The sequence below is a fragment of the Nansenia antarctica genome (assembly GCF_963989245.1).
Source record: "Nansenia antarctica genome assembly, chromosome: 12".
Classification (NCBI taxonomy): domain Eukaryota; kingdom Metazoa; phylum Chordata; class Actinopteri; order Argentiniformes; family Microstomatidae; genus Nansenia; species Nansenia antarctica.
In genome coordinates, this window is record NC_137682.1 from 21424960 (window position 1) to 21495323 (window position 70364).

General features: G+C 43.7%; 7 protein-coding genes across 7 annotated transcripts in view; 2 read left to right on the forward strand and 5 right to left on the reverse strand.

Annotated features, from left to right (window-relative positions):
* Positions 1 to 9098, reverse strand: part of inppl1a (inositol polyphosphate phosphatase-like 1a) — a gene marked incomplete at its 5' end in the record, with an annotated part of 31752 nt that extends 22654 nt beyond the window's left edge. Inside the window, one exon of the mRNA XM_080542911.1 lies at positions 8911 to 9098. Coding sequence (XP_080399037.1) covers positions 8911 to 9098 — 188 coding nt within the window. The remainder of the gene's footprint in view (positions 1 to 8910) is intronic.
* A 5194-nt stretch (positions 9099 to 14292) lies between these two features.
* Positions 14293 to 18038, reverse strand: folr (folate receptor). The gene is made up of 5 exons (XM_080542961.1): positions 17925 to 18038; positions 16061 to 16196; positions 15346 to 15534; positions 14929 to 15064; positions 14293 to 14668 (listed from the first exon to the last, which is right to left on the reverse strand). The coding sequence occupies exons 2-5, from the start codon at positions 16187 to 16189 to the stop codon at positions 14403 to 14405; spliced, it is 720 nt and encodes a 239-aa protein (XP_080399087.1). The 5' UTR covers positions 16190 to 16196; positions 17925 to 18038; the 3' UTR covers positions 14293 to 14402.
* An 8213-nt stretch (positions 18039 to 26251) lies between these two features.
* tomt (transmembrane O-methyltransferase) lies at positions 26252 to 27866 on the reverse strand (the record flags this gene model as incomplete). The annotated part of the gene is made up of 4 exons (XM_080543707.1): positions 26252 to 26449; positions 26872 to 26994; positions 27161 to 27357; positions 27605 to 27866. The coding sequence occupies 4 exons, from the start codon at positions 27864 to 27866 to the stop codon at positions 26252 to 26254; spliced, it is 780 nt and encodes a 259-aa protein (XP_080399833.1).
* Positions 27867 to 36096: 8230 nt separating this feature from the next.
* On the reverse strand, positions 36097 to 37499 carry sfrp2l (secreted frizzled-related protein 2 like; the record flags this gene model as incomplete). The annotated part of the gene is made up of 3 exons (XM_080543706.1): positions 37067 to 37499; positions 36675 to 36755; positions 36097 to 36479 (listed from the first exon to the last, which is right to left on the reverse strand). The coding sequence occupies exons 1-3, from the start codon at positions 37458 to 37460 to the stop codon at positions 36097 to 36099; spliced, it is 858 nt and encodes a 285-aa protein (XP_080399832.1). The 5' UTR covers positions 37461 to 37499.
* Positions 37500 to 38740: 1241 nt separating this feature from the next.
* lamtor1 (late endosomal/lysosomal adaptor, MAPK and MTOR activator 1) lies at positions 38741 to 45154 on the forward strand. Its single transcript, XM_080543408.1, has 5 exons — positions 38741 to 38932; positions 41136 to 41281; positions 41780 to 41857; positions 44372 to 44495; positions 44657 to 45154. The coding sequence occupies exons 1-5, from the start codon at positions 38891 to 38893 to the stop codon at positions 44747 to 44749; spliced, it is 483 nt and encodes a 160-aa protein (XP_080399534.1). The 5' UTR covers positions 38741 to 38890; the 3' UTR covers positions 44750 to 45154.
* A 1608-nt stretch (positions 45155 to 46762) lies between these two features.
* lrrc51 (leucine rich repeat containing 51) lies at positions 46763 to 48333 on the reverse strand (the record flags this gene model as incomplete). Its single annotated transcript, XM_080543642.1, has 4 exons — positions 46763 to 46901; positions 47622 to 47770; positions 47959 to 48164; positions 48282 to 48333. The coding sequence occupies 4 exons, from the start codon at positions 48331 to 48333 to the stop codon at positions 46763 to 46765; spliced, it is 546 nt and encodes a 181-aa protein (XP_080399768.1).
* A 5925-nt stretch (positions 48334 to 54258) lies between these two features.
* On the forward strand, positions 54259 to 60713 carry LOC308168701 (protein NLRC3-like). Its single transcript, XM_080543319.1, has 7 exons — positions 54259 to 54326; positions 54525 to 54877; positions 55088 to 55297; positions 56674 to 56849; positions 56980 to 57256; positions 58849 to 59064; positions 59697 to 60713. Exons 1-7 carry the CDS (start codon positions 54266 to 54268, stop codon positions 60060 to 60062), a joined length of 1659 nt encoding a protein of 552 aa, XP_080399445.1. The 5' UTR covers positions 54259 to 54265; the 3' UTR covers positions 60063 to 60713.
* Positions 60714 to 70364: the final 9651 nt, after the last annotated feature.

Sequence of the window (70364 nt, forward strand, 5' to 3'; positions counted from 1 at the left end):
CAAAAACTTTCAAGGCCTTGATTTTTCTTTCCTCAAATTCACAAACTTTCAAGGATTTCAAGGACCCGTGGAAACCCTGTGTATACTGCAGAGTGAGTGTGTTGGGGGGGGGGGGGGGGGGCATAAGGGGATTTGAAGGGAGTTTCAACCTGTTGTTGTCAGTCAAACTCAACTAACATTTTCCTACAGGAACATACGCAATCACACACACACACGCTGCTGACACCCAACTCTGCCTGTGCATCTAACTGATCTACCGTGCCCTGCAGAAGTCATAGTTGATGATCGATTGTTGATGAAAAATGACAACTAATATGGGACCAATATTCATAAATGATTGTTTTCACCATGTCAGTCATAAGGATACGAATTCTACATTGTCCCCAAAAGCAATGGGACAACTGGATTGACAGTTGTCAGGTGTTTCTGGTAAGTCAGGTGTGCTACGTCACATCATTTGGGAGATAAGAGATCTGTGAATGTCTAGTATTGATTCTGGTCTTCGGAGTCTGCTACTGAGACCAAGCTCCGGACCTGGGGTGATAGGGCCTTTTCAGCCGCAGCCCCGTCCCTCTGGAACGCCCTACCCAACCACATCAGACAGACCAACACCCTGCCAACATTTAAACAGGCCCTCAAAACCCACCTCTTCAAGCTCGCCTTCACCGGTTAACCCTCTCCCCCCTCCCCTTCCCATGTGTCCCCAGCACTTCCTTAATTAGGCCCCTATACTTTCTTCTGTTTACCTTTTGTTTCTTTTTATTATTACTACTCGATCTTTTCAGTTTGGAAAGCGTCTTTGAATGTCTAGAAAAGCGCTATATAAGTCTAATGTATTATTATTATTATTATTATTATTATTACTGGTGTCTGTCAACATGAGGAACAAAACAATCAATGAAACTCAAGGAAGCCATTATTAGGCTGAAAAATCAGAAACAAATCTGAAACATCAACAGTTAGGAACATAATTAAAATGACAATTAATTAAAATCTATAGAAAACAAACAAAACAAAGCATTGGTGATCTCTCTCTCTCTGGTGATCTCACAATTAGGCCAAGGAATCAAATGTGTCCCACAGATCAGGAACACTCCAGGAGGTAGGCAGCGTTCCCACACCTTCTGAAACATCAAACTCAAGCACCTTTCAAGGACTTTCAAGACTCAATTCCCTCAAATTCAAGGACCCAACACGGCATAGTTTGAGACAGACCTAGATGAGAATTTATATAATAGGAACTATCCGCTCACAGACCACAATTAAAAAGAGAGGCTCGAATGTGTGAACACTAGATGGTCTCTCGCCTTCTCTACCACAGCACAGCAAAACAATATATTGTGAAATATGTGTAAAGTTAAGCAATACAGAGACTTATTTACTAGTTGACGAACTAAGTAAAACATTTTTGAATATATATATTTTTTAAATTGAGAGAGAGAGAGAGAGAGAGAGAGAGAGAGAGAGAGGGGGGGATTCAAGCACTTTCAATGACCCATGTCTATTTTCAAAAACTTAAGACCTTGATTTTTCTTTTCTCAAATTCACAAACTTTCAAGGATTTCAAGGACCCGTGGGGACCCTGTAGCTCCACAACCCTTCCTGTTTGCCGCTCGCTGCTATCAGGCACTGAGACTGGTGTCGCTCACTGCTTCCTATCAGCTCTCTGCTGTCGAGAGGAACAAACACACAGGTTGTCAAAGACTCATGACTCATGATACCAGCCCCTATCAATCAAGCCCCCATCCACACTCCACCATCCACACTCCACCATCCACACTCCACCATCCACACTCCACCATCCACCACAGCCCTGCAGCTCCCTCTGCAGGTCACAACGTGGCACGCTCCCCAGTCACTAACCCAACGACAGAGGCTGATTTGAGCATTTCAGAAAGTGCTGATCTACTGGGATTTTCCCGCACAACCGTCTCTAGGGTTTACAGAGAATGGTCCCGAAAAGAGAAAAATATCCAGTGAGCGGCAGTTCTCTGGGCGAAAATGTCTTCTTGATGGCAGAGGTCACAGGAGAATGGGCAGACTGGTTCGAGCTGATAGCAACAGTAACTAAGCAAAAATAATAACCACTTGTTACAACCAAGGCATGCAGAAGAGCATCTCTGAACACAACAACATGTCGAACCTTGAAGCAGATGGGAGACAGCAGAAGACCACACCGGGTGCCACTCCTGTCAGCTAAGAACAAGAAACTGAGGCTACAGCTTTCATGGGCCCACAGAAATTGGACAATAGAAGATTGGAAAAACGTTGCCAGGTCTGATGAGTCTCGATTTCTGCTGCGACATTCAGATGGTAGGGGCAGAATGTGTCGTAAACAACATGAAAGCATGGATCCATCCTGCCTTCATCAACGGTTCAGACTGCTGGTGGTGGTGGTGTAATAGTGTGGGAGATATTTTCTTGGCACACTTTGGGCCCCTTAATACCAATTGAGCATCGTTTAAACGCCACAGCCTACCTGAGTATTGTTGCTGATCTTCTAAGGGCTGCTTCCAGCAGGATAACGAGCCATGTCACAAAGCTCACATCATCTCAAACTGGTTTCTTGAACATGACTCTGAGTTCACTGTACTCAAATGGCCTACCAGAAGAACTTTTGGGAAGTGGTGGAATGGTAGATTTGCATCATGGATTTGCAGCCGACAAATCTGCAGCAACTGTGTGATGCTATAATGTCAATATGGACCAAAATCTTTGAGAAATTTTTCCAGAACCTTGTTGAATCTATGTCACGAAGAATTAAGGCAGTTCTGAAGGCAAAAGGGGGTCCAATCCGGTACTAGCAAGGTGTACTGAAGTGGCCGGTGTGTGTATACGCTCGTATATAAAGACCATTGGTGTATCTCCGTTCTTTGGGCTGTGATCTCAACTGGGAAATTCCAGAATTTTTTCAGTCAAAGTTTGTGGCATGGTTTGTATGTATGCGTTTGTGCTGCTGTTTTGTCTATGCAAAACAACCTAGTGTCACTCATAAGTGTGTGTGTGTGTCCTGTTCTATCCCTTCTCAACAGGCAGACGGTTAGTGTTTATATCCAGATATGGGTTTCTCTCTCTCTCTCTCTCTCTGGGTCTGTCTGTTACTAGTCTCTAGACGACAGCCACAGAGCACACTGCACTCTCCCCACTCTGTGTTTGTGATAAACGCCATAACCTGCCCCTTGTGATTTGGCAACATTTGTTCACAAGCGACAGCGAGTTTATAAAAAGCTATGGCTATCATTTAACACCTTTTTACTTTTTTTTTTACCACTTTCTGTCTTTACCCATGACAATGCCAGTGTATTGTGTTTTAACTGTATCTTACAGTACACAGACTACACAATGCAGTTGATGTATTTTGGACTTTACGGCTGCGTATACATCGCCAGGTAGAAGGGACACAATTCCGATTTTTTTTGCTCACTTGTGGCACAGATCGGATATGTATGTGTAAACCAGTAAAAAAAGCACATTGAAATCTGATATTCTCCGATCCGATTCAGGCCTCAATCAGATACGAATCGGATATGTGTCATTTCGACTCTGTCTAATCAGGCAGGTCGCATATATAACACTCAATTCCGATTTGCACGTAATTGAAAATATTAGAAAACACCGGAACAGAGAACAGACCCACACACATCATGTAGCCTACCTACTCCAGACTTGCTATCAGCCCAGCCAAGTGCCTGGCAATTTGTTTCCGGTATGTTTGCCTTCTTTTACTTAGTTATATATAATGATGACTACATTTTTTATTTAGATACAGCTATCGATTTTTTAGACTATACATCATCTAATAATGAGATGGTTTTGGCTAGTAATAGTGGTGATGAGTTTAACGGTTATTATTGTGAGGCATAGTCACAGCCATGACACACACACGTCAACACGTGTGGCTTCTAAACACAGAACCATTCAGCGCATGTGTGTGTGGGCGCATAACAGGAGAGGAGTTCATCAGAGCCCTCTTCCTGCTCTGAAGGTAGCTGGATGCTTTCTGTAGGGTAAATACCATTGTTCTAAGCAACAACACTTAACGATCAGAGCGGGGGAGGGGAGCTAAGGATCAGGAGGTCCAATAGACGAATGCCAGTGAGTGAGTGTGAGAGGTGTAAACACATTGCTGTGTTATGGGTACACAACGCACTCTCTTCTCACACAAAGACACGGACCAGATGGGGCAAAACATCCCCCTCTTGTATACTGTCTATATACAGCCCCATAGGTGTCACACCAGCTTGTTACACACACACTGTCCTGTGCTTCTGGTGAGTTACATTTAGCATTATCCCGCAATTTGAATGAATGGTCTTTATTGTCATTGCTATAGTACAGGTACCAAACAACGAAATTTAGGAGGGGTGGCTCCCCTGGTGCTAGGAAAGAAAAAAAAACAAAAAAAAACACAAGAAGGGAAGGAGCTGGTTTACATAAATAAAGGCTATGTACACTATCCACTGTACTATACTGTACAGATAGACGACTAGGGTTGTCATATTGCACATAGTGTTATTGCACATTCATTTGAAGTGTCGCAGTTTGCAGGCTTGAAATGTACATATTTGTGCCTCAGCACTACACCTGATTTTTTCAGTCCAGCAGCTGCCATTCCGATTTCAGTGCGCACACACCGATTACACTTCTACATTTACATTGAAATTGTTGGCATTTAGCAGACGCCTTATTCCAAAGCGACTTACAATCAATACATTTGACTAAGTAAGCGAATCATCAATCCACCAGTTGTAGCAGGAAGAGTAATCTAGCTCTGGTCAGCGGCAGTCTAGAAGAAGAACGATTGTTTTGTAGACAGTGGAGAAACAGTACAAGGGGGTAGTAGAAATCTCAGGAGAAACAGTATAGGGGGGGAAGCAGGTGTCTCTGGAGACACAGTGCCGGGGGGTAGTAGATGTCTCTGGAGACACAGTGCCGGGGGGTAGTAGACGTCTCAGGAAGAGCGGTTAAGGTGTAGCCTGAAGAGATGGAGGTCTTCAGTCTCCAACCGAAAATGGGGAGTGACTCTGCAATTCTGACAGCCGTAGGAAGCTTGTTCCTTCAGCAGGGAGCCAGTGTAGTGAAGAGACGTGACCGGGCAGCGTGACTGCTGCATGTACGCGAGCACCAGGGTCTTGAATCTAATGCAAGCTGCTATCGGGAGCCAGTGAAGGGTGCAAAGGAGGGGGGTAACATGAGAATTTGGGGAGGTTGAACACCAGATGGGCGGCAGCATTGTGGATGAGCTGCAGAGGTCTGATGAATGAATGAATGAATGAATGAATGGTCTTTATTGTCATTGCTACAGTACAGGTACCAAACAACGAAATTTAGGAGGCGGAGGCGGGGAGCCCGGCCAGGACTGCGTTGCAGTATTCAAGGCGGGAGATGACCAGTGACTGGGTCAAGAGTTGCGCAGCTTCTCTGGTGAGGAATGGACGTACCCTTCTGATGTTGTAGAGGATAGGCGGTTGTCCAGGATCACTCCAAGGTTCTTTGCTGTGATGGAGAAGTCTTGGAGAGGGCAGGCTTTCCCAGGGATGAAGAGTAGCTCAGTCTTGCTATGGTTGAGCTTGAGGTGGTGGGCTGACATCCATGTAGAGATGTCACGAGAGATACGTGTTGCCACTTTTACACTATACACATTACACTCACACTGCATACGTGTTTAAACGTGCTACGCTAGTATTCCAATGGAGGGAATTAGAAAAAAACTAGGCCTATAACACCACACACTTTTTCTTTCTCTCTCTCTCTCTTTCATTGACACACAGCTTCCACAGAGCACATCCTATGATGTGTCTCGATATGTAAACCACAAGCTTTTCCTAAGCTCACCCTATTTTCAGATGTAAGTGGAAACTCTTTCTATTATAAAATGAGGAAATGTGTGTGTGTGTGTGTGGTGTGCGTGCACACACAAATATGAGTGCGAAAACGGGTCAGAATGCCATTTGAGTTAGAGGCCTAGTTAGTATGCTATGTAAGGTGATAACATGACCAGAGAGAAATGTTCTGTCTTCTTCTAAGTAGTGTGGAAAATTGCAATGAATTCAGTAGGTAGCCAGAAGCCAGAAAAGGACTCAAATCCACAGCCCCGCATTCAACACTTGGTATAGCCTAACACCAAGATGTTAGAACTTCTTGCCAGTCATTGGTGTTGTCTTAAAGACGCTTTGTGCTACTTTTGGTATCTGTTCAGAGGCAATGGTTCAAGCTAGAGGTGCACACAGAGAAAATACATTCTTCTCTCGTCCCATGAGCAGTAGCCTTTCCTCTTCTATCTCTGACACAACACCTGATATACGTATAGGGCCGTTACGCAAGTACGACCCAACATTATCATGTAATGGTTCACGAAACCCTGTGGACAGAATTCGGTTGAGCCTATAAGGAAGCTCCTCCCTTCTACTCCACACTGTTTTTCATGTGTGTCCTGGAGTTGTTTATGGAAGCTAGCTGGTTAGCTAGAAGTTAGCAATGGAGGTGTCTGACATGTCTCCTTGAGTCAGTAACTGTAGAGGTACGCCAGTCAGTTTTACGTTTTTAATTTCCAAACAGGATGTAGCTATTGAACAAGCTGGTTTGGGCAACTCTTGAGTATAGAGCTTGAGCCCCGAGTCTGTTGAAAGAGACTACATAAGCAAACTCTGTACAGAGGGAGCTGCCATCCCACCAGACTCCCAACCCCTTTGAGGTCAGGGGCAGTGTTGCCAGATTGGGCAGGGGGAAAAAGCATTTGGGCGGTTGGGCTGGATAAATAGCATTTGGGCGGTATCAAAATGTCAGTGCCTGAAAGTTACAAAATGTGTGAAATTAAAACACACACCCACCCTAGTAGCTACATACAATGTGCAGGTGTTTTTTTAAATTTTACAAACCAGAACGGTATGCAGATTAAAAACATGGTGGGCATTGCTACAGGTGGTGCTAGCGTTAGGGTCGGAAAACATCATTTGGTTTTCACCCTACTCAAGCAGCCGAGCTTATTATAGCTTATTCTCTGTGTTTGCCACTCGCTAGATATAGGGGGGGTAGTGGTGGTCTAGTGGATAGTGAGTTGGACTTGGGATCGGAAGGTTGTGAGTTCAAATCCCGCCTGAAGCCACACCACTACTAGTGTGCCCTTGGGTAAGGCACTTAGCCCTCAGTTACTCCAGGGGGAATGTCCCTGTAATTCGTAATTGTAAGTCGCTTTGGATAAAAGCGTCTGCTAAATGGCAAAATTATTATTAAATTATTATATAGTTGCAAATAAAGCCATGCAGCTTCTCCACAGCAACCACAGAGTATATGATCAGGGAAACCTACAACTGGTTCGCCCATTCAGCCAAGCGCCAATGTGACTATAGGAACATGTATTAGACAATAAACAACAGGGGCTGTCCATTGAAATTGATACGTCCAAGCTCTACCCGTTGGTTAGTGATGGCAGACTGCATTGATAGAACTGTTGAACAAGAGGATGCTCTCAGACTTTAACATGGCTTCAGGTGTTGTCCGTGTATTATTTAATGTCAGCTCATCTACCGATGTAAGACACATTACAACTCTATTTATTATTCTCTATTAGTCTCTGTTTGTGATAATGTATCACTTATGTATTCGATTCCAACTTAGAACCTGAAAGTGTCTCTGAACTTAGCCGCCATAGCCAGGTAACATACGATGACTGATGGATAGATGATTCACTTAATGTATTTGTTACAAGTCGCTTAAGGATAAAGGTGTCCGCTAAATGCCAACAATGTAGTTGGGCTGGACTGTGGTTGGGCTGGAAACTGTCAATCCCATCTGGCAACCCTGGTCAGGAGGACAGCTGAGGCTCTGTTCCAACACTTTTAACACACCCTTCCTCCTTCCTTTCTTTGAGCTCCCTGGCCATTATCCCATGTGATTAGATATGCTATGGGCAACGTTTCTACACCAATCAAACCAAGGGAGATCATAGATGGTGTTTGATGCTTGATGAAGTATGTGGTTAACAGGAATCTGTCTAGGGCAATAGGCCTACATCTCACTCTCACACACACACACACACACACACACACACACACACACACACACACACACACACACACACACACACAGATTTCTCCTGCATCATATTCAACTGTCTCTGTCAGATAGGAGACTGCACAGAGTACTATGATGATGTGGAGGTCACACACGTCACGTGACTTCAGCTGATTCACTCCCAGAACTCAGGAGGAGAAGTTGGACTTTCTTGCCCAGGCTGCTGCAGCAGGCACGGGAACGGGACACACTCTCACAGGCCTCGGCCAAACATGCAATGATGTTACCGGTCTGTTCAAGCCTACTACTACATACAGACATATAAAAACGACGACTCCACCCTAACGACAGTAGTTAAAACACCAGGACATACACACATTGACAGAGTTTGCCAATTTGGAGCCTCAAAGATATCCTCTCTCTTCTGAACTCACAACAAACAACTACATGACTGTAGGGGCTATCATGGATCAATGTCAACGTGCAGTGGAAAACGGCACTGTGGGCGAAACTTACATCATGTACTACACACTAGCTATTTTCTAGCTTTCAAAGAAAAACATCCCCGCACACAACTGAGCGATTTTAAAAATACATTCCCATCCAAAAAACGAATTGGATCATCTTTGTTTGCAGTATTATAGTAGTATGAAGTCATGACTCCAGAATAACAAACACGAGAAACACTTGGAACGATGTTCAAACTAATCAGAGCCAACAGACAGAGAATCGGATGTAGTTTATATTATTGCTATTGTGTATTTTATTGATTACTATTGTTCTATTACTGTTGATATGCTGTGTGGATATTATGTTAAAGCACTTTGAGCTGCAACGTTTTGCAGGAAAAGTGCTCTACAAATAAAGGTTATTATTATTAGAAAGCTCTCTACTCACAGCACACACAGCGCGTAAGCCCCGTTGACGCTTTCGCTGTCCCGGACCAGGAAGCTCCCGTCCCTCCCGGCCCGGGCCAGCAGCTCCTCGGCGGCCGCACGGCTCAGGTCCCGGTGATACCACAACGGCGGAGGCGGCGACACCCCGGGGCCACCACCGGCCATCCCGCCACCACCACCACCGGCCATCGCACCAGCCTCCACAACACACGGTCAACTCGGTTATAGCGCGTCTTTAAAAACAATTAAGTGAATCCAAACGGTGAACGGGGTGGGTTAAGATTAAGAACCGGACGAGGAGTGGTTGGTATTCCGACGTGGTTTAAATGTTATGAAAAACAGCTATGTTCCAACTTTTTGGGTCGGTCGTTTAATGTGCTTTTCCTCCAGTTCCTGAAAAGTCTGCCATGGAAGCTCTGCTTGGCCTGCTCAGTCGCGCTTCCCACGGAAATCAGCGTATGTAAATTGTGGGAGGGAGAGAGAGGGGGGGAGAGGGGGGGAGAGAGGGGGGGAGAGGGGGGGAGAGAGAGGGAGAGAGAGGGAGAGTTGGTCTGGAAACTTAGGCGAATGAAAAATCCAGATTTTTCAACCCAAAAAATAGTCCAACAATAATACTAAATGAACTGTATGTTGTTCTTCGTGCAAAGTGTTTCTTCACCTATTAAGTGAAAGGGTCGAGCTTCCCACCTCCAGCTCTCCTCCCACCCCAATAAACATCAGTTACAGCAAATCGGGGATATGTTTTGCATTCTTTGGTTACAGCCAAAACATGGTTATATAGTGGGTAGGGTTACTAGGCACACAATACTCTAGGAACGTGGGACACAGGACACTGGACACAGAGCAACAAGCGGGCAGCGCTCGAACATTGACATGATAACGCTGCGAACTTATTGGGTGGGTCCCATTTCACTTTTCCACTACTGCTACCACTTTCCGGAAGCGACTTTCCGAAACCTAGGAAGGCAGGGGAAGGCTCGGTAGGGGTAGAGCCTTCCCCTTTGCAGTCCTAAGTTTCGGAAATTCGCCACCGGGTCAAGAGGACCCGGAACTCGATTTGACGTCGCCATTTTGAAGGGTGTCCCAATCCTAGGCCGTGTTCGAAATGGCATACTAGCATACTGCATACTGGCTGTGTTCGGAATAGCATACTAGCGTAGGCTACATACTACAGGGCTGCCAAGTTTCACCAAAAGTTTGGAGTGAGATTTTTTGGCGGTGGAGCGACCCAAAACTGTGCTCGTTTTGGCAGCGGCGGCCCCTCTCTCCCACCCAATTATTTGTGCTAGTTTCCTGCAATTTTACATGTTGTTCATAATAAACCAGCACCAGAAATGAAAATAATTAACATTTTATAAAACAAGAAAAAAAAATCAGACAATATATCATATTTATGAAATCTTAATAAACAAATACAGTAGCCTACAGACTCTAAAAGAAAATTGGGCCCCATCAACAGGACTCAGCCCCTTGGTCAGCAGCAGAAAGACCCTTGGTCATCATCTTATATACAGTGCATTGCTCATAGATGGCTATCATGTTATACAGTACATACCAGGGTTTTTCCTGGGTCAGAATGAGGGCTTTGGTGGTTGATCTTGTGCGAGCGCAGCGCGCCCACATTTTTTGGGAGGGACCCCCAATTGTTGTATTTGTATTGTAAATTGTAATTATTATTAATTATTATTATTAATGTACCTGGTTATGTTACAGTAGAGAAACAAAAAACAGTTACCAAAAAAAACTGAGTATTTACTAGCTAAGATTGACAAAAGATTGGCGTGGTGCAACCGAAATTAGTAAACAACTAGTTTGAAACTTGCTAGTAACAACTAGGGGTTTAGTAACTACTAAATGCCTGCATTTATAATGACTTACGCCAAATTGGTGCAACCCAGTCCAGTAGGCTACCAGATACGATGTTGTAATGTATGCACATAATTTGCTACCACGGTTGCCAGACGGAATTGACAATGTCCAGCCCAACCGGTCTAAAAGCTGCCGTGGCATCTTTCTGCACGCGCGTTAACTTGAGTCTGCAATCGAAGCGGCAGGCGAGCACTGATGGAAGAACCTGTGTTCACGCGAGCTGCAAGAACGTAGCAAGCAGTGGTTGCCAGGTCCAGTGTGACCAAAAGTAGCCCAATCTGGCCCAATGTGTAAAAAGGACAGGACATTGCATATGAAATAGATATCAGACCCTATAATATGAACAGCTAAATCAATCACATTATTTGGTTGGTGTATTCATTATTCATATTGGTTTGAAGATGGTTCTGAATACTGTACAATCCATGTAGGTAGTAGACATGCTGGAGGGCGTTTGAGAGTTCCTCTCACTTCCATGCTTGATAGCTGGTGCAACCTTCCCATTGAGGTATATGACAGTAAACAGTATTTTGTAAAGCTATACCATTGGGAAAACTCACAATTGAATTATTCACTTTATATCACTATAAAATGATATCACAATAAAAGTATTATTAAAATTAAAATGTAATAAAAATTCAATTGGGTTTAATCTGTCTTGAATTTTCCTGCGAGAAACTCTTTCCTTTATTCTCATCCAGCGAAGATATGCAGCCATGTAGTCATTAAAACTGAAATAAACCTAACATAAACCTCCTCCAGGGGTGGTTTAAATATAATTGCTAATCCAGGTTTAAACTAGGTTTAAAATTACTGGTGCAACAGACTTGATTTAATCCAGGTTTAAACCAGGTTTAAACCTGGATTAGCAGAGGCTTAGATTTAAACCAGGATTAAATTAAACCAGGTTTAAACTAGGTTTAAGCTAGGATTAAAGTTTGGTGCAACAGGATTAGTAGATAAGCCCTGATTTAAACCAGGATTAGTTTTAAACCAGGTTGGTGCAACCCAGCCATAGCGTCTGTGTAGGAGCCATGAATAATATGTATTGGCTATTTGTACAAAAGCTAATGGGTTTATTTATGAGCTTATCTGATTTGTTTGTTTATTGTTTTGATCACGTTTATTGTTTGATAACCTTTCCGGAAGTCACATGATTATGGGCGGGCCTGCCTAATGTTAGTTTAAGCACCTGTTTACCTGTATGGCGGGAGTGGAGAGAGAGGGGAGGCAGGGACGCTGTATTTTTGTTGATCGCATTTCATTTACGATTTGTTTGATATTCTTTGTTTTTGGTCGCTTTTGGATTTATGTATGTCACCGAGCTGGATTGTTTTATATTCAATAAATGCCTTAAACTTACCTTTTTATCTCAAGAGAATTGTTTTTAGCGCGTCACACAACTTCACCCAAACCCTGCTCGCGTCTCTCAGCAACTTTGGATTTTTGGCAAAATCTAGTCGCTACAGTCTTCGTCTTCACAATGGAATCTGCGAACTGACGCACAAAGATCGCTGGATGGATCCATTAGTCACAGCCTGAATTTAAATGAGACTCAGTAGGAGTCATGGCTGAGGTCTTCATGTCACAAGAAAAATTAGAACATTGCTACTTATAAAAAATACATAATCGTATGTGCAGTAAGCAAAATTATTAGCGCAATCTGACATGAATAAGCCCCGAATTTTCATGTCAAACGATTAAAAAAATTAACTCATTAATCACAATGCAACTCTGGGATTAATCACGATTAATCGTGATTAAAATACTAATGTTACTTGTATTTTGGTAAGGAGATGAAAACAAATACATGCGTGGTGTTGGAAATAAACAAATGACAAACAAATCACTTTCTCTTACTTTATTTAGTTTCACACTTCTTAGCAAAGCCTTTAAAGCTATCCTCATAGAGACAAAGTGAACAGTCTCTTTCATAATTAGTCCTTAAAAGTATAATTGTGCCTGGCATTATAGGCGCAATATAGGGCCTTGGTTTAGTAAGTTGTTAGGGTTAGTAATTCGTTAGGGTTAGGGTTAGGTCCTACGAGCCAGAACGATCGCAAGGATTAGGGTTAGGGTTAGGGTTGGGGTTAGGCCCTACGAGCCAGAACGATCGCAAGGATTCTAACCCTAACCCTAACCCTAATCCTTGCGATCGTTCTGGCTCGTAGGGCCTAACCCTAACCCTAACCATAACCCTAACCCTAACAAATTACTAAACCGAGGGAACGAATTACTAAATAGAGGGAACCCATTCACACATCAAATATTTTTGTTCTACCATGTGACCCCAGGGGGGCTCCATACAAACACATAATGCCAATGTTAGACAAATCAATATCAACAGTTAAATCCCTCCCCCTGTAGTCTCCCAGGAGATGGTACAGTCCACCCTCGGTATTTAGTAGGGTCCAAAATGGACACTCAGTCTTTGCCTAGAGCCCAGAGGAGGTGGTGGACGACTCCCGGTGAGACACACGTGGACCATGGAGGAGAAAGACAGAAGGTGGTGATCAATTACAGCAAAATGAGGAAACCATGTTAACTAAAATGCGTGCACTCAATTTAGAAACATGTGATCAATAATGCTAATAAAGGAATGACCATGTGTGAAACAAAACCAAGGTCTGTTTGTTATGTGGTGGTGGTGGTGATGTGTACTGAAACATAAATGTGCTACAAACTAACTGAATGAACAGAGGAAAGGTGTGTTGTAAGTGTGTTTGCTTGCCGTCACAGACACCTAATACACAAAAAAAAACAGTTGAGAAACCTTTTGTACACATTCTTTTAGGGTAAGGTCTTTTTTTTCTCCATATATGCAGCCGCCTAAATGGACAAAAGTAAAAGGGCTGTGTGAGTGTGTGTGTGTGTGTGTGTGTGTGTGTGCAACCTCAGAGAGAAGCTGGGTATTAATAGTCACTGGGACCACAACCATCATACTGCTATTTCTGGCTAGGTCATAATCACACAGAGTATGTGTGTGTGCGTGCATATGTGCAACGGGTGCGTGTGTGTATGTGGGTATCAACGCACAACACACAGGGTGGGTGGGCGGTTCCCTGTGAACTAGTGGCCATTTCCTGAGTACACACACCTGATGAACTCACTTACTGTAGCTGCAAGAGGCAGTGTCAGAGCTTTACCAAAGGCCGATTTGGAACAGAAAAAAACAGATGTGCCACACACACACACACACACACACACTGGGGAATAGAACCCCATCATTACTGAGCACTGGAGCAGACTAACCTCCCTCAGTCTGGTCATGTGATGCTCTTTCGCTATTTTTTCTTCTGGGGACCTGAAGTATCTTTCCTACCCACAACATCCCTCTGAGACAGAAAGAGAGAGAAAGTTCAAATTCGGCCGGCAAGACTGAGTGGTTGGCCTTGGGGGGGGGGGGGGGCTAAGGAGATAGAGAGAAGAGAGGGAGTAAGAGGGAGAGGGTGAGGAAAGGGACAGAGAGTTCCAAACATTGCGTCCCTGGCCAAAATAAGAAGCCCTGAGGTAAAGAACAGAAGAAAGTGATAGGACTATCTCTACAAACACCCAGAGGGAGGAGGAGGTGTACGCCTGAACACAGTCACCATACATTCACCCATTTCTTATTTTCGTCATTTTTTATTCAGACCAGCACCATGACATCATCACCAGGAAGAGGAGTGTTGCTGGGGCAACGTGTTGCCGCGGGGCGTTGTTGTAATATTCCGCCACCTGTCTGTTGGGGTTTGGTCCGGTGAACCACATCTGCATACAGCGTCCTGAGGACTTCGAGAGGGTGGTGTACTGGTAGGACTGAGACCAGATGCCCTCACACATAGACTGGGCTGTAGGGAACACGTCGGTCCACTTACGACACTGAGACTCCTTGGGACAGACGTTACGACCTGAGAAAGAGAGCCGACAGAAGGAGAGATGAGGGAGGGAGTAATATTATATTATTATTATTATGATTCAAAATGTGTGTGTGTGTGTGTGTGTGTGTCGGCAGGGTTCCAACCTGGATCTGTCACGTGGAAGACTCAAGCGTCTACCGATAGGCCAAGAGAACCTCCTTGCGGTCTGAAGGCTGTTCCACTTGAGTTTATGTGTCATCCTCTCCACTACGTGTGTGTGTGTGTGTGTGTGTGTGTGTGCGCGCTCTTACCTGTTGTCCAGTCCCAGCCAGAGTGCCAGTCCTCTTTGCATGTGAAGTCATTCTCACAGTCTTTCCACCAGCTCAGGCAGTCTTCCTGACACAGAGGCACGTTTAAGATCCGTTCCTTGCGCCATGACTGATCCACCTAAACACACGCGCGCGCGCACACACACACACACACACACACACACACACACCGAGGCAAAAGGGAAACATTTCAATCTAGGCAGAAGTCTCAATATAGTGTAAAAAAACAACAACAACAACAACAAGTGTCATCAGCTTAAGTGATATAGACTGATTCCCCCGTAAATCATCCATGCTTGCGTTGCTCTCTATTCATGAGTATGCATGCACGTACACAGACACACACACACACACACACACACACACACACACACACACACACACACACACACACAATACCTTCTGTATCCAGGGGCCCAGGTGAGGTGAACACTCGTAGAAGCAGGTGTCCTGGGTGAAGTGCTTCTTACATTGGGGAGACATGATGCCACAGTGGTTCCAGTTGAAGTTGTACAGGTAGGAGTCGTCAGCGTGGGCCTCCTCACTGGTGTTAGCCGTACAACACGCGTTGTCCTTCCACGGAGCACACTGGGGAGAGACGGAGACGGATGGAGAGAGAGACAGACCGGGGGGTAGGTGTTTTCTACATTTGCCTCCTCACTGGTGTAACAACAACACACTACTATCTCGCACTATCGGGGTGGCTGTGGCGCAGGAGGTAGAGTCGCCATCTAATGATCACAAGGTCGGCAGATCGGCGGTTCGAGCCCCCCGGCTGGCCACATGTCGAAGTGTCCTTGGGCAAGACACTGAACCCCAAAATTGCTCCCAGTGAGCGGGGCCAGCGCCTTGCACGGCAGCTTGCCGCCATTGGTGTGTGAATGTGTGTGTGAATGGGTGAATGAGAGGCCGTTGTAAAGTGCTTTGGAGCAGCAAAATAGGCGCTATATAGGTGCAGTCCATTTGCCATTTATCTTTCCAGGGAGCAGAATACATGAAGGAGAGGAGACAGAGAGGAAATAAACACATACACACACACACACACACATACACACACACACACACACACACACAGGCAGACCCATTCTTCTGTATTGGTTGCTAGTAGTGCTACCTGCTGGTAGAGTTGTGACTCCGGTCCTGGCTCAGTCTTGTGGTGTTTGGCGTCCATGCACATGTTGAGCTTGTCCAGAGACGTTGCCCCACTGGCCAGGGCTAGCAGCAAGGACAACACACACCACATGGCTCTACTGGAGGGGGAGAACACACATTCAGATCATGGTTTTACAGCAAGGTGAAGAAAACACACACACACACACACACACACACACACAAGTAATCAGTGTGACCATATTACCCCAATCCTGGCTTCACTCCACTGGCTCCCCGTCCGCTTCCGTACTGATTTTGAATTACTTTCGATTGTTTTTAAAGCAATTAATTAATATTAATTTTTCTGAGTGGGGCAGTCTCACTCATATTTTTCATTTTATTGACAGATACAGTGGAGATTTAGACAGGAAGGATGGGTGAGAGAGAGAGGAGGGATGACATGCAGGATATGTCCCCGGCCGGAATCAAACCGGGGACCCTGCGGTTACATGGTCAACGCTTAACCCGCTACGCCACCTAAGCGCCCCAGATTGTTTTTAAAGCACTGAACGGGCTGGCACCCCCGTATTTGGCTGACCTATTGCGCCACCACACTCCATCCAGAGCCCTTAGGTCAGCTGACCAACTGCTGCTGGAGGTCCCCAGGACCAAACTTAAAACCAGAGGGGATAGAGCCTTCTCTAAAGCAGCCCCTAGGCTCTGGAATAGTCTCCCCCTCCACGTCAGATCCGCCCAGAGCATCAAGGCTTTTAAGAAACGTGTTAAAACACATCTCTTCTCCCTGGCCTTTGACCTGAGGTGAGCCTCCCGACACTGCACTTTACCACTTTTATTTGTATTGCACCTTGTTTTTAGTGTATTTGATCTATTTTATCAGTTTTTTTATCTGTATTTTATCTTGCTTTTCTCTTTTACCAGTGTTTTCTCTTTTCATCTGTTAAGCACTTTGGGCGGCTGTTTGTCATTGTAAAATTGTTCTACAGTATATAAATAAACGTTACTTACTTACACACACAGATTAACTGCACATTAAGGGCGGTTTCCCAGACACAAATGAAGCCTATTCCTAGGCTAAATTGCACTTTTAAATTTAAATTGTATTTCTGAAACATGTTTTACAATTGTCTCAGACTTTCTTTAGTGTCGATTTTGAAATTCTAATCTCCATAAAGATTAGAGCTAAATTAGACCTACTGTAGCCAGAGGTATAATGGAGGTTAAAGAGGTTTAATTTCAGATTATTGCAGTTGGTTCATGGCAATGTTGAGAAATTATCCATGAGGGCAAGCATTTTAGACATACTCTAGGAATAAGCTTCTGTTGCAGAAGCGTGCAGATATTAATTCAACTAAATTAACTAACCATTTTTAATATTTGTTTTAAATGTTCTGACTTCATTTCAGATCTACTTGTGAGACTGCCCCAATGTGTTGTGTGACAGGTTTTCCAATGCTCTCCATGACAAACTGTTGCAATTTGTGTTCCATTTCATGTGTTTTATGCAACCTCACACAGAACATCCTTAATTACTTCCTGGGATTCCATAGTCCAGAGATAAGTAATCAGAAGTCTGTTTCAAATATATATATATATTTTTACTCTGGATCAATTTAAATAGAATTAGGCCTAGTGCTGATTTAAACTGAACTCTGTCCGGGACGCCACCCTTAACATAATAGAGACACATTGAATAAAACAAAAGTCCACACAGTTATCATTCACCACACATGCTCTAGTCAACACCCACACTCAAGTCGCTTTGGGTTAAACAGCCTATTAAACGGCTTACGTTATTATTAGGTATAAACCACATTTGTGGTAAAAAAATAAAATAAAAAAAAGATCGGATCACAGAATCACATTACCTTGTAAAGTATCTTGAGACAAAAAAATTGTGAAAGAAGAATTAAATAGTTTATATTATCTCACAGTGATCTGAAATTCTTTGCAGGAACAAAAAGCAGCTTTTACATCCCAGCTTGATGTTAAACAAATGCTAAGTGTGTGGGTGTGTGTGTGTGTGTGTGTGTGTGTGTGTGTGTGTGTGTGTGTGTGTGTGTGTGTGTGTGTGTGTGTGTGTGTGTGTGTGTGGTGTGTGGGTGTGTGGGTGTCTCAAAATGTAATACTCCGTCCCTCTGACCTTGAGTATTTAAATAACTAACACAGTATCTCAACAGGGCAAAGTCTGTGTGTGTGTGCGTGTGTGTGTGTGTGTGTGTGTGTGTGTGTGTGTCGTAGTGTGTTTTGTCTCACTGTGAGGGAGGTTTTGTTTTATCTCATCCCTGTAGATTTCATACGACATAGTGTATGAGTACATGGTGATTTGGGTGTGAAATGTAAGTAAGTAAGTAAGTAAGTAAGTAAGTAAGTAAAGCTTTATTTATATAGCACCTTTCATACAAGAAATGCAGCTCAAAGTCTTCTTCTTCTTCTTCTGAAATGGAGTGGAGAGAAAAACAACAACCCATATGACGAAGAAGAAGCTCAAAGTGCTTTACAACAGGGATAAAAACATAAAGTGAATATAAAAACATATACAAGCATAAAATGAATATAAAAGCAGGGGAATTAGATAAAACAGTAAAAAGAAGGTAAAGATACAATACAATAAAAGAAGAGAAACAAATGTAAGAAGTAAATAGATAAAACGTTTAATAACACGGTCTTAATCCCCCCACACAAGTGAGGTTCTATCCCCTAAACCGAAATGTAGGTTCCACTGCCTTAATAAAATACTTAAGGACGTTATACCACTGAGTCCCTTGCCTTGAAAATATTCATTTTAGAGTCCCTTGCCTTGAAAATATTTAAGACATATTGCTTTGAAAATATTTAAGACATATTGCTTTGAAAATATTTAAGACTTGATTTATGAAAATGTAAATGAAAATGGCAACATGAAAAATCTATATAACCTAGGAGTCTCATTTTATTACAGGCAAATGCTAGAAGAGTGGCAATCTCCCCAAATCCTCCCATGTCACCCCCCTTCTTCGCACCCTACACTGGTTCCCTGTAGCAGCTCTAATCAGCATCAAGACCCTTGTGCTCGCTTACCAGATGGAACAGGGAACAGCCCCTCCCTACCTGCAAGCTAGGGCCATTCCTCAAACCAGCCAGCAGCCCCTCCCTACCTGCAAGCTAGGGTCAGCCCCCAAACCAGCCAGCAGCCACCTGGCACCACTGCCTCTACATGTCCTGGCTCTCCTCTGGCGGTGCTTCCCATTGCTGTCAGGACTGCAGAGTCGCTACCTATCTTCCACAGACTGAAGACCCATCTCTTCAGGCTACATCTTTATTGTCCCTCCTAAAATCAGAACTGAGCAGGGAAGAACTGCTTTTTAGTTACTGTGCCTCTAGAGCTTGGAATGAGTGTAAAGAGACCATCAGATTGGCCTTAGCCTCTTTGGGTTAAAAAATGATACGTGAAGTTGAGGTTGAGGTGCATGTTTTTAAAGGATGTTTTTTGTAATGATTTTGTGTGATGTTTTGCACTGTCTCAAAATGCTTTGTTACCAGAATACCGGGGGGGGGGGGGGGGTATTCCATCAACGTTGCTAAAGGAAAATCCAGGCTTATTTTGATAAATTTCGCGAGAATAAACCTGGATTTTCCTTTAGTGATGTTGGTGGTCCCCACTGGGCACCATTGAAAAAAGAATATGGTCTCAATGGGTCCTCCTGGTGAAATAAAGGTGAAATAAAAAAATTAAAAAAAATAAAAAGATCCCCACTTCCCCCTGTAGTTTCTCCACTATAAATAAAAATAAATAAATAAATAAAAGGTAATTCTTCATTCTTCTAGCATTGTAACTGCCAATGGCCCCTGGTCATAATAGATTACTTTTTCTTACGATGACTGATGGATAGATGATTCACTTTGTAGGAACCCCTCGTCCCAACGGGCCTTCAGCACCACAGACAGTGGCCACAGTACCCGCGGGGCAGCGCCATAGAGGGGAGATACCATCCCTGCGCCCAGCTGCCCCGCGCTAGGCAACACAGCCAGGAGGGAGAGAGGGGGGGGTACCTGACAACACAGCCAGGAGGAAGAGAGGGGGGTACCTGACAACACAGGAGGAAGAGAGGGGGGTACCTGACAACACAGGAGGAAGAGAGGGGGGTACCTGACAACACAGGAGGAAGAGAGGGGGGTACCTGACAACACAGGAGGGAGAGAGGGGGGTACCTGACAACACAGGAGGAAGAGAGGGGGGTACCTGACAACACAGGAGGAAGAGAGGGGGGGGTACCTGACAACACAGGAGGGAGAGAGGGGGGTACCTGACAACACAGGAGGAAGAGAGGGGGGTACCTGACAACACAGCCAGGAGGAAGAGAGGGGGGTACCTGACAACACAGGAGGAAGAGAGGGGGGTACCTGACAACACAGGAGGAAGAGAGGGGGGTACCTGACAACACAGGAGGGAGAGAGGGGGGTACCTGACAACACAGGAGGAAGAGAGGGGGGTACCTGACAACACAGGAGGAAGAGAGGGGGGGGTACCTGACAACACAGCCAGGAGGAAGAGAGGGGGGTACCTGACAACACAGGAGGAAGAGAGGGGGGTACCTGACAACACAGGAGGAAGAGAGGGGGGTACCTGACAACACAGGAGGGAGAGAGGGGGGTACCTGACAACACAGGAGGAAGAGAGGGGGGTACCTGACAACACAGGAGGAAGAGAGGGGGGTACCTGACAACACAGGAGGAAGAGAGGGGGGTACCTGACAACACAGGAGGGAGAGAGGGGGGTACCTGACAACACAGGAGGAAGAGAGGGGGGTACCTGACAACACAGGAGGAAGAGAGGGGGGTACCTGACAACACAGGAGGAAGAGAGGGGGGTACCTGACAACACAGGAGGAAGAGAGGGGGGTACCTGACAACACAGGAGGGAGAGAGGGGGGTACCTGACAACACAGGAGGGAGAGAGGGGGGTACCTGACAACACAGGAGGGAGAGAGGGGGGTACCTGACAACACAGGAGGAAGAGAGGGGGGTACCTGACAACACAGGAGGGAGAGAGGGGGGTACCTGACAACACAGGAGGGAGAGAGGGGGGTACCTGACAACACAGGAGGAAGAGAGGGGGGGGTACCTGACAACACAGGAGGAAGAGAGGGGGGTACCTGACAACACAGGAGGAAGAGAGGGGGGTACCTGACAACACAGGAGGAAGAGAGGGGGGTACCTGACAACACAGGAGGGAGAGAGGGGGGTACCTGACAACACAGGAGGGAGAGAGGGGGGTACCTGACAACACAGGAGGAAGAGAGGGGGGTACCTGACAACACAGGAGGAAGAGAGGGGGGTACCTGACAACACAGCCAGGAGGAGGGTCAGTGCTGGAAACCGGCGCTATCAAAATACCCTTGTAACCTACCGTGCTATATTCTGTCTCCCCAGTAACCGCCAGGTGGGGCCCACCAAGTGGCCCTGGCAGGAGACCCCCAGACGAGAGTCAACTGGTCCAGGCCCAGAGGAGCCGTACCTGGATCCCTCTCTCCCCTTTCCCCTCGAGACGAGGAAGAACCAAGTTGGACTATTTAATACCTGGTTTTCTCGCCCAGAGTGGCTCAAACGTACCTCGGTCTCTGTGTCGTTTCCCCCCTGGCCGGTACAAGTGGTTGCCACAACTTAATGAGACAAATGCATTTGTTGTGAGTTGCTTTGGATAAAGGCGTCTGCTAAATTCCATACATGTAAATGTAAGTGTAAATGTGAGCTGACTCATGGGCCAAGGTCTCCTGTTGCATAGCTGTACTCACATGATCACCTGTATTCACATGATCTGCATACCTGTATTCACATGATCTGCTTACCTGTATTCACATGATGTGCATACCTGTATTCACATGATCTGCTCTTTCAAATGTGCAAAGGCATTGGTTTAGTAGAGACTCAGGGGCTAATGAACCTTTAACAACTATGTAGGGTGGTTTCCCAGAGAGAGTTTAATTTAGAATCAGGACTAGGCCTAATTCTACTTCAATAAAGTACAACAATGTGATTTCTGAAACAGCTCCTAACGTCTAATTAGTTTTGGACTATGGAGTACCTGACTAAAAGTAAGTAAGGGTTAATCAGATCTGTGTGAGACTGCTTCAGAAACAGGGGATGGAGCACAAACTGTAAAGGTTTGCCAGGGAGAGCACTGGAAGAACCTGTCACATGACACATTGGGGCGGTCTCACAAGATCTTAAATTAAGTCAGGAGTAGGCCTTAATGCTCTGGTGTCCTTGGGTCATTTCACAACATTGCCATTGATTAACTTCGGTAATTGATTAACTTCACTAATCTGAAATTAAACCTGCCTCTGGCAGTAGGTTGTGTGTGTGTGTGTGTGTGTCATAATTAAGCAATATCACACGAGAGGGAGTGCTGTTATCAACTGAATATCAACACGGCTGTGATTCGGTCGTAGGTACGAGGCCGTTTGCGGTGCAAACAACAGTTGTACAGCGCAATTTATTAGTTAACAGTAATAAGCGACAACAGATTATGATTTGTTTGTTTATTTAATAATTTATTTTGGCTCCGTCAACAAAAAATAGTTCTGGACTGTTGCCTAGTAACCTGAACACAAGCATCTGCAGGCTAGCTACTTTGTATTAACGGTCATTTCGGAGTGATACTAGTTAAAAGTCCCAGTGCTGTTATACTGTATATCAGCACTCATGGAATGCCTCTTGTCCAACTGGTCGCAACTAACTGTTGTATAATGTGTTTCGTCTCACTATGAGGGATGTTTGGTTTTTATCTCAAGGTCTCATCCCTCAAGGCCTCATCCCTGTAGATTTCATTCCACATAGTTGTTGAGTACATGGTGGTTTGGGAGTGAAATGGCAACATGACTTGGCAGAGAGAACTCAATATAACCTAGGACTCTCCTTTTACTAAAGGCAAATGCTAAAAGAGTTTCCTTGTTTCTGAAGAGGATGCAGCGATGCTTTATATGATGCTCTGTCCCATATGAGTTTGTTGAGAATCACCATACGTGAGTTTTTGTGCAACTTCTCAGTGGTTTTATGGCAGCTGAGTCAGGGGCCAAGGTCTCCCTGTTGCATACCTGTAGTATGACTGACATGAATGTGTGACCCAGCCTCACGTGACCTGCTGCTTATTGTAAATGATCAGTATGACCTGCTGCTTATTGTAAATGATCAGTATGCAAAGGCATTGGTTTAGTAGAGACTCAGAGACTGCTCCATTCCAATTGCTCCATTCTATTTTTGGAATTCTATTCCAAAAATAGAAGAAAAAAGAAAAATAGATGGTTACCCAGTTAATTGGTTTGTCTTCATAACAGTTTTACCACTGATTTGTTATCCCTCACAATGGTGCTAATTGCAACATTGGTAAACTTACTCATCATGCAAATACTATGAATTGTGATGATGATAATAGAAGTAACATCATACAACACTTCAGATTGATTTAATGGATAAAAGACAGATTATTGTATTATTCTACATACATGACATTAAAAAAACAATGATATGAGATAAATGTATATATGGTGCACTAACATAACATATTGTTATGATCATGCAGAGAAGTAATTAACTACACTCCTCTACATCCACCCCATCCATTTTGCCAGTGTCCCATTTAAGCCCACCTGATCAAAATGTTAAAACACATTTAAGATAAACATACACATTTATTGACCATTGAACTGTATAATAATATAAACTGCATACAAAAAAGTAAACTATGCATGCTTATCATGCTTTATGTCATTGCAATGAACGATACTATGCAGCTACTGTATGGTAGCACTATGTGGTCGGTTATTAAACTCATTTTGATTTCAAAAGAAACTATTAATACTTCAAGTCATATTCTAACATGTCTTATTCAAAACATGAATCTCTTGCTTACAAAAAAACTGGCATATAGGTAAGGAGCAGCTTCATTTGAAGATACATTACATAGAAGAAAATGATAATACAGTTTTTATGCGGATTTTGACATGGGCTTAATAGGGATGTGTACCCTATTTAAAACTCACTCACGCACCCATCTCTCACACTCTTGCCCACTCTCGAACAACACCAGGACCAGTGATTGGTTTAGACCAGAGTAACTGATCCTTCCTGGTCCTCTTAGGCCTCGGCTACGCCACGACAAAACGCAGACGAAATGCAATTTTGATCTCTAGCCACACAAGCGTTTTCTCATTGTCGCGCAAAAGAATCTCTGGCCACATGGAACCGCGTATTCAGGTACACTGGGCATGCGCGTACTGGTAGACCCAGAAAACGGTTCAAATATAATTGAGACAGTACCGTAAAATAATAGAAATTCATTAATTTTCATTCATTCGGTAGTAGTGTCAACTCCCGATCAATCTCCTCTCCACTTGCATTACATCTGCATCCAAGATATGGCATGTATACGTTATTCATCTGTGTAAATTTAGGTTGTATGCTATGCGCACATAGATCAATCAATCAAACTTTATTCATACAGGATGTTACGTGCCTAATGCCTACTCTAGACCAATGATGCGCACACTTGTTACTTGCCGCTTTCATAATTTTATTTAGCCTATATAGCACAAGTCATGCATTGAATGTAACTTCAAGTGCTGAACAGAATTAAGTAAATACGCAGTAAATAGTAAATACATTTGTGCGTGTCCGCGTCATCGTTATCGAAACACGCACTCAATCGCCGACCACACGACTCAGAAAACGATATGGAACACCCTCCCAGTGTTATCGGCTCGTCACAAATTTGTTTGCGGTGCAAACGATATCAGATCATGGCCTTGTGTGTGTGTTCTCTCAGTCAATGTGGTTACAGTAGCAATGTGTGACAACTATAAACTGTTAAACACTTGAGATATGTTGTTCAACACTAGGAGGTAGAGAGACCAGCTCCCACCCTCCCTGTCTTGTCCTCCGACAGATCACTTCTAGCACGACGACAGCCAATGGCCCCAGGCCTGAGCATAGATTACTGTTTCCTGTTATGACTGATGGATAGATGATTCACTTACTTAGTCAAATGTATTTGTTGTAAGTTCGCTTTGGATAAAGGCGTCTGCTAAATGCCCAAAATGTTAATGTAATGTAAGACCACAAAAATGTCAGTGTTTAGACTACATATCCCCCCTCCCCTCTACCACACACCACCCACTATACTCAAGGACATCTCTCCTAGTCCTCTCTCTCTCTCTGGTGTGCGGTGTGGTGTCTGGGTTTGTACTTTGATTCCCCTGTCTCCCCTGTCCCCTGTCTAGCATGTGTCAGCTACATTGCTGAGTGTGCTCAAAGCTCAGCTGATGCACCATGCTTTGACAATCCACTGTATGAGTGGATGTGTTTGAGAGCATCTCTTTGTCCAAGTGAAGAACATTTCTGGAAACATGCCGATTTGGGTTTAGCAGAACACTCTGCTGTAATGACATTTTTTTTCTTCTTATATCAGCATCTCTACATGTATGGTTGCCATTCTATTCCAGTGCCTGTTGAATTCCAACACAGGAACACCTCATTCTACTCAGTGAGGTACTGATTAGGTGATGACCTGAACCGAATGTTAGGACCAGTTGGATGGCAAAAAAAAAACGGTGTAAAAAAGAACTCAAGTAATTTAGTAAAGAAAGTTTTGAATGAGGAAAAGAAGGGTTTAATTCTGGCTTTAGTGGCAGAGAGATGACAGTGAACGTCAGGTTCGGTTTTGGAATTTGGGAGGAATGACACTATTTCATGTTACTCAAACACATACTATACATAGTCAAACCAGACCAGTGGAACTGATCATTTTGCAGTGGTCTCTTAATTTCTTCAAGAGCTGTATGCTCAGTTTGTTTGTCTGAGGTTGTTCTTCATACTCAGTTATATGATGAAGTGTCTTATCTAAATAAAGACAATGAGTACAGAAAATGTTCTCCATGGATTTATTCATTTTACAGAGACTTTATATGATGTATTTCACATTAAAAACCCAGGTCTAGGATGCTGTATGATTTTTGACGACCATGGGGCAATGACCAGACTGCAACAGCAGCAGGGTAGTGACAGACCCACTTTCTTCATAGTACATAATATACTGTATATGTGGCCACCCCTTCAAACACTAACTGACACACCATCCCTGATATCCTAGCTGCGTTCTAACCCGTGTGTGTGTGTGTGTGTGTGTGCATATAGTTGATGTATCTTTCTTGAGTCTTGTTTACTTCACTCCCTGATACACCAGTTCTGCCATGCCGTCCCTGATACCTTTGCTGTACTCTAACGTAGCTCTGTGGATCCTCCACTCGTACAGCCCACTCCTGCGTACGTGTCTCAGGAAGTTGGGAGCTCCAGGGAACAGCACGTTGTCAGCCAGGACCATCGAACCCTTCCCCAATAGACCGGACCCCTCCAGCATCTACAAGACACACAGGGGTTAACACTAGAAGAGCCGCGAGGGGTCACAGTGACCCCTGTGAGTAAAAAAGAAAATCTATCTTTGCACTCGATCAAATTTCAGGACCCTCCTTTCATGACTTTTCCTAGATATGTGCGTTCTACCACCCAGTATCCTTACATTTTCAAAATCACTTCAGGATAAGGATAGTATAAAGCTGTTTTGCAGTTTTTCTGTGTAGGAGGTAGGCTAAAAAAAGAAGCGCCCTCTAGTGATCTCTGTGTGTAAATAGCAGATTTACATTCTAAAAAGGGGGTCTATTTGACCCCCAAGGCGGCTCTACTAGTAGGTAAAATAGGCACGGCTGTTGTAGTGTTAAAGGTTATTAGTTCACAGGGGCTTAAGGATGAGGTCATAGGGGTTTAGGGTGTTGTCATGGTTACCTGCAGGTCAGGTAGGTAGCACTTCTTCCAGTGGTCCATGAACACAAAGTCCAAACGCTCCAGACCGTAGTCTGACCGCAGCCGTGGGATCACCTCATCAGATGGGCTCACGATTAACTCTACCTGCAGGACGAAAATACACGTGCACACACACCCACACGCGCACACACACACACACACACACACACACACACACACACACACACACGCACACACACAGCTCCACTATAAACAGGCCACATATACCATTTGTAGAGGGTGGTGTATGTGTTTGTATGAGCTCTCTCACCGTGTCATCATCAAAGCCTGCCAGGCGTATGATCTTCTCAGCGACGGCTGCGTTTCTTTGATCCATCTCTAAGCTGTAGAGCCTGGCGCCGAGCGGCAGCGCCCGGGCGATGCGGACCGTGCTGTACCCACAATGGGCACCGAGCTCCAACACTGTCAGGGGGCAATTCTCTGTCAGCAGACGGTCCAGGATTTTACCTACACACACACAAACACACACACACACACACACACACACACACACACACACACACACACAAAGAAGAGACAGTCTGCTCAGCTTCTGGTCTTACCTGCTTGGTTTTTACCTTAAATGTTTTCCTTTCTTGGTGGACTGCAGCAACAGAATAAACAAATGACACCGTTTTTTTTTTTTTTGGGTGAGTAGGTGTTTGAAGGTGAAACAGGTGTGCTTAGTGAGAGCAGAGTCATTTGTGTATCTCACCTTTCTTTGGGCCGATATTACTGATGAACTCAACCTTGCTGCACCAAGTGTCAAAAGCGTCCAGGATGCTGTCGGGGTCCCCTGGCGTGGCGTTTGTCAGAACGTACTGGAAGGCCCTTTCCTCCCGGGTCAGCCCAGTCCTACAGTCTCGCCACACTCTCAGCAGCACCGCCCGGTAGAACAGCACGAAGTAGTAGCGATACCGGATAAGCAACGTCACCAGGAGGGGCAGGAAGGCCAGCGCGATGGCAGGAGACACCATCCTACTGCTGCTGAGTCTGACAAACACACAAAGGTGAATACACAGTGAAAAACTGATGCTGTCAACCGATTACAACCGATTACACATTTGAATCGAGGTAACGACAATATATTCTGTTAATGTTAATTAATGTTCTGTAATTCATCAAATGAATCATGATTAATCACATGTTTAAAATACTAGTATTTACTTGTATTTTGGGGGGGGGAGATAAAGCAAAAACATGTGGTGTTGGAATAAAGAAATCCCTGACAAACTGGATAGAGGAATCAGAGTTTTTTTTTTTTAACTTTATTATAACATCTCTTAGTTTTGATCATTTCTGAATAAGATTAGAATCTCTTAATTTGTTGAGTAAAAAAGTCTCAAGCTTTGTCAGAATTGCGGGAAAAGGTTACACCTTAACTGCTCCTCCTGAGACATCTACACCTTAACTGCTCCTCCTGAGACATCTACTGCCCCCCAGCACTGCGTCTCCTGAAGACACCCGCTTTCCCCCTCTACTGTGTCCCCTAAAAACTTCTATTGCCCCCCTTGTACTGTTTCTCTGTTTCTCCAGTGTCTATATATAAAAAACAACAACAACATAGGTTTAGAAGAAGGTGATAGAAGAAGCTTTTTCCTTCTATCAATGGCCCCGGGCCTGAGCTGGATTACTCTTCCTGCTACGACTGGTGGATTGATGATTCACTTGCTTAGTCAAATGTATGGATTGTAAAGTCGCTTTGGAATAAGGCGTCTGCTAAATGCCAAAAATGTAAATGTAAATGTAAAAGTTACTCTGAAACTCCTTTAACTTTCCTCCATTCATTGTTATGGTAGTCGAAATGTATTATATCTTCGACCACTCGTTGGTTTTGTGGCGCTGTTCCGACTTTCAGTACTGAACACTAGAACAGCCATTCATTTGACCCTGTGAGTAAAAGAAAAATGATTCCTTTGCACTCGAACAAATTTCAGGACCCACCTTTCCTGACTTTTCCTAGATATGTGCGTTCTACCACCCAGTAGTCTTATCTAGCTTCAAAATCTGGCTAGTATAAAGCGATTTTGCAGTATTTCTGTGTGTTTCTATGTGTTTTTGCTAGTATTTGGCTGCCATCTTTTTTTCCCACGGCTGCAATTCTCTTCCATATCAGCAGAGGTCGCAGGGGGACACTAAGAAGTGAATAAGATGTGTTTATGCAACAAATATCAATCTTATTCACTGAATCTAATTCAGCATATTATATATTAGCCTACATGTGCTGCATGTGCTGAATTAGATTCAGTGAATATTGATATTTGTAACATAATGTGTTAATATATAGGCTATATATAGCAATAGTGATAGGATATTATTAAGATATGTATATGATATGAATATGAGCGCACTGCCATCTGCTCGGTGCAGCGGACGCTAACGGACAGGAGGCTCCCTCCAGCAGTCTAGCAATCGTTGTCTCTCAGTAACAGATGCCCCTTGTCAAGACTACGGGGTCATTTGACATTGAGGCCGCGCTAAAAGTCTCTGGAATATGGCATCTCCTCTCAATCACTCCCAATGAGTTTTCTTCACTTTCCTCAATGAATTCCTCAATGTGTCTCTCACCCCCAGGTGGGAAATGAACATTCAAATAACACCCGCCACCAGGCAAGCCACTCCCCCATGTACCCTGGGTAGCCAATCATCATAACCCACTGAGCTTACCGTGACAGAAATAGTTGGATCGTCACAATATGATGCCTTTCCTTTTATTTTCCAAATCAACCAACTTTAAACCTCCTCATAACCCGCTATCAGAGTGTTATGTGCAATCAGTACATTTTCCCCCTCCACAAAAACCTCCCCACAGCACTCTTTACCTCCTTTAACACCCATTCAGGCAAATCAATAGCCCCCCCATGACATATAAACTTCGACATTAACAATGCATTCACCACAATCACTCTCCCCATCAAAAAGTTCAATGTTTTCTTAAATTTTATTAACACCCCTGTTCACGTGATATCCCTATCCAAATTGCTATTTGGCCCTATAAAAACACCCAGAACCCTCACATGATTTTCTACTCATTTAAAGGGAAAAGGGTATTGGAGGTATAATTTTACCCATAACCCTCCTAATCCTATTTGAGAAAACTTTCGTTAAAATGTTATAATCGCTTGTGAGTAAACTTATCGGCTAAAGTTATCTAGTTGCATTTTATTCCCCTTTTCTTTATATAAGATAGTTAACACCCCTGTAGCCATTGAGTCTGGTACCTCCTGCCTAACTTCCATACTCTTAAACACTGTCAATTATATAGGCGCCAAGATATCTGCAAAGGTGTTGATCAGATCAGTATCAGATTTCATTATCACACATCAGCTTTTCCTCTGCAGATATCTTGGCCTCTACATGCCCCAATATCTGCCTCACCTTCTCTTGATCACTGTCTTGTTTCTGAAAAGGTTTCCTATAGTAATTTTCTACCACCCGTAAAAGACCCACATCTCCTACCTTCTCCCCCCCTCTCATTGTCACTCCCTAATATAGTTCCTTTGTTGTCTCTTCCTCTCTAAACCCTGAAAAAATGATGTACTCCTCTCTCCCTCCACCGCATACTTTGCCCTGCTCCTCACCATAGCACCCTTGCATTTCCCTCTGACATACTGAGTCAGTTCATCCTCAATTTTCAAATATTCAGTCACATCATGATTTGGATTTTGTTCACACAGTTTGAATTCCCTTTCCAATCGTTTTTGCAGCTCCCTCCCCTCCTGTTGCTGCAAAAAGCTCCTTTGCCTTGCATACCTCACACACACTGTCTGTATTTTCCCAACCATTTACAAGTATCAGTTTCTATTAATTGATTCTCTAATTCAATATCAAATATCACTCTTAACTAAACACAAATCTATCCTACTCCATTTCATTTCCCCCATCACCACCTGTCTTCTAGAGCTTTGTTGTGAGCTTGCATTTCCTGCTCTCCAACAATCGACCAATTGCTTTTTATTTATTAAATCAACTTAAGAATTCCTAGATGAATCATGTATGAAAGAAGAAGAATCTAGCCTTGAACAGTGTACATTATAATCCCCAATTACAAAGCATTTCTCCTGACATAAGGGTTGAAAAGAAAAGAAATCACTCTTAACATTTGGTGCATGCTGTATATGTCACATGTGGTGCATGCTGTATATGTCACATGTGGTGCATACTGTATATGTCACAGGGTGATATACTGTATATGTCACAGGGTGATATACTGTATATGTCACAGGGTGATATACTGTATATGTCACAGGGTGACGTAAGAAGAAATTGCATGTCCTTGTTTTGTTACTGTCTCTTTTGCCACTTTTGATTTACACACAGAACCTTTTATTTGTACTAGGGGTGGGCATCGACGATCGATAATTGATCGATAAGGATCTTGGTCGATCACAAAATAAAACATTTGGTCGATCACAAAAAAAATAAAAAAAAATTGTCTGTAGAAGCGCACTAGTGGTGTTTCTGTTGCTACACCTCCCCTGTACACACCTGGTGCTTGCAAACGTTGATTGGGACTGGGAGTGGCATGGTTCCTCTTGCTCCCTATTTATGGTGCTGGCAAGCAGTAGGAGAGAAGAGTGGTTCGGGAACGAGTACAGCTAGACAGGAGGTGACAGACAGACGGCAACCAGATAGATACCCGCTGGATACCAGAGGGAAACGCAACGTTGAACGCCCAGACGGTGTAAAGCAAAACACCCTTCCCAAAGTTAAGACATAAACTCTCTCCACTGGGGTACCCCAGGGCTCTGTCCTAGGGCCTCTACTGTTCTCCCTCTATACCAAGTCTCTTGGCTATGCAGACAACACTCAACTCTTACTGTCCTTCCCCCCCTCTGACCTACATGTGGCAACACGTGTCTCTGCATGTCTCGCTGACATCTCTCCATGGATGTCCATCTCAAGCTCAACCTTAGCAAGATTGAGCTACTCTTCATCCCTGGGAAAGCCTGCCCTCTCCAAGACTTCTCCATCACAGTGGAGAACTCTACTGTAACCCCCTCCCAGACAGCAAAGAACCTTGGAGTGATCCTGGACAACCGCCTATCCTGTGCAGAGAACATCACAGTGACAGCACGCTCCTGCAGATTCTTCCTTTACAACATCAGAAGGATACGACCATTCCTCACCAGAGAAGCAGCGCAACTCTTGACCCAGTCACTGGTCATCTCCTGCCTTGACTACTGCAACGCACTCCTGGCCGGGCTCCCCGCCTCCGCCATCAGACCTCTGCAGCTCATCCAGAATGCTGCTGCCTGTCTGGTGTTTAATTTCCCCAAATTTTCTCATGTTACCCCCCTCCTTCGCACCCTGTACTGGCTCCCGATAGCAGCACGCATCAGATTCAAGACCTTGGTGCTTGCCTACCAGGCAGCAAAACGGACAGCCCCTGCCTACCTGCAGGCAATGGTCACCCCCCAAACATCAGCCCGTTCACTCCGCTCCTCAACCTCTGCTGGCCGACTTGCCCCACCACCTCTACGCCTACGCAGCAGTCACGCTGCCCGGTCACGTCTCTTCACAACACTGGCTGGTGGAATGAGCTTCACACGGCTGTCAGAACTGCAGTCACTCCCCATCTTCCGCCAGAGACTGAAGACCCATCTCTTCAGGTTACACCTTAACTGCTTCTCTTAAGACATCTACTACCCCCCAGCACTGTGCCTCCTGAGACACCTGCTTCCCCCTATACTATGTCTCCTAAGAGTTCTACTTCCCCCTCTTGTACTGTGTCAAAAAACAAATAAATAAATACAATTTAAAGATTCTTTCTTTTTCTATCATGACAACTGCCAATGGCCCCTGGCCTGAGCTAGATTACTCTTCCTGCTACGACCGGTGAATTGATGATTCACTTGCTTAGACAAATGTATCGATTGTAAGTCGCTTTGGAATAAGGCGTCTACTAAATGCCAAAAATGTAAATGTTAAGTGCCCTTCTCCATACTCTTGTTGAACGTATATATCCTGGTGGGTTCCAGTGGCGAGTTACACACGGTGAAGTGTGGCGTTCCTCTCCCCTACAACTGAGTACACCGCCAAGTGCCGAGCTGCAGTCCAGATCCGAGTGACGACCGACGGAGCACCGTTGGCTGATTTAAGAGGCTTTTTGGGAACTTGGGAGAGTGCAGACGGCGCCCGTCACGAATTAAACCTTACCACAATGAACTGTCCCCCTCCACTGCTGCCCAAGGAATATTCAGAACATTAGCTTGCCTCGTTTTGATTGTTAACACAGACCTAGCCATTTAGGGTTAGCCTCTCTATAGTTTATTTGCTCATTGTTATTTTGCTTTTGCTTAAATTGTTTTCATTGGTTTTGTCCTTCAGTGTAATGGTTTATTTTAAATTTAAATTAGAACTAAAGTGGCATGCTCCTTATATACAGTATATTGGTTCAATTACTTTTCCTTTCGTCGTAGTGACAGTTGTGTTGTTTTTGTTTTAAGTATTTTGGAGGTTTGGATTATGTTTCTTTATTTGGAGATTCAAGGCTAACCCTATTGTCTAGCTGGGAGTTGGTTGATCAACTGTGGGATTGTCTATCACCCGTGTTACCACCTGCTGAGTGTCCCTCTCCTGTCCTCCCCAGCAGAACTACCGGAGCGACACTGGGACGTGGGACGTGCCGGGCCTCCCCAAGGACGACAGGGTGCAGCCAAGACTTGATCCTGGGCGGCGCCCCAGTCAAGATTTTATTGGACTTGTCAGATCCAACAGACCCTGTTTTTAAAGACTCTTTTGCTAGCATTTTCTATTTATTCTAATAAAGTTTATTTTGTACTGTTCCTGGCCTCTGGGTATCCGGTTGTTAAGTCTGACGTCAAAAGTGACGTTTAGCCATTTCCGGGTCCAAACCAGAAATTCCCCGCACCAGAGTACCAGTGAACTACAGCGGTAGAATGACAGTTTAATCGTTTTTTAGACTCGGATCTATTCATACAACAAGGGACACAGCACTTTCCCGTTTTCTCCATATTGTCAGGGTATTTGAGCCTCGGAAATGCGCTATATAAATATAATTAATTATTATTATTATTATTTCGGCATTTCGAAGACAGCGCCTCAGCCAACTTTGGACCCGGAAACACGTCACGACTTAACAACCGAATTGTCTGCACTAGGCTGCTGGGGGAACACAACACAAACTTAAGTGGGAAAACAACAAATACGCATACAAATAAAATAAAGAATGTTTTTATCGCTCAGTCACACGCAGCCGATCCTACTCACTCAGATTAACACAACGCCGTAGACCGTAGAGGTTCTGTAATGGAATCGTAACCTGACTTCCGTCTAATGGCTGTAGTTCTAATATTATGTATATCTCTGGGTAATATGATTAATTTGCAGGTTAAGGTTTCCAAATTAATCGCGAGAGTTAACGTGTTAACATTGACAGCCCTGTGATAAAAAAAATATAGGTACACACACACAGTTCACAAACTAACACATCCAACAAAGCAACAACATACCAAAAGAACAGACTAAATGTAACAGGAGACTCAGTCACTCACTGGATCACAGAACCACTCTTAACCAGATCCTAAACTGCACTACAGAACTACTTACAACGCAAAAAGAATGCTTTTACAGAGTAAAACGTGACTTACCTGCTTGGAGACAAGTGTTGGAGAAGGCAGAGAAGGCAGAGAAGTTTGGTGGATTAAGTAGCACTGATGAGAGTTATAAATGAGCTAGGGCAGGTGTGTGTCTGTGGAAGGGTAAGTGAGCTGGGCACCTAAATTATTCATCCATTACCTGCAGCTCCTGCTTATCCACAGAAGACAGGCATGGTTTTAACAAACCCTTACTGTACCTTCCCACTATCCCACTCAATATATGAGGAGGAAAACCCGCCATTAGTGATATACTGTACATCTTTGATGGGATGGGGGAAGTTTACAAGGCAGAAGAAAATCTGAGATGTGAAGACAAAGCGGGAGATATATAGACAAACAAAGAAAGAGTGGGTGAAGGGGGGAGAGAGAGAGAGAGAGAGAGAGAGAGAGAGAGAGAGAGAGAGAGAGAGAGAGAGAGAGAGAGAGAGAGAGAGAGAGAGAGAGATGCAGACAGACTGTGTATGGATGGATCATGTTAACAATGCCAGGTGTGGCATGTGTAGAGTTTGGTTTCACTTCTCCCTCTACAGTTCTCTCTTGATCTTAATTTGTACGATTTGAACTCCCATGGTTGTAATGCTTATACTGTATTTTTTCCCCCCTCTGTTTTGATTCTTCCTGGACAATCTAGACAATTTGATGGCAGCTACTAGATTGTAATCAAGTGCAATACTGAAACACAACTGTGAACATTTCAAACCTGCAAACTGCGACACTTTAAATGAATGTGCAATAACACTATGTGCAATATGACAACCCTAGGGTACATAAGGTTCGGAGATAGGAAATGTTAGAATAGGTATAGCATAGCATAGCATAGAGTACAGCACAGTGTTTTATTTGTATAGTATAGTATAGTGGATAGTGTACATAGCCTTTATTTATGTAAACCAGCTCTTTTCCCTTCTTGTTTTTAGTTTTTTTCCTAGCACCAGGGGAGCCCCCCTCCCAAATTTCGTTGTATGGTACCTGTACTATATCAATGACAATAAAGACCATTCATTCATTCATTCATTCATAAAGCACATTGTATTGCGTTTGTGTATGTGCTAGTATGTGCATGTGTTATGCAAATAAAATTGACTGGCAGTCCAACAAACACAAGAGAAAGATCCATAAAAACATGAAGACTGACTTTAATGGCTTGATTTATGACACATTATTGTGCAGCAGTCACTGACATTATACAATATTACACTTATTATTGCTCAAGAAACTGTATGACTGCAGTGGTAGCCTACTATATCAAACTTGATAAAACATTATTTTTGTTTTTGTATCTAGTAAGGATAAAAATATATAATTAAAATGTTAAAATGCATACACATTTCTTAGTTAAAGTTCATGCCCAATGTCCTGCTACAGAATTAACAGATTTGAATCTTTACATTTAGGCATTTTCTGTTTTTCCGTGGTTCATAAAGCACTCTTCTTCTTCTTTCATCTGTGTTACGCTCAGGTTCTATTTATTATGTTTCTCCCGCTCAGAACCAATAATGTTCTGTCAATCAACAAATGATCCCACAGACACAAGCTTTTTTGTGGACCATGTTCCAGTTCTCATTGTGTCCCCATTTTGTTTACATCAGCATTTCTGTTTGAGAAGGCTCCTGATGAACTTCTTGAGCTCTCTGTCATCCCGTGTCCATCTCACCAGCCTAGACAGAACCAGTCGACCCTCCTGAGCGTGAGCTAGACCCAGGTACCACCCCCCCAGAGACCCCTTCCCCTCCTTACCTCCCTCCCCCTCCCCACGCTCCCCCGTCTCTCCCCTCCCCTCCTCCAGGTCAGGGCAAATGCACATACCTCCCTCCAACAGCCAGAGGGCGCTATGGGCCATTGCCCCCCCGACCCCCTCTGCCCTCTCCGCTCCCCCACCCCCCCACCTCAGGATGCGACTACGACCTAGAGGGACCACCCTGCGGTCCCCTTCCACCGTTGACACACTGCCCAGGCGCAGCTTGAAGGCTGGGAAATGAGAAAGAGGAACAAAACAACTACTTAAACACACTAAAGAAATGCTCCATGAGAATGGACATGAGAGCAGAAACTGAGGAGCAGTCTTCACAGATTCGAAGGGAAGTGAACTAGAGCAGAAGGACTTTTAAGAGTTAAATGCAGGGCCACACATGAAAAACCCTGAAATAACATGTGTTCTCTCACCATATGGACTCTTGCAGTAGTTTTTCCTGATGTCTGTTTCTCCCTCAGCAGCCAAACCGCACGCATCACAGATCACTGTTCCTGATTGGACATGATAAAGAGTGAGTGAGTAAGTGAGAGAGAGAGAGAGAGAGAGAGAGAGAGAGAGAGAGAGAGAGAGAGAGAGAGAGAGAGAGAGAGAGAGAGAGAGAGAGAGAGAGAGAGAGAGAGAGAGAGAGAGAGAGAGAGAGAGAGAGAGAGAGAGAGAGAGAGAGAGAGAGAGAGAGAGAGAGAGAGAGAGAGAGAGAGATGTCGTTTATGCACATGTGAACATAGATCTACCTTCAGGAGATGATGAACATTGCTGAATGCTGAAGCTATAACAACAACGGGAAAAAAAAGATAGGAATAACCTTTCGATGCCTCTTCTTCGTGTCCATCGTCCTCCTCTCCCTTTCCCCCCAGTTCCCCAGTGGCGGGGATGCAGAGGTGGGTGGTCCCGCGCGGGGGGAACATGCTGCAGTTAAACATCTCTGGCCAGGGGAACCCGAAAGCACTCATCACGGGCACGCACCCGTCCCGCACGGCCTCGCACAGCCCGCGGCACGGGCTCACCGGCCCGGGTAGCTCCGGCAGGCACACCGGCGAGTAGAGGGAGCAGAGGAACCTCCTGGTGTCCCGGTGGCACAGTTTGGACACCAGCGGCAGCCAACTTTGGGACTGCCGCTGCGCCTCCTTCAGCGAGTCGTGCCCCAGCAGGTTGGGCAGCCGCATCTCCCGGTAGCCCACCCCGTGGCACAGAGGCATGGTGTCCGGGATGAGTTGACACACCGAGCGGCCCGAGGAGGAGGACGGATGATCGAAACGGTCGGGTGCGAACTGAGGAGGATGAATGAATGAAACAATTAATGAATGAAAGCTTTATTTCGAACATGTGAAAAAGGAAATAGTTATAACAAGAAAAAACAAAACAAAAACAAGAAAAAACACTATTTACTTAACATGTCCGAAAAGGAGTAGGAAGAAGCATAAACTTATTTAATCCTACCCCTTCTCCAGGATGCGAGTCGGATGATGCGAATGAGTCCGGAAAAAAGCGACCAGCACCAACACGAGTAGTACCAGAGCCATGCTTATTAATAAAGGCTAGAGAGGATAATAAAACAATGCTCGTCTCGGTTCTTCAGCGCAGCAGGCGGCTAGACTTGTTTTCGTTTACCCGGTCCCCCCCCTCCCTCCCTGCACGGAGGTGTAAAAATGAGAGGTGTAAAAACCTCCCGCATTCCCCGTCAATACTAGTGGATTAGGTTTGTGTTGTCTAGACGCTGATTTTTAGGCGATGTGGTGGTATTAATCTGTACTAGATACTGATATAATAAAGTACAGATTAGATAGATCGGTGGGTGGTAGCCTGACTGGAATGAGGAGGGATCTGTGTGTGCATACGGAAAGGAAAACTCCCCGGTAGTCCCGGTGATTGAGGGTTGTAAAACCACAACTCTGTCATTAGACTTGAGGGCGCGGAGCTCTCCTCTTTTATCTTTTTTTTTCTTTTCTGGGCCAAGCGTTTCAACACGCTTCGTCTGGTTCAGAATGACCCCGATAATTTTTTTGTCTGTCAAAATTAACAATAAATATATAGATACATAAATGAATGTATGAACAAATAAATGAATGAATACACACAGTATAACGAAATACATTTCTATATTCTTTTACGCATTCATTCTTTGTTTTCCACTTTCATTCTTTGTTTTCCACATTCTTTTCCACATTCATTCTTTCTTTTCCACATATATTTATGGTTAATTTTGACACACTTGGTCCTCCATACACACACACACACTAGTCAGGAGACGCTTTAAACCAAAGCGTGTCCTCCTGTGTCATGTGATCAATAAGCGTCCTCCTGTGTCATGTGATCAATAAGCGTCCTCCTGTGTCACGTGATCAATTCCTCCTGTGTCATGTGATCAATCCTCCTGTGTCACGTGATCAATTCGACGTCACGTCACGCCGGATGTCATGTTGTTGCCCCAGACCTGCGTCTTGTCATGTGACAGCCAGCTAGTTTGAGGAGACAGAGAGTTAAGCTAAGCTGGGCTGGAGAGAAACACAAACCAGGACAAGAGTTCCATCGTTGTTTCGAGAGAGAGGACCCAGACTGTGGTCCGTGTGTTCTTGCTGGAGATTGGGGTTGGGTTGTTTGGCAGAGCGCCGAGAGCCCCGCGGACGCCATGGGCTGCTGCTACAGCAGCGAGAACGAGACCGCTGAGCAGGTAGCTACAGCTAGCCTCTACTAGCCTCTACAGCTAGCCTCTACAGCTAGCCTCTACTAGCCTCTACTAGCCTCTACAGCTAGCCTCTACTAGCTAGCCTCTACTAGCCTCTACTAGCCTCTACAGCTAGCCTCTACAGCTAGCCCCTACTAGCCTCTACCCCTAGCCCCTACAGCTAGCCTCTACTAGCCTCTACAGCTAGCCTCTACAGCTAGCCCCTACTAGCATCTACAGCTAGCCTCTACAGCTAGCCTCTACTAGCCTCTACAGCTAGCCTCTACTAGCCTCTACAGCTAGCCTCTACAGCTAGCCCCTACTAGCCTCTACCCCTAGCCCCTACAGCTAGCCAACTAGCCTCAAGTCTTTCACTCTCGAAACAGTGTTTCCTTTATGGAGGTCATTTAATGTAGTTTAGTGGTGTGTTTAATCTAACATGTGAAGCGGCTGTGCTGAATAGCCAACCATGTTTATGTCAGGAAGTTTCGGTCCTACAACATAAGAATAGTTTGCTACACTTCTCTCATTTGATGCACTCAGATTGTGGAATAATGCACTGCCAGTTTACATTAGGGATGCAACCTCAGCACATATGTTCAAGTCAAGACTAAAAAACACATCTTTTTAATATTGCCTTTAAATGACTAAATCATTTAATGATGATTATATAATGATTGGAGCACTTTGAGCTGCAACGTTTGCAGGAAAAGCGCTATACAAATAAAAAGACGTATTAAATATTATACTTGCATATATATTTATTTTGTAGCATCACGTGTGCATATTTCCCTAACATTGTCATTGTCGAGAAATGTAAACCATTCTTATTTAGCTAGTTAAGGGGCCCCAAAGGTGAACGCAGGGTCACGCTGTCACTGTGTGAATATGTCTAAACTGCTGGCCAATCAACATGTCTAAACTTCTGGCCAATCAACATGTCTAAACTTCTGGCCAATCAGCTTCACTCAGATAGCTCCCAGCTAATACAATAACCTTTACTTTCGCATCTAGCGACAGATTTACCTCTGCCCATGGTTCGAATTACGGGGGGGATTGGGGGGTGGTCTGACCCCCCCAATTAAGACTTGGACCCCCGAAAGAGGTAAAAACAAGAGGTTAGGGAGGTTGTCATGCTGGCTTAATACTGAGCTGGATAGTAATAATTTGGATAAAAGCGTAAGTTATTGTTATTATGATATGATGTATTAAGGAAACAGAGGGAGGTTAGAATGACAGTCAGCAGGCAGGCGGAGGTTAGGAGGCCAGGGAGCAGGCAGGACCTAGTAGAACAGAGGTGAGTTAGGAGACGGCACTTAAAGCTGCAGGCCAACGCCATCATACCAGATATTTATAATAGTACTTTCAGAAACTGATGATGGGTTGCACAACAATCGTACCCTACTGTTCTCAACTAATTATGCTAGGACTTGTAATCAAGTCAGTTCACTGAAGCACGTGCCTGTGCCCCGAATGTCCTTGTATAATTCACACTCTGCCTCTGCCTTTGGAAAATGTGAAACCTCAATTTATTAGTCAGAATGTGTCATTTTACTATTTATGAAACACACATCAGTAGTATGATCATATCTATCAGTGATGGTCATATCTAACCCTTGGTCTGCACTTAATCCTAATTTTGTGTTATATCAGATTTTTCTGTTTTGATCTCATTTTGCTTTGTTGATTTTAATGTTTTGATATGTGGTTTTAAACTGTCTTGTAAGGTGTCCTTGAGAGCCTTGAAAGGCGCCCATAAATAAAATGTATTATTATTATTATTATTTGAATGCTCTCTTCTCATTCTGCCCTGGCATCAGATCATATATTGACGTTTCATCCAAACGTGGTGTTGAGATTACAGGATTGGGTAATTGGACTATAGACGGGTCGCAGGGAGGGTTGGCTACAAGAATAACTGGGAATGTACCTCCCTCACTTCACAGGTGTTGGCTTCACCAGAATAATCTAATCCCTACTTTTAACAAAACCAACAGAATGATAGCAACAAGTGAGGATAGAATGTGTTTGCCTCAAACAGCCAGTCAATTCCGCTATGCAAATAAAGCAATGCTCCAATGCAGCCTCGTCAAATGTGTTGCTGTCTTTCTCAGTTCACTCAGGAGCCTGGAGCCAGGGATCAATTAGGATTGTAATTGACCTTCAGGAATGTGGGATGTTTGGTGACTGTGATTTTCCTTTTCCTCAGGACCCTGATGAGCGTAAGCCACTGATCCCCCACCCGGACCCTGACAGCAAGCCCCCCAACGGCACAGAATGGAACTCTCCCAACGTCCCCTCGGCACGCACAGACGAACAGGCCCTCCTCACATCCATCCTCACCAAGACAGCACTGTAAGACACGGCAGGGCTCCCAGGGTCCTGGAAAGCCTTGAAAGTTTGTGAATTTGAGAAAAAGAAATCAAGGTCGTGGGCCATTGAAAGTGCTTGAATTCCCCCCCCCCCCCCTCTCTCTCTCTCTCTCTCTCAAAAAAAAAAGACATATATATAGGCTATTCAAACATTTTTTACTTAGCTCGTCAACTAGTAAATAAGTCTCTGCATTGCTTAACTTTACACATATTTCACAATATATTGTTTTGCTGTGCTGTGGTAGAGAAGGCAAGAGACCATCTAGTGTTCACACATTCAAGCCTCTCTTTTTAATTGTTGTCTGTGAGCGGATAGTTCCTATTATATCAATTCTCATCTAGAGCCGTCTCAAACTATGCCGTGTTGGGTCCTTGAATGGGAGGGAATTGAGTCTTGAAAGGTGTGGGAACCCTGCATGCACCCCCCTCATCCCAACATTCCATCGTTGACACTGCGCTGACTTTCTATCTCCTCACACAGGAACATCATTGATGTCTCTGCTTCAGACTCTCAAGGCATGGAGCAGCATGAATACATGGACAAGGCTCGACAATACAGGTGTGTTTGAAAATGCTGCAGTAATAGCAGTGATGGCCTTTATTTTATTTTCTCCTTCTCTTGTTAAGTGGGGGAGGTCACGTGCAACATCCCAAGTCACACTCCTGAAATGATTATATTATTATGTAATACTTTCGTCCACCACGCTGGCAGCAGCACTGTGTGAATAGATAGAAACTGGAGCAGAAATGTTCTGATGCTATTGAAAAGCATAGGCTACCGTGGGCATTTTTCAAATCCCGTGGGATATTGTATTACCGTTATACCACCCAACCCTAATCAGGGCCATTCAACTATATTAACTTAACTAACTTAAGGGTGCTAGATTTTCTAAATGTTATTTGCAGCGGGGCCAGACATTTTCCACATCATGCATGTAATTATTCTTCCCAATAACATTTGTAAAATAATGCACAGACATCACTATATTTGTATAAAGTACCTTTAATTAATACAATCAAATATTTTCAATCACACACAGCGATCAATCAGTTTTTCCGTTCTAATGAGAAAAATCAGCATCTTCTAGTTTTGGTTAATTCCTCTCCATTGACATGGAAAACCTTGTACAGCCCACAGACTAAGGCCCTGTCCACACCTATACGTTTTTTTGATAAACGTGGATTTTTATATTCGTTTTGGGGGGTTCGTCCAGACGCAAACGAGTTTTTCCCCCCTGAAAACGAAGATGTTTAAAAACGCCTGCCAGAGTGAAGATGTTTAAAAACGCTGTATATTCGCCGTATATTTTTGACGTGTGGACGAGATAGACGGAGCTTTTTGTATTCGTCACGTCTAGTGCTGTCCCAAACGACTATTTTTCTAACGATTAATCTAGCGATTATTTTATCGATTATTCGATTAGTCTAACGACTAATTTGTCGATAAGTCTAACGATAATTTTTGTACTGTAAAAAAAAAAAAAAAAAAAAAAAAACTTTTTTGTCTCCACCTCACTGCTATGTTTAGCCAACTTGAATGCCAACATGGCCATTTAGAAGTCTGTCCATCACCACAACACATAGCTAGCTAACGTTACTCTCGCTGCTATGTTATGATTAGCTAAATTGATGCTAACGTAGCATGCGAGCTACGAGCTAGATAACGTACAGTAGGTGCTCGCACCACAATGACAATAGGCTACCGTAGCTAGCCAGCTACATAGCTAACGTTACTAACACCAGAAGACAAGACATACGAACTGTGGTGAGCTACATTGCTTGTGTAACATTAGCTAGTAGCTATCCATTTTCACTCATACACTTAATTGTCTCGCCTGGTAAAATAAAGGGCCCAAAAAAAAAAAAAAAAAAAAAAAGTTTTTTTTTTTACATTTGCGACTAACCGACGCATATTACGCTAACCGACGTATTGACGTAGTCGGTGACGTCGACGACGTCGAATAATCGTAACAGCCCTAGTCACGTCATCATGCGCGTAGATTTCTATGATCATGCGCACTGCAGCTGTTTGCTGTTCCCTCCAACGTCATATTCTGGCACCAGTAACTACTATGTTTACAACAGGCAACGGTGTTCGAGGCTACACAAGCGAGGAAAATGGATGTGAACAAAGTGCTTCTAGTTCTTTCACTGTTAACTGGACTTTTAACCTGTTTACAGATAAATGCACAGTTAATGATCGAGAACATTGAGAGACAGAGGCGTCTGATTGGCCAGCGGGGCTATGGGGATAATATTATATCACCGACTACTGGTGTGGAATGCTCAATGACAGCGTTTATATTGCTTTTAAACATGCTGGTGTGGACGGTAATATTTTTATATACGAAAAACGTTTATCAAAAAAACGTATAGGTGTGGACAGGGCCTTAAGCCTCTACCAAAGCGTCTGCCTCATATCAGTCTAGCATCGTGGCAAAATGTCGAAGACTGGAGAGTGAACGCTGATTAGCTGTATAATAGTACCTTGGTGATACTGATTGACAGTACTCAATAGGGGTGGGACAAAATATTGATACGGCGATTATCATATTGTGGCCTCTTGCGATACGATTATCGATTCACGATTTACGGGGGAGGGAGGGGGTGGGCGTTGTAGAACGGAAGTGAACCAACTATATTGAAGAAGATGAATGGCTGAAACGGCAGAAAACGGGGGAAAACAAATAGGAAATGCCCCTCTATATGAATGATGGCAGGCACCCATGGACAAGTGGCAGTCAGTGTGTGTATGTTAGAGACACTAAGCTAAGAGTAAGAAAGATGTAGGCTAGGCCTAATTTGTTGTTTGTGTCATTGTTCACAACCAGCGACAACAGTGAATGAATAACAATTCCTGCTTTTGCATTTATAGTGGTATTTCTTCTTCAGTTAACAGATATTGTGATGTATCATTGATGAATGGTCTTACAATATATTGATTATTGCAGAATCGTGTGTGCTTTATATACAGGGGCCAGTCCTGTTCAGAACCTCTCTGTCAATGAAACGCTATGAGTGGGGAAAATGGTTGTGCGCATGCTAAAAGTGAATGTCCTTGTTTGTGTTCCAGTACGAAGTTGGCTTTGTTGAATAACAGTCTGTCCCAGAAGAAGGCCCACCCTCTCCCCTCCCTCACCAGCCAGCCACACCAAGTGCTTGCTAGTGACCTGGTGCCATACTCGGATATACAACAGGTGATATACAGACACATGCATGTTGGACAGTCATCTCCATTTCACTCTGCTATCGCTCTACGCTATCAGATCTACAGTTCACACGTTTTAACACCCACATTGACAATGGTGTATATTCACAAGCTGCCCCCTAAATCGGTTTTGTTCTGTTTGTTTTGCAGGTGTCCAAGATAGCAGCTTATGCGTACAGTGCAATATCTCAGATCAAGGTGGACGCGAAAGAAGAACTTGTGGTTCAGTTTGCCATCCCCTGATTATGTTATTTGGCCTCGATAACATCTTCCTCTCTGTCTCCCCCCGGCTTTTCGCCTCCCCCAGCCCACCCTGTATTCACGCATCTCAGCTATTCCTTTTGCGGCTACTCCTTTTGCCCCTATTGTAACTGCACCCCTGAATCACCTCTGAAAATCATCACTCGTTCTACTTTATGAGCTGTCAAGGAATTTTAAGATTGATCTTCCATCAAAAAGTAAAGACAACAGTGTTAGTACTGTCTTCCCCCACCACCACCACCACCACCACCACCACCACCACCACCAGAGATTCACGAGGCTTCCTCTTTCCCTTTTTAACACCAAGAGAATTTAGCCGGCAGTCCTTTGATTCATATCTTGACTTCGCAGGGTCATTAGAGACGAGGTGGGATGTGTGTGTATGGAGAGGGGGGGCAGGATAGAAGTCAGGGAGTTGGTTGGAGGGGGGGTGGGGCCGGGTTGTTGAGCGGCTTGAAATGTAAATGAATCAGGTCTTAATGCCTTCTATGTACAGGTTTGTGTGATTCAGTCAGAAGGAGGGAATAGATTGTATGCCCCTCCCCTTTATGTCGGTTGGCCAGGATTGGCTGGAGCATCACTGAGGTCCCTTTAGGCGCCAATCACGGCTAAGATAATACAGCAGCCCAAGTGTTTATACACACAAGACATCTATGGATTGTAACAAGTTACTCATACTACTCATATTACATAGAAACTAACGGCTATCGTAGTGTGGAAAAACAACAATAACCTGTGTGTCCTTCCTCGATCCAAGACCTTATTGTGATTATTTATTTGTGTTTTAAGTGTATTTATGCTCTTTTTAAGGGGAGGGCATCTGTGTGTGTGTGTGTGTGTGTGTGTGTGTGTGTGTGTGTGTGTGTGTGTGTGTGTGTGTGTGTGTGTGTGTGTGTGTGTGGGGTGAGGGCAATGCCTCACTGGGGTCTTTAAAGGGATGATCTGCAAGGCTGTGATATTTAATACGAGACATTTAATTTGGGCTTTTTGCAGTGTGCTTACAGCATTTTGTTTGTTTTGTTACTTAGAAATGTGGAATACTACCTAGACAGCATTGTTAATTACTTAGGCTAGAACCCAAATGTTTATTAAGATCTTCTGTTAATATTTTTTTTCCATTTAATTAATTAATGCATTAAAGACTTTCAACAATAAGCATTAACTGGTGTGTGTAACTGTGGTGAAAATATGTGGTGTGGTGTCTGCAGCAGTGTAGCTCCTTACACTATGGGCACACACATGAGACATGTTGCACTTATATACACTTAAACTTCAAATGAAACACCAACACTGAAAATGTAAGCCACCATCATCTGCCCTTGTTGTGCAAAACAGGACAACAATCTGATCTACATAAACTTTACCACAACAAAATAAGTAATAGTGAAAGTGGGTCTTGCCAAACACTGGGCATCGGTGAAGAGTTGTTAACTGCAGTAACCATCAGGTACTGCCTAGGCATATATATACACTGAACCAAAAATATTTCCACATTTTCAAGAGTTGAAATCCAAGATCTACATTGCACATTTTAGAGTGGCCTTTTCTTGTGACCAGCCTAAGGCACACCTGTGCAATAATCATGCTGTCTAATCAGCATCTGGATATGCCACACCTGTCAGGTGGATGGATTATCTCGGCAAAGCAGAAGTGCTCACTAACACAGATTTAAACACATTTGTGAACAACATTTGAGAGAAATAGGCCTTTTGCACACAAAAATCTTTGATTTCAACTTGTGAAAAATTGGAGCAAAAACAAAAGTGTTGCGTTTATACTTTGTTCAGTGTAGATGCAAGTTCGATTAATCCTGATTTTATCCAGTAAGAAATAATTCCCAATTACCCTACTCTCAGATGTACAGACAGACACAGATATCAGAAATGTACATGATTCCCTCGTTGTAATGTTTTCAGATGATGAGTCTACAGTCACTGAACCCTTTGGTTGGTTGGCATGGTGACAGGGTCCCTTGCATGCGTTTCCACAGACAGGTCAGTCTTCCAGGCCCTTCCTGGCAGTTTTGCTACGGTTGCCAGGGCGATGCCAAACCTGGGCCATGATTCGCTCCTGGCGTGTCACAGCACTGAAATCCAACATCTTCAACTGAGGCAAAGCTGCAATCATGTAACTCCTAGTGTGCACAAACACAAACACACACAACTGCAGTGCGACAGTAATGATAATGCCTCGGATGGGCATGCAAGTGTTACATGGTTTGACCGTTAGAGTTTGGGGATTCTTAACTTAGTCCTGCTCTTAAATACAGTACAGCAGTAATCATTCACAAGACCAGTCTAGCACAAAGGGTTAGGAGGGAGTGTGTTAATAGTGTTACTATGCTGCAGACAGAAACATAGAATGTGTGTGTCCGTGTGTGTGTGTGTGTGAGGGAGTGTGTTAATGGTGTTACTATGCTGCAGACAGGAACATAGAATGTGTGTGTCCGTGTGTGTGTGTGTGTGTGTGTAACTGGAGCTTGCTCTCTCTGCTCCTTTTAAGCACCTGTCAAAATGCTAAACAGCTGCAGGCCTGCTCTGCACCTGTTCACATGCAGCACTCAGATAGCAGACTCCAACCCCCTCTCCCAATGAGTGTGGCTGAGGGGAGGCGTCTGTGTGTCTGACTGGGGGGGGGGGGGGGTTCTGTGGCACGAAATTCATTGTGACCGGAAAATAATCTTGCAAAAAAAGGCCATGCACCACATGTACCATGTACCTGTAGCCCCTCTTGTTTGCATGGTGTTTTTGGACACTCAGGGGAAATGTGTGTCTGTGTTTGTGTGAGGGAGAGTACCTGTACCTTCAGTGTGAGGGAGAGTACCTTCAGTGTGAGGGAGAGTACCTTCACGTACCTGTAGCCTCTCTCGTTCTCCATGTTGTTTCCGTGCAGCGTGAGTGTGTGTAGGAAGGGCAGGACTCCAAGCTTATCCACCTCTGACAGCTTACAGATGTGGTTACCATGAAGATATAACACCCGCAGCTCCTTCAGATCACAAAGAACCTGGGAAACACACACACACACACACACACACACACGCGCACACACACACACACACACACACACACACGCAGTAGATTGACTACGTAATAGTGTGAGAATGACATTTCCTGCATGATACTTGATTTTTGACTGTGTGTATTATGTGTCTAACTGTGTGTACTGTAACAAGTATGCCTGCATAGACTCACTGCATCGATGTGGGAGATGACGTTAAAGGAGAGATCTAGCCAGGAGAGCAGTGCTGGCTCTGCAAGGAAGTGTATAACGGTGTCAGAGAGACCAGTCAGGTCAGTGATGATGTTGTTGTTGAGACGCAAAGAGCGACTGCAGAACTTGTTCTCGGAGTTTCTCTTCAGCGGCCGCAGGCCCCGGTTGGGCTCCTCTGTCAGAGCATCTTTCAGAGGGGGAGAGGATGAAAGAGAGAGAAAGAAGTTGACCTTTGACCTGTAACTGGTGCTTTGTTGTAGGTTAAAGCCTGTCTTGAGAAGTTCCCCATCCAATAATACAGTACCTGCCATTGAGTTGAGACATTTGAATGATATATCCACAGGAGCTCCATACATTTTCCAGCCCTTCGGGGGGAACCTATGTGAAAACCTATGAGAAAAACGATTTAGTACAGATTAATTTAGTACAGACACATTTCAGTATTAACGTTCTGAAGTTGAGTTGGTAGTTTTTAACCTTTCCGCTGACACTCATGAATGTGTCCCTGTAGTGTAGTTAACGCTAGATAACTTGTTAGGCTACTAGCTTCTACCTAGATTATTATTATTATTATTATTATTATTATTATTATTATTTATTATTATTATTGTTTTCTATCTCCTAATGTGTTTCATTACCAAACCGATTCTAAATGAGATATCTATTGAAGGTCTCGTTACATACCTTCCTCACACGGAGCTCAACACTTGTGCCACATGTTTGTTTGTAGTTCATCACAGTACAACAACACGTTTCCAAGGTGACAAACCGTCGGAATGTGGGAATTGTAGTTTTTTTTTTACTAAGTCTTCTATTTTCGCAGAATATCTACATTTGATCGTTTTCTTGCATCTCTTTTTCTCTTTAAATATTATACATGATAATACATTTAGGAGTAATTTCTTAGACCATGTATTTAAATGTATTTCATTTTCTTGAATGTAACAGAACTACAGTCTGAGTCTCTGAGTTTTCATTGGGTTCGCGCGATTTGGACAGCAGGTTGGCTGTTCGTGATGCCAGCTGGGGAGGGGAGGAGATCATATCATTATCGTCGAAAATATAAAAGTACAATATAATAATAATATAATATATATTTATTTATAAGAAAATATACAAGTAGTATATCCCGCTGCGTCCGGCAACCGGCTGTAAGCGGAAAGTAGACCCATATTTGGTTCGGACTACGTCATCATACCGCGCCTTCGGGACCCTCCTCAAAATATCAAAATAAATATAGGGGGAAATGATGTGACGTTTATCTCGTCCACAGCACGGTGTGTGAACCCCCCCCTGAAAAGGTGGAAAAAAGGTGAAGAAAAAAACAACCCAGTTCTTGTGTAAACTCAAGAGCGTTGGCCCAGACCAATTGCGTCACACATGGGCCGAAGCTTCGTGTTGCTTTATTTGCTCTACTGCGCCATCAAGTGGACAATAAATGTCTAGCAGGCACGGAAGGACACATCACTAGTACTTTCTCACGCGGTTAGGTTGAAGTTCCGCTTTCGAAACGGAGTTTAATCCTTTGACATTGTTAACACGGAAATAAGACGAATGGAGGACAGAATGAGTGGGAGAGAACAAGGGCTGGTCTAGTTCGTCATTACAATATTAATACTCAGGCGTCGCAACACGGAAATAAGACGAACGAAGGCGGTGGTGGGACGAAAACTGCCTGTCTGGTAAGTGGAAAACGTAGTGTTCTTGTTACTTTAGACAGTCTTGTTACTTTAGACATGACTTTCTATCAAAGTCTATCAATAAAGTCTATAAGAAGTCTATTGATAACGTCTATAGTAGTCAGTAAATCTTTACCTTTTCTTTTGACTGTTTTCCCCTGCTTTTATATTCATTCTATGCTTGTATATGTTTTTATATTCACTTTATGTTCTTATTCCTGTTGTAAAGCACTTTGAGCTGCATGTCTTGTATGACAGGTGCTATATAAATACAGCTTTACTTACTTACTTACTTACTTTAGAAAGTCTTGTTACTTTAGAAATGACATTCCATAAGTAGTCCCCCCCCCCCCCAACAATCCTCTGTGTTGTAACACGCCTACGGGCCTTCATGTCCTGCAGCACACATACCTGACCTAACACGTTTTCCCCCTCTCCAGGTAATTCATTAGGAGGGGGGCTGGATCATTGTATGTGACTGGTCAGATTAAGCTGGTCGAAATGGAGTTGGATTCCGAGGTGGAGAGGTAGGTCTGACGACCACAAAGTACACAAACTTAAACTTACTGTGAAAACGACTGTGGCTGCCTGCTTCTCAGATGATTCACATGCGGTACACGACTTCCTTATAGGATCCTGCACAGGAGTCAGGCCCCGGAGCGACCTCCCTCCAGCTATGGCTCTATGAAGAGTGATGAAGAGGGGGCGGGGGAGGAAGACATCACAGAGTCTCATTCACCGTCTATGAAACCTGAACTACACACTTACGGCACTACAGGGTAAACGCACGCACGCACGCACACACACACACACACACACACACACACACACACACACACACACACACACACACACACACACACACACACACACCTCCTTGGTAGTCCCTCGTAGTTGAGTTCCTTCAGCAGATAGATTAGAGTCTATAATAATGTTCTAAAACGTAATAGACTCTAATCAATCTATACAGAGTACTAATCAGAATGTAACCATTCCTACAGAGACATGATGAGGACATTCAATACAAGGCTGAACATATCCAATAACACACTAATAACACATAATCAGTCATATGATACTCAATTATCAGCATAACACAAGAACATAGATAATACAGCCTTACAATCTCCTACCATATTATGGTTTGAGATAAGAAGGATGTGTTATGGCAAAACTACACCGACACAGAAACAAGATCATACAGTCATAGTTCAGTTTACAGAGTGCTGCACCAAGAGAGAGACAAGCTACCCCAAATCTAGAGGACCTGAAGACAAAATAGGCTATATTTCTTAAAGGGAAGCTATCTGAAAATAATTTCGGCTAGGCTACACTTCATAACGGGAGGCTATGTTCTCGATCCCTCAACATCTCATCTGCAATTTCTGAACTGTATGACATCAACACTGTTCTTTTTTTAAAATGCAAGCCTAAAATGCGATACTGAAACATTTGATGTGTGTAGGATGATTTTTTGAAAATGTCCTTCTGTCATTTTAAAATGATTGAGATTATTTGGTATGATGTGCTTTTTTTCTCTGCATCTACACCTCTGCAATGCTCTCACTGCCTAGGACAATGGACTCAAAGTGTAAACCTCTGGGTGCTCAGTGGCGTAGCACACTAATGCACCATACCATATCATCCCAAGGTTCCTGGTTCGATTCAGACCATCAACATATCTTGCATGTTATCCCTCCTCTCTCTCCAGGGTTCGACAGTAACGCTTGCCCGGAGCAAGTAAAACATTTGCCGGGTTTGTTTGTGCAAGCCATGAAGATATTATCAAAGCATACGCGCCTGTCGATCACCCGTTGCATCGCGTACGCTTTGATAATATCTTCACTCCACGATCATCTAGTCTGGTCTGGCACCTGCACTGTCTGTTGTTCTTCCTGCACACAGGTAAACATATCCAGGATCCAGCAGCGTCGTCGGGCTCGCGCAAACAAACCCGGCGAATTTTTTACTTGCTCCGGGCAAGCGTTACTGTCGAACCCTGCTCTCTCTTGCCCATCTTTCCTGTCAATCTCTACGGTCTCTATCCCAATAAAAGCAGAAATGCCCTAAAGAACTATGCTATACATATCTGAACTATACATATCTGCTGCTTTTGCATACAGTCTAGCATGTCACTAATGGCGCGGCTTTTCCATTGACCAGACCGGGACAGTGCAGAACGGCACGCATTTAATTCATGTCGCATTTCCCCCCGTTGAGCTGTATAGCGGCACTTATTAAAGAGAAGTGCTCTTATGACACTTAACTCCTCCTACTGTCCCGGCTCGCTCCGGCTCTGTTGTGTATAATGGAGAAGCGTTTCTGAAAGTACGGTACGGGTAGGATACAAATGCCTTCCCAGAGTACCGTGCCTTCCCAGTCTGGTCAATGGAGAAGCGCCAGAAGGGTAGCTCAAATCAGTACGGGTACCACGGCCCGGTACGGCCCAGTTGGCAGTGGAGAAAGCAAAACAAACCGGGCCGCACGCGTTCTGGTACGGGACGGGATGGTAGTGGAGAAACGCCAGTAGATCACTGTGAGTTGTTAAACTGCGTCTCACAGTACAGAGGCGTTACGGTGCTGTGACTGCATTGGTATAGTCCTGCTGTGAGTGTACAGTATGTGTATGTGTATGTGTATGTGTATGTGTATGTGTATGTGTATGGTGAATCATGTTCAGAGAGGACAGGTGGGTTAGGGTGTGTGATTTGGGTTGTGTTCAGTGTGTGACGGTCCTCCTGAGGTGGTCCTGATGTTGTGATCCCCCCCCCCCCCCCAGGCTGCAGTTGATCCGATCCGAGTCTCCCACCATCTCCCACTACACTGAGGTCACATACCAGCAGTCCACCAGACAACATGGAGCCTACCTCACAGACAGGTTAGGGTTGCACACACACACACACACACACACATACATACATACACACATACACACACACACACACACACATACACACACACATACACACATACACACATACATACACACACACACATACATACACACACACACACACACACATACATACACATACACACATATACACACACATACACACACACACACACACATACATACACACACACGCACAGGCAGCAAACAGAGGGGGAACATGGGAACATACTGTACCTTCCAGAACACATGTAACAGATGCTGATGATTATAGCTAACGTCAACCACTCCCTGTCCCTCTTACACAACCACCCCCCCTCCTCCCCCTCTCAAGGTTGTCAGGGGATCCAGAGGAGGAGGAGGAGGAGGAGGAGGAGGAGGTGATGATGGACTCACCTGAACCCCCCCCTGTGCCAGAGGACCAATCACAGACGGAGCAGACAGAGGCAGACGACTCCCAGCCGGGCCAGCTGCACCCAGAACTGGACCTGCCCTTCATATTCAGGGTGTGTGTGTGTGTGTGTGTGTGTGTGTGTATGACCTGGGACTCTCACACCATGTTGATATGAAATTATAGAGGGGTGTATGGTAGGCTTGGGCAGTTCCCAATTTTTTATCCCGATAAACCGTCCCCGAATAATACGCCGATTTACGGTTAAACCGCGGTTTTGAGTATCATGACTGTATCATTATTGTTTTCACACGACAAAAAATGTGCCTATAGCATCCAGTAGGCTTATCAAATAATAACAAAATAACAAAAACGTCAGTAACGAAAAATGGGCATAAAAGCGTATCCTACAACGTTAGGCTGTTCTTCAAGCCTATTGTAGGTTTTCAGATAGAAGAACAGGCATGCCCAGGCTTCAGCAGGGCACATAACAGTCTGGGCACGCATGGTAAAGTCTGTTTTTTTGCCTCGGCCATTAACGTTAGAAAGCGTCACCGGTATTGCTATATAAAGATATAATGCTATACTATTGCTATATAAAGCTACGCTGCTGTTGTTCCAATCTCGTATCTCGTTCACCGGTTGTTAGGTCCATCCTCAGGTGTAAAAAGTTGATTGAAAAAACAACAGGATCAAATAGTCATCCAATGTCACTCGTAGATCGGCGAGAATTGCAGCATACAGAACATAGCTAGAACGTTAGGTTCGAAAAAGTTTCGTTGACAGTTGTAAACGCGCGTGTTTCACAGTCTGTGAATGGAAGAGGGACACTCTCAAGGCGTTTATTATATATAGCAATTTATGACGGTTTTATGATGGTATTGACAAAAAACGTGGCTATTTTTGTGAACCAAGGCCAAGCCTTATGGCCTGGGAGGATGGATATATGGAAGGATATCACATTTGTAAAATGTCTTTCTCTCCCCTCTCTCCTCTTTGTAGTCGATCCAGACATCTCTGTCTGCTCTATCAGACAAGGGGCGGATTCTGTTTAAGCGCGCTCTATGTGATTACCACTACAGAACCTTTAAGTTTACTGATCTGCTGGAGTTAGACCAACTGGACCTGGTGGATAAGATGCTAGAGCACTTTGGTAAAGAACACTATTAGTGATATACGTGTAAGATCATGTCTAGCTGTACTGGTGCACTATCCCATGAAATGGTTGTTATTTATATATATATATATTATTTTTTTTTACTGTATTGTATATTGTTGCATATCATTCTGCAGGCAAGGGCGAATCCATGAAGGTAACGGTAAGCATGCTGCTGATTATGGAAGAAGAAGACCTGGCTAAGGAACTGCGGAAGACGTGCCAGAGAGGTAACAACCAGAGTGACTGATCAGGAAGAGGATTAACCCTGAGAAAAGAGTTGCTACTCAGTTCGCCAGTTTGCCAGTCAGGCAATTCTTATACATTTTCTCCTCTGCATCTCCATTTTACCTCTATATCTTTGCCACTTCCTTCTGGTTCTCTAACCCCACTTTCTCTCCCTCTTCCTCTCCCTCCCTCACGGCCAGCCCTGACGCAGCATGACTTGAAAGAGGGGCTGCAGAGGAGAAACAAGACTCTCTTTGAGGGGGTTCTCCGATTCGGTGGGCATCTGTCGCTAAAGACTGTCTACACCGCACCTCTAATGTCCACCAGGGGTCATGGAGGGGTAAACCCCCTGCAAGAGATCCGCACTGACCCTCCCTCACCTTCCCTCGTTGTCACCCCGGAGAGCCTGATTGGTGGGAATAACATCTTCCGTCTGGGCTCCAGTGGGGGCAGAGCAGTGAGGACCGTGTTGACCACAGGGCTTCCAGGGATTGGGAACTCGGTTGCTATTCAGAAGTTCGTCATGGATTGGATAAAGAACCAAGCCAATCAGGCAGGAATATCTTTCATTTTTTATCAAAGAATTTAATGTAAATTATAAAATCATCCAAATATTTATTGAAATTAAAACATGTAAAAGCACCATTTGTATTTTGAAGGGGCATTTGCACAACAGTATTTTCCAATACCTATTCAATACAATTGACAAAATGCAAAAGAAATGGATTCCTATTATTAAAATACTGTCTATCCCTGTACTTAGGATATCCATTACATCTTCCCATTAACATTCCGGGAGCTGTGGACCATGAGGGAGCGACACCTTAAAGCCAACAAGGAAACAAGCCTAGCGGAGATGTTGGAGATATATTACAGTGAGGCGCGCGACATGGACTTAATTCAGAAGACTGACTGCAAGGTTCTAATCACTCTGGATGGGTTGGACGTGTACCAGGCCCCGCTGGACTTCCAGGTACACACCCATTCATACTGTCCCACCTACAGTCATGGACAAACATATTGGCACATATTCTGTCAGATAATGCACCCCTTCTCAAATTGTTGCAATTACAAATGCTTTGGTATTCACATGTTTAATTCTATAGTTTGCATTGGAACAACACAAATAAGCAGAGAAAAAAAAATGGACTGGACAAAATGAACGAAATAATTGTATTTCAAGCCTACATGCTCCTGTAATTTGTATTTAAACTCACCTATGGCAAGTTTATTGTTAATTTATTTTTGTTTATTTCAACTAGGGATGTGCATAACTAAATCTTTTCATATTCGAATAATCGGTGGGTGCTATGAATGAATAATCGATTATTCGATGTGTGCCGACATTCACAAATGTGTGCACGCATTAGAGTGGTGCGCGCATGTATAGCTGTCCAGCCATTTCCAATTGCAATGTTTACCAGTGGTCTAGCTATAGCCTACCCAAAAGGAATTGAATTCATCCGTGGTAATAGCTACTCGGGCCTGTTTTGGCTTAAGCATTGCGAACGGGCTCGGTGCATTCACCACCATGCATCTTTGAGACGCGAGGTGATGGAGTACACGGTTCCATTTATAAAAACTGTTTCTATGTATGCCATTCGTTCTCTAAACCCTCTGAATACTTAAATTAGGCTAACATAACAATATTGCATAACGTAAAAATGCATGCCGCTAATACCGACAATTACATCAGAGCGATGCGCGCATTTTGTAGTATAGCTGTCCAGCCTCAGACCTTCGGAAAACAGCGACCAATTAAATGTTTTTACTCACATCAAAACACATCAAGCCAATATTTTGGTCCGTGACTGTATATATCCCCATCTGGGACCAGCCACTCTAGAGTGGTCCGACAGGGTTCCCACGGGTCCTTGAAATCCTTGAAAGTTTGTGAATTTGAGATTTTTTTTAACGTAATTATAGTAGATAAGTCACATTGCTTAACTTAACACAGTAACTTTACACATATTTCACAATATATTGTTTTGCTGTGGTAGAGAAGGCAAGAGACCATCTAGTGTTCAAGCCTCTACATTCAAAAGCCTCTCTTTTTAATTGTTGTCTGTGAGCGGATAGTTACTATTATATCAATTCTCATCTAGGTCTGTCTCAAACTATGCCGTGTTGGATCCAAGAATTGAGTCTTGAAAGTCCTTGAAAAATGCTTGAATTTGATGTTTCAGAAGGTGTGGGAACCGTGGTCCGAACTCACCCGCTCTTTTCCCCTCTCTCCCTCTATCTCTTTTCCCCTCTCTCCCTCTATCTCTTTTCCCCTCTCTCCCTCTCTCTCTTTTCCCCTCTCTCCCTCTATCTCTTTTCCCCTCTCGCCCTCTATCTCTTTTCCAGAACACTCCCGTTGTATCAGACGTCAACGCCTCCGTTCACCTGGACTCCGTACTGGTGAATCTGATCCGGGGATCTCTGTTGCCTGACGCCCTCATCTGGATCACCAGCAGACGGGGAGCCGCTGCCCAGATACCTGCTGAACTCTTACACAGAGTCATTGAGATACAGGGTTTCAGGTGTGTGTGTGTGTGTGTGTGTGTGTGTGGGGGGAAGGGGGGGGGGGTTTGACATGATGACATCGATGTGAGTTGATAATATCTACATCCATATCATTGACGTCATTATTTGTTTATCATTATTCTCCAGCGATCCACAGAAAGACGAGTACCTGATCAAACGCTACCATGACGACCCCGTGTTAGCGGGTCAGATCGTCAGTCACACCAAGCGCTCGGCCTCTCTCTACATCCTGTGTCACATGCCCTTCTTCTCCTGGATCATGCTCACGGTGTTGGAGGACCGTTTCCGTAAACCAAACTACGGAGACTTCCCCCCCAGGCTGACCAGTTTCTACGTTCACCATCTCATCATTCAGTTCAACCGCAGGCTGGAGAAGTACCATGGAGCCGATCACACCAACCAGGTCTGATTAGCCCCTCCTCTTTCTATCTGATTAATTGATTCTTCATAAGACACTGTTGGGGCTTTCACACCGGCAAAGAACCGTTCCGGTGAACCTCCGAACGTTGGTGCTGTCTGGCGAAAGAGCCCGCGTTCATACCAGTGTAACCAGAACCATCCGCGTCATCAACGCTGGGCGATGAAGGGGCGGGATGAACAAAAATGTCACAACTAGATGGCGGCTACTTCACTGGAAAAGAGGATAATATCTTCCACTACAGTATCTGAAATAAACACTATTTTCTATGAAACAAAACTAAAGACACTTTCTACACGCGTTCTCTTACTAACCAGCTGCTCCATTACTGGAATAGAAATGGCTTACGAAGTTCGCGTTCGCGCATGACAGCGCATGTGTGCGTGTGTGTGTGTTTGCTGAGCATGTGAGGAAGATAGAGAGAATAATGAAATTTTTGATATTTATTTTTTATCACTAATGATGATTAGATTACATTTTTTCTACTTCCTTCTTGCTGGTCTCTGCAGCCTCGAATATGACACACCCACTGACGACGTGACTGCTCTACGTTTTGGTTCCCGCTTGAGAACCACTAATTTCTGGTTTCCGCTGCGAACCAACTTTTCAGGCTCCGAACCAATTGAGTTTCGGTCTGAACGCGCCGGCCTGTTCCAGACAAACCGGAACGGTTCTTTGCCGGTGTGAAAGCCCTGTCAGAGCTGTACATTCAGAGCTGTACATTCAGAGCTGTACATTGGAGTAGAACGTTTGTTTTAATGAAGTCAGCGTCATCCTCTTAGCCTGGTTACCAGTCCGTTTTTCTGTAGACAAAAAAGGAATTGGCTATAACAGAGTAGGACTGGCATTTTACATTTACATTTACATTTTAGACATTTAGCAGATGCCTTTATCTAAAGTGACTTACAACAAAGTACATTTGTCTAAGTAAGTGAATCATCTATACATCAGTCCTCATAAGAAAAACAATGGATGCTATCTAGTCTAGGACCAGGGGTCGTTGGCAGTCCCAATGCTAGAAGAAGGACTAATAATACTAATGTATTTATTTACAGTAGAGACACTGTACTGGTAGTGGGGCTGAAGAGGACAGTCAAGATGTAGCCTGTATCTAGTATTTTAGTAGATTCAGTAATAAATTCAGTCGTAAAATCGTTTTTTCAAGGTTAATGATGTGTTCTGCAAGGTTAAATTTAAGTTCTGCTTTACATAAATAACATTGGTGTTTCCTTGAACAACTGCATCTTTATGCTGATGATACTGTTGTCTACTCCAGTGCTTCTGCAGTTCAGCAAGCCATTCTTGGTCTGATCTCAAATATTTACGTTTTTGTGCCCCAAATACCTGCAATAACTTTCAATACTCAAACTAGATTATCTTGTGGACATGTCTTAATTTATTATATTGTGTAAATTGTGTGGTATTGTTTGTGGTAGGCTAATGTAATGAAATGTAGACTTTTTAATGTAAGCAGGCCTCCCCTTAAGAAAACACATTGGTCTCAGTGGGACACCCCTGTACAAATAAAGGTTTTAATACAAAAAATAATAATAATTAAAAATGATCATTGTTCTCAGAAATGGGGGGAGAGGGAGAAGCTTCTCATCTTGAACCTGGGCAAGCTCGCTCTCCGACTGCTGGAGAAGAACCGCTCTGTGTTCCACGAAGACGACGTGAGAGAGCACGGTCTGGACCTGCAGGAGGTGGTGGTGTTCTCCGGCTTATGCACAGAGCTTCCCATGGAAGCGTCCTGCGATAGGCGAAGCTTCTGCTTCATACACTACAGCTTTCTGGTAGGACGTCCTTCACTACGCTTTTGTATGAGGGTTGTATTACAGGCCCTACATACATTAAGCCAATATGTATGTATGTATGTATGTATGTATGTATGTATGTATGTATGTATGTATTTATTTGACATGATGTTACTCTAGTTAGAGCTTTGGTAACAATTGTCATTATGCTAATCAGATGCCTGTCTCCGCAGCACGTCATGTTGCTATGCCGGTTATTAGTTAATGACAAATCTCTCGAGCAGTGGTTTTCAACCCTCTCCTCTGGGACCACCAGCCGTTCCACATATTTGATCTGTTCCACCACCAGCACACCTGATTCAACTAATCAAGTGTGAAGCAATTATGATTTGTACTTGATTAGTTGAATCAGCTGGTGGTGGAACAGATTAAATATGTGGAATGGCTGGTGGTCCCCGGAGAGGGTTGAAAACCACTGCTCTAGTGTATATTCAAACGCCTTAAAGAACTTATATTGTGTATCTTGTATAGCTATGAGCGCATAGCTATACTAGATATACGAGATAAAGATAAAATACTTTATTCATAATAATAATAATAATAATAATACTATTATATGGTTATTATTTGCTACCAGGATATTTGATGACATGTATCATTATCATCTTCAGGAGTTCATGGCTGCTTTTTACACCCACCTGTCCTTCCGCTTGGAGGGGAAAAACATTCTGGAACAAGCGCTGTGCATGCTCTTGTTCAAGGAGCGCTTGCTGTCGGACGTGTACCGCAACGCCATCGACCGCGCCCTGAGCGCTCCTCCGGGTCACTACGACCTCTACCTTCGCTTCCTGTGCGGCCTGGCCAAGAAGTCCAACGACGAGCTGTTCAAGGGCCTGCTGTACCTCCACCGCACGCCCGACATGCGCGGGATGGACGAGGCCCTGAGGCTGCTGCAGAAGAGGAGGGACCACGCCACGCCGGAGACGCGCCACAACTTCAGCGAGTGCCTCCGAGAATTCACCAAAGAAGACGTCTGAGCGCCGTAACGCCAGTCACGTTCTACACGACACGTTCTCACTATTTCTGCCGTTTTGTACGGCGCGCTGACTTTTTAGACATCTGGACATTTTTTCGAAGCGTCGGGGGAACACGGTCGGTATGTCGTCGAAGCCGACGTCTCTCTGGTGTGTCAGGAAGAGATCGCGTCATGTGTTCGTGTTGAGACTGTGACACGCACGCACACGCACACATACAGACAGACGCACGCGCACACACACACGCACACAGACACACGCACACACACACGCAGACACACACACACGCATACGCACACTACCACGGACACACTCACACAACAGACACACACACACACACAACAGACACACACACACACACACCTGGTTGTGTATTCGTTTTTCTGCAGAAGTCCGAGATCTGCCTGTGATTTTGATTTAGATTTACATTACACACTTTTTGTTGTTTTTAAGATCCTCTACCATCCTCTGTTTTGTGTGAAGTGTCAAAATCCAACTGCTACCTCTTTGTTGCATGTGTCTTAAAGAAGGTCATTCCAGAAGGTAAAGAAGGGCTGTATTGTATGTAGCCTCTGGTCTTAGATTCCTTCGTCTATCTTGGTACCCTTGTTGCCTGTTGTTTGTCTTGTATGTATTGGCTGTGCTTCTATTTTTTCCGCCCCATGTAAGAACAATAAAAGGACAGTGACAACTTTTGTGTTTAAGAAGTCTTTGACTTGTATATCAGGCAGCAGAGCAAGTCCATACTCTGGGTCCAGCTGTGTGGTGTGAGTGTTCCCTCAGCTCTTGTAGTGTCTGTCTTTTTTTTGTAATCAGTTTTTTATTGAATTTTTCAATTAACACATTTCTTGACTTATACAACTTTTGTATAAAATGGTAACAATATCACCGAATAAGTCTTGCTGTCATCAAACTGAAATAATACAGAGAAAATAACAAAATATAAAATTAAAATAAATAAAAAAGCACCCATAGATTACATTCATCACTCATCCAATTTGTCAACTTAAGTCTTACAACCGACTAGCAATATATCCCAAGTAGCCTCCCCATTTTGCTGTGTATTGTTCAGTTCTGTCCATAGTACTGAAGGACATTTGTTCGTATGCTGCCACCTTTGCCAACTCCATAAGCCATTCCTGGAAAGACGGCTCCCCTGCGTTCCTCCAGTGTCTCATAATTATTTGTTTTCCAACCATTATACTGGTCTGAATAAATTCTGCAGCTCCACATAGAGACGTCATTTGTGGATCACTGAGAACATACAGTCTCGGACAAAACTCAAAGTTGTCCTGGGTAATGTTTTGCACCCATTCGTGGATCTTTCGCCAGTAATTTTGAATCATAGGACATTCCCAAAGTAAGTGAACCAGGGTCCCTTCCGGCCTGCAACATTTCCAGCAATCAGCATTGTCCTTGAGCTTCAGCCTGAACATCCTGGAGGGGGTCCAGTAGAACCGGTTAAGAACCTTGAACTGGATCAATCTAATTTTAATGTCTCTCGATACTCTCTTAATGTTCTCACATATTTTGTCCCATTCTTTTTCTGTGAAATAAATTTTCAGATCAACTGACCAAGTTACCATCAATGCATAGGATACCTTAACCGTCTGTTGGAAAACCATTTTATAATAGATAGCCGCCTCATGTCCCATACCCATTATCTTTGTAATCTCAGACAGAAGAGTTGACTGTTGAGGTGCGATTCCTTTACCTAGAATACTGTCCAGCAAATGGCGGAGTTGCAAGTATTTCCAAAAATCATGTCTAGGCAACCCATATTCATTAACCAACTCCTCAAATGATTTCAGACCATCTCCCCCATATATGTCTGTTAATGTTACAATTCCTTTTCTTACCCATTCCTTCCATATAAAGGAACACTTATTTATTTGCAATTTGGGGTTATTCCAAATACAAGATTCAGAGTTAAGATAGACATTTACTTTAAAGGACTTAGATATTTTCTTCCATACATTGTAGAGGTTGGCTATTATAGGATGGGATCGTAATTCAAATGATAATTTGCTGGACATAGAATTTATAGGGGCAATAGGGGAAAGCAATTTTTGCTCAATCTCAAACCAAGGAGGGGCCCTTTCAGGTGGCAGTGTCCATTGAGCAATGTGTCTCAGGCAGTAGGCATAGTGAAACAATATTAGTTTAGGTAAACCCATACCACCCTTATTGATCGGGACTTGGAGCTTTTCCAACTTTATCCTAGCACGTTTACCATTCCACAGAAAGTTTTTGCAAATGTGGTCAAACCTTTTGAAATACACCTGGGGTATGGCAATAGGAAGGCATTGGAGCAGGTAATTCAATCTCGGGATACAGTTCATCTTCAGGACATTGATTTCCCCCCATAATGATAGAAATAGTGTTGACCACCTTTCTGTATCTGAAGCAATTTTCTTAAAAAGAGGGTCGAAAAATGTTTCTATTATTTTGCTGGTTTGATGAGGAAAAAGGATACCTAGGTATTTTATACCTTCCATAGGCCACTGAAAAGACCCTGCCTGGAATAAAGTCTTAGGGCAATACGAAGTTAGTGGAAGAGCCTCGGACTTAGACCAATTGACCTTGTACCCTGATAGCTTGGAGAAGGACTCGATGTTGTCTAAAAGTGCTGGGACAGATCTACCTGGGTCCGAGGCAAGCCATAATATGTCATCCGCATATAACATAAGCTTATGCGTGGACTCATTTATTCTAATTCCTTGAATATTCGGGTTGTTACGAATCATTACTGCAAGGGGTTCGAGGGCTAGACAGAAGAGACCTGGTGACAGTGCCGAGCCCTGCCGAGTGCCTCTACCAAGTGTCAAATAGGATGATATTAGACCGTTTGTGTTCACCGCTGCCTCCGGGTCTTCATAAAGGATCTCAATCCATCTCAGAAATGTTTGGCCAAACCCAAAAGCCTTCAATGTTTGAAACATGTATCTCCATTCTATCCTATCAAACGCTTTCATAGCGTCGAGCGAGATGGCCGCTGTTGGATTGTTAGAATTTCGCATAAACCACATAATATTTATAAGGCGCCTCACATTATCAGAAGAATTTCTACGTCTAATAAAGCCCACTTGGTCCGGATGGATAAGTGACCCAAGTGTTTTATCTAATCTATTAGCAAGTATTTTAGATAGTAGTCGACAATCGACTGAGATCAAACTTATCGGACGATAGCTTTTGCAATCAGTCGGATCCTTCTCTTTTTTCAATATAAGTGTAATAATTGCTTGATCTAGAGACTGAGGTAGCCTACCACTTTCAAATGCCTCCGTAAGCATCTTTTCAAACAATGGCAGGAGATCTTCAGCATAACATTTGAAAAATTCAGCTGTAAAGCCGTCATGGCCATGCGATTTGCCTGCTGGTAGGGCCTTGATTGCTTCAATAATCTCCTGTGAACTAATAGGTGACTCCAACTCCTCTTGTTGTGCACCACTCAGTTTAGGGAGGTTCAAATTATCAAGGAAGGATACTATCTCGTCATCCGTGGCAGTGCTTTCAGACGTATAGAGGTTTACTGTATATAAAAGTCTTTGAAGATGTCATTTATCTTACTAGGTTCAGTTGCCAATGTCCCTTCTGCATCCCTCACTGCTGCTATAATAGATTTAGACTCTTTCTGTTTAATGTATCTAGCCAAGAACCTTCCCGCCTTGTCCCCAGATTCAAAAATATAGTCTGCCTAGCTCTAAACAGAAGAAACTCAGTTTTTTTTAGATATTATAGTATTACAGTTTTTCTCAGTCGCTTTGGTGCATTTCTCACATCACTATTAACATTTGCACAACAGTTAGTGCTTTTCTCAAAACAATGATTAATTAGTAGTACAAACTGCAAAACCTAGTTGATAACCTGCAAAAGCGTGTCACTTGCTCAAAATGGATAGTTCATTCCTCAAAAGCAAGTATTCATGTCAATGAAAGTGTCAGTGTCATCTAAATGAAAAGTCCTGACACCATTGTTTATGAACAAGATAGTCAAATGGCTTTGTCATGTTTTCATTATGACAGTTCACTCTGTAAGTGTTTTCCAATGCAAAAAAGTCAGATCTTGATGACACTACCTGAAAATGCTCAAGACAGTACTATACACTATTTGCACAGCCATTTGAAATCTACAGTGGGTTACACATTACTGTATTTAGTGAGGTAAAGGAGTACAAGACACTGAATATGTATGTTTCACATGTTTACTGCATATGCTCTTTGCAATTCTAATTTGTTCACAGCATTGTGCAAAAGAAAAATACAAACTTATTTACAACAAACATAAGAAACACCCAGCTGTGCACAACTGTAAACAATATTACAGTACATATTGGAACTGAATTGGAACATACAACATAGACAGTACTGTAAATCATTCATTCACATCCAGATGTTCCTGTCTGTCTGGCCACATATTTTCATCGACATCACAGCGAATATCATCCCTGGCAATGCAGCGAGGAAAGTATCTCCTTGAGTGGCGAATCCACCCTCTGCAGGGCTGTGCTGTGATGTCATCACATGCTGCATCCATGGCCGCTAGCAAGGCCATTTGGGTATGTGGATGCCGGTCATATACCTTCCACCTCCAGGCAGAGAAAAACTCCTCTATTGGATTCAGGAATGGGGAGTAGGGAGGGAGATATTCCACCAGCATCCTTTCATGTGCTGCAAACCACTGTCTGACCAGATCTGGGTGAAAACGCACATTAGCCCATACAACAACATACTTGTTCAGATGGTCTCCATTTAGACCCCTCTCATTCTCAGGGATTATGTCCCTGTAAAGAATGTCTAAACAAGTGTGTGTTGCATGGACCAAGACAGGGTATATGGGTGAGGACGCCATTTTCTGAGATAGCTGCACACATTGTAATATTCCCTCCTCGTTGGCCTGGCCATGGTTGCTCTCTGTCCAATGTGATTTCTTCCATGCCTTCTACCTTTTGCCAGATTGAAACCCGCCTCATCAACTTATATGAATGTGTGCAGCGGTTCCCTGGCCTCCAGCTCCAGTACATGCTTTATCCCAGAATAGAGAGAGAGAAAAAAACTATAAAAACTTTTCCTGTGTAACATAATGCATTTTGGACAACATATTGTACAGTATGAACTGTCATGTAAGTGTACTGCATGGCACTACACAAAGTAACCAGTTTACAGCACTGGACATTAGAGTATGCAAAGAACACATAAATGTTTTACCTGTACATACTGGTGACGGATCTCCTTCACTCTGTCGCTGTTCCGTTCAAATGGCACATTGTACAATTGTTTCATGCGCATTTCATTTCTCCTGAGCACTCTGTCAATTGTAGCGATTGAAACAGATTCAATATTCCCAAAGATAGTATCATCCTCTATAACAGCGCTTTGTATCTCTCTCAACCTTATGGCATTGTTTGCAATCACCATTGCACAAATGGCTTCCTCTTGTTGTGGAGTAAAAAGGGGCCCTTTTCCACCTCTGCAAGGTTGTCTTGTCTATGTGGTGCAGAGTAAAATTACAGTAATGTACAGTAAACATGAGATATACTGCTTTAACCCATATTACTGTAGTGTACAATAACAGTGCTTCCCACTTGTAAAATGCTGCAGTACAGTACCATACTGTAAATATGGCAAATCTTTACTGTAACACTACTTTACACTACAATACAGTAAATCTGTGCTGCAGTAAATCTGTAAATCTAAATGTAAAATGTAAAAAGTGACAAGTTCTTGTCCCACTGTAAGCTTCATGTATGACACAATGACAGTAGTGCAGTGCAGATTTAGTGCTGAATTACTGTCCAATATACACACCTGTTCTCCCGAAGAAATGTTTGAATAATTGAATTTACAGTGGTTCTCCCAACATTTGGCTGCACCCTTCGACCAGCCTCAGCCATTGTGCGGCCGTGATTGACAACATGGTCCACAATTGTAGCCCTAATTTCATCAGGAATCTGCCTATGTACTTGGCCTCTTCTTCCTCTTCCCCTGTTTTGTCCCCTCCCCGCATCCTCGCCCCTCTTCCACGATGCTGACCTTCTATTTCTGTGTCACAGTATTGTCAAAATGGTACACACTATGTCCTGCTCGGTTCATATATGCTTGCCAATTGAGGGTTCATGGGACTCAGCTCTGAGTGACTGTGGAGAAGTGGCTTATCATTGGTTACAATTAATGCTTCACACACTCCTCCTCATCAGTGAAAGCTGAGGTTCACCTGAGAGAAATTGTTTTTTCAGGAAAAAATGATAAAGAAATGTATATAATTTGCTTGACAGATTTTGACAACTTGTTCAACATTTTTGTATGTAATGACTCAAGCAATGACATGAGGACTATTCGTTTTATAGGGAATGACTATTCAGCATCCAAAAGTATAGTTCATTTTGACTGACATGACATAAGCAAATGATAATGTTATAAAACAGCAGAGAATTGTATGACAGCAATTGATGCATGTCCAAAAGCATTTGCAATTTGTTGGAAGCAATGAGAAACTGCTACTATGATGTGCACAAATGACTAAATGTTGTGGAGGTTGAACTAACAGTTATGAGAATTTTAATTCTGATCAGAGAAATGCACCAAAGCAATTGAGAAAAACTGTAAGAGAAGGATTCTCAGTTGATATGTTTGGCTGTTTTCTTCGAGATCAGCTGGGAGTATCCCTAATATGAAATGTGATGGTTCTAGAGGTAGATCTATAGAGAGATTTTTTTTTATTTCTCTTTGTATATTTTGCCAGTATTCTAATATCTTTGGGCAGTCCCAAAATATATGCGTGTGATCTCCAACCATGTCACAACCCCTCCAGCAATGATCTGAGGTGGTGCTCCATTTCGATGTTATAAGTGGAGTGTAAAAGTATCTCATTTTAATTTTCCATCCAAATTCCTTCCAGTTTGGACTATTGGTTACCTTATGTCCCTGACTGCATGAAGTCTCCCATTGCTCATCTGAAATGATTGTGTTCATTTCTAGTTCCCATTTCTCTTTAATATCTAAGTTATCTTCTTTTAACTCTTTCTGCAATATCTTGTAGATACGTGATATGAACTTTGTCTTCACTGTTCCTTTAGTTGTTAATATAATAATATATAATATAGCGTGGAGAGAGTCTCAACCCTCCGATTCCTGGGGGTGCACATACAGGCTGACCTGTCCTGGAAGAACAACACAGCAGCCATCATCAAGAAGGCACTACAGCGGCTCTTCTTCCTGAGAGTCCTCAGGAAAGACCACATCGGACAGGAGATACTGGTGGCCTTCTACCGCTGCGCAGTGGAGAGCATCCTCACCTACTGCATCTGCAACTGGTTCTCCAGCTGCACAGCCGCAGAGAGAAATGCGCTACAGAGAGTCGTGAGAACAGCCCAGAAGATCACCGGCGCCCCCCTCCCCTCTCTGGAAGAGCTGTACAACACACACTGCCTCAGGAAGGCCTCCAAGATCTCCAGAGACCCATCCCACCCTGGGTACGAACACTTCGCCCGGCTGCCCTCGAAAAGGCGGTACAGGACCATGGCCGCAAGGACAAACAGACTGAAGCTTAGCTTCTACCCCAGGGCCATCCAGGCCCTGAACACAGCAAAGACCTAGGTTCTGGGCCCTGGACAGTCTGGACGGATTGATGGCAGCTGCTGGATTGAAAAATCTGGTGTAGTGCTGAGGCACAAATGTGTACATTTCAAGCCTGCAAACTGCGACACTTTAAATGAATGTGCAATAACACTATGTGCAATATGACAACCCTAGGGTACATAAGGTTGCAGAGAAATAGGAAATGTTAGAATAGGTATAGCATAGCATAGAGTACAGCACAGTGTTTTATCTGTACAGTATAGTATAGTGGATAGTGTACATAGCCTTTATTTATGTAAACCAGCTCCTTTCCCTTCTTGTTTTTTTAGTTTTTTTTCTTTCCTAGCACCAGGGGAGCCCCCCCTCCCAAATTTCGTTGTTTGGTACCTGTACTATAGCAATGACAATAAAGACCATTCATTCATTCATTCATTCATAAAGAGGTGTTCTAGTTGTGTTGGTAATGAGCAGAGCTGTTCCCATTCTTGGTGATTTTGTAAATAGTGTCTAATTTGCAAGTATCTATAGAAGTCTTGATTTGGTAAGTCATATTCAGGGGTGCACATAACTTTTTGGGGCCAGTGCTCAGAGGAGCACCTAGGGATGCTGCTTGGTGCTCCCCGAGCTCGCGAGTCACGACCCGTCCCACAGGATGGATACAAAAGGGATACATGGATAACTTATAGTAGCAAAACGACATTTATTCATAAATAAAGATGAACGAACAAATTATTGTGTGCAAAACAAAATAAACAAATGCAAAATCAAATGACTGCTCTTTAAGCATGAAAGTCTGTCAGACTCCTTTAAACACAATGCAATCAACTGACATCTCTTTAAGCACTGCTCTGTTCTGTAAACACTGAAATCAACTTTTCAACAAAAAGTTACAGCCTAAGCATTTATTTATGCTACAAGCTTAATCATCTTCATCACTGCTCTCTTGACTGCTGTTAATACTGTCCTCAATTTCAACCATGGTAGAGGATGTTGTAGGCTATCACTTTAAATAGCTCATTATTTTGATTGTGCAACAAAGTCTTTTTTTTTCTTTTTCTAATAGAATTCCCAACCATATTCCCTGGATCAGGGGTCTATGTGCGATAATGAAGCTGTAAAACAAACGTCTGAACGTTTGAAAGCTTCAGAGAAAAGAAACGTTAAGTCCCTTGGTGTTGTTTTTCCTTTTAGCGACGAGTCGTTTGGGACTGAATTTTCACGTGGCGGCGCTGCGGCGTGATAACCGTGCGATACGCGATACGCGGAATGAAAGTACGATTTACGATACTTTCCGAATGTTTTCGTGAGGGGAGTCGCCGTGGTCGTCGTCGGTCGACTGTTGTGATGGATTACTCGTCGGGGACGGCAAATAGTTACTTAGTGGGGCTTGCAGTGATGCAGCAGTCAGCAGTCAGCAGGTGGATTTTGAGGAAGTAAATTCCTCTCCCAGCGCTTCCAGCTGTTGGTGCGCAAGAGCGCGTTCATGCGGCTGATCTGCCGCGCAGGATGCATTTTGGCGACACATGCGCACTGGCGCACCAGTTATGTGCACCCCTGGTCATATTCCTCTTTGAGTTGTTCAAATGATTTGAGGACTGCTTTGTCAAATAGCTGGTCCAGAACCACTAAACCCCTTTCCTTCCATTTCAGGAATCCCTTGTCTAACCTAGCTGGAGGAAACTCACAGTTGTTTGCTATCATTATAGCCAGGGGTGCACATAACTTTTTGGGGCCAGTGCTCAGAGGAGCACCTAGGGATGCTGCTTGGTGCTCCCCGAGCTCGCGAGTCACGACCCGTCCCACAGGATGGATAAAAAAGGGATACATGGATAACTTATATTAGCAAAACGACATTTATTCATAAATAAAGATGAACGAACAAATGATTGTGTGCAAAACAAAAGAAACAAATGCAAAATCAAATGACTGCTCTTTAAGCATGAAAGTCTGTCAGACTCCTTTAATGAATGAATGAATGAATGAATGAATGAATGAATGGTCTTTATTGTCATTGCTATAGTACAGGTACCAAACAACGAAATTTAGGAGGGGTGGCTCCCCTGGTGCTAGGAAAAAAAAAATAATATATATAATGGTGCGCAAGAGCGCGTTCATGCCGCTGATCTGCCGTGCAGCATGCATTTTGGCGACGCATGCGCACTGGCGCACCAGTTATGTGCACCCCTGATTATAGCTCTGGAAGTGGCCATGGGAAGTTGTAGCTTTTTCCTCACAATTGACCATATTTGTAAAGTGTTTTTGCTCCATACATTTGTAATATTATTTTCCCCCCATATGTCTTGGTTTAAGAATGGTATTGAATGTAAAGGTACATTTGGGCATTCACTCTGAGTCTGCTCCATTCCCACCCATATAGTGTCAATGTCTTGGGATATAGCTGCCATAGCTGAACAGATATTAGGCTGCCATCTCTTATTCCTGCGTCACGTGACTCCTGTAATAATAATAATAATAATAATAATAATAATAATAATACATTAGACTTATATAGCGCTCTCCTAGACACTCAAAGACGCTTTACAAACTGAAAAGATCGAGTAGTAATAATAAAAAATAAACAAAAAATAAATAAAAGAAAGTATAGGGGTCTAATTCATTGTTAGAAGACTAAATCTAAATCTAAGATCTAAGTGTCTTTGTAGGACAATCTACTCTGGATACTGCAGTTACACCTGGATTTATATATCTGGATTTCGGGCGGAGAAGC

Excerpts from the sequence above, each read along its gene's own strand:
- folr (XM_080542961.1), bottom strand. The coding sequence starts at position 16,189 with ATGTGGTGTGTGTTGTCCTTGCTGCTAGCCCTGGCCAGTGGGGCAACG. Across the intron at positions 15,065-15,345 it reads TGGGCCCCTGGATACAGAAG|GTGGATCAGTCATGGCGCAA; the intron begins GTATTGTGTGTG and ends GCGTGTGTTTAG. Across the intron at positions 14,669-14,928 it reads TGGCTGGGACTGGACAACAG|GTCGTAACGTCTGTCCCAAG; the intron begins GTAAGAGCGCGC and ends TCTCTTTCTCAG.
- lamtor1 (XM_080543408.1), top strand. The coding sequence starts at position 38,891 with ATGGGCTGCTGCTACAGCAGCGAGAACGAGACCGCTGAGCAG. Across the intron at positions 41,282-41,779 it reads ATCCTCACCAAGACAGCACT|GAACATCATTGATGTCTCTG; the intron begins GTAAGACACGGC and ends CTCCTCACACAG. Across the intron at positions 41,858-44,371 it reads GACAAGGCTCGACAATACAG|TACGAAGTTGGCTTTGTTGA; the intron begins GTGTGTTTGAAA and ends TTTGTGTTCCAG.
- LOC308168701 (XM_080543319.1), top strand. The coding sequence starts at position 54,266 with ATGCTGCTGATTATGGAAGAAGAAGACCTGGCTAAGGAACTGCGGAAG. Across the intron at positions 54,327-54,524 it reads GCGGAAGACGTGCCAGAGAG|CCCTGACGCAGCATGACTTG; the intron begins GTAACAACCAGA and ends CCTCACGGCCAG. Across the intron at positions 57,257-58,848 it reads GAGCCGATCACACCAACCAG|AAATGGGGGGAGAGGGAGAA; the intron begins GTCTGATTAGCC and ends CATTGTTCTCAG.